Below are 72089 nucleotides of genomic sequence, written 5' to 3'. Positions count from 1 at the left end.
CTTTTACCAAGTCTAGGCACTGATTAACAATCATCAATCCGCCTTTCAATTCAGCACTCGTAGAAGTATGGATGTTGACTGCCTCTGCCACTGTAGTGGATAGCTGATTTAAAGCTGCAGCTGTTTGGACTTTGGTTGTCATAGCAATCCCAGCAGCCGTAGCTGCAATGGCACTAACTGATATCGCCGTCACTATGGCTGCAGTTATACCAAAGTCTCTTTTTTGTCTGAATAATGATGGGGTAGAAGGGGTTTCAATGGGAACAGGGACCCATCGTGGCACCCTGGCAACCATGGCACACTTAGCTTGTCCAACAGCCCAACACTGAGACATCATGCATGAATCATTAGTGCAGTTTTCAAATGAGGAATTTGAAAGAATAAACAGGAAGGGGGGAAAGACACACACTGGTGTAGGTGAAAATACCGTTTGATTTACAATAATCTTGTTAACTCCAGTAATTGACTGAATAGGATTTGTCAACCAAGGGGTCTGATCTGAACTCTGTTTCACCATAGTTCCATTAATAACTCCCGTAAAGGATGCCATTCCTGCCGCTCCGCCCTGGAGAAAGGCTAGGGAGTTGAGGTCTGTACAACTACCATTAATCCCACAAAGTAGCCATTTGTGGAAGGGATTCATACTAATGCCCTGTAGAAAAGGGCCTTCTCTCATCACTGCGTCAGCTCCAGGATCTCCCAACATATTGGGTGAAAAGGAAAAGGTTTCATTGGTATCTGCCCATCGTGTTACTCTGGATTGACAATCAGACCAGGGCAGAACAACTCCCTCATCTTCTTGACTACAAAAGGGGGAGACCTTAGGTTGATGGGGATGCTTCCCATCAGTAAGGTTGGGTGATAAAAATGTTCCATTTATCCAAATGGCTGGTTGCAAAAAGGACTGTGAGAACTCCTTGACATAGCTATTATCCTTTTCATTATTATTCTTTTTAGTTGTTAATTTAACCCAGCTTCTCTTGTCATAAAACCACCCCAAGGTTCTCTTCGAGAGAGTTATACAGTTTCCTGTCTCAGTAATCTGAAAGCAGAGAGAGCCCCGTTCAGGCAAGGAGCGATTTACCCCCAGGGGGGCATGGGTTTTATCATAGGGAAGATAAGGCAACCCCATGGTTTTATTAGTTGTAAGAAATCTTGGAAGCACCATGGCATCATGTCTAACAGGTATGGGTTTAGGAAAAGCAGATAATATAACCCATCGTTGTTCTCCCCATATACTAGGAACCCAAATCTGGAGGATCCAAACTAGGACTGGAAACGTCTGCAGATGAATCCTTCGGGGGGTCATCTTCAATTGCCATGAGCCTTCGTGTCAGTCGCTCTGGTAGCCAAAATGGATTGTCTTCTTCCTGTGGAAAAACACAAACCGCTCCCCTGGATCTTATTAAAATAGGATCCGGTCCTTTCCATTGTCCGGTCAAGACATCCTTCCACTTGACCATCTCTTTTGGCCTGTCAGACTCTAAACAATGGTGGTCAGCAGCCGAATGGCCCTGACTGTCCAGATTTTTAAAAAATTGAGAGTAAAGAGTGATTTAAAAAATTAAGAGTAAAGAATGCTATAGAAACGGTTACTCGTGGCACTGAGGGTAGAGCCTCCTCGACTCCCCCTTTTGTTTTATTAGATAAGATTTTAGAGTGCGATGAGCCCGTTCTATGATGCCTTGTCCTTGAGGATTGTACGGAAGACCCATCAGGTGGGTTACCTCCATTTGGCGACAAAATTGTCTAAACTTTTGAGACGTATAAGCTGAGAATTTTAGGCTTTCCCCAGGCACTCTAGGCCTCAAGGCAATGTTGGATAACATGTGCTGCCTTTTCTCCCGATAAAGGGGAGGCAAAAATGATTCCAGAACAAGTATCCATGGAATCATGTAAATATTGCAATTTGCCAAAGGATGGGATGTGAGTAACATCCATTTGCAATAATTGATCACGTATAAGTCCTCAAGGCTTAACACCATTATGAAAATTGAGGACACTGAGAACAAGTTTTTTAACTTATACACTTTCTAGAAATATCAAATTATTGTCTCAAGCTATTATTATTTTGATGATATAAAGAATAAGATTGTATGGCCAATTGTTTCTATATGGTCTATAATTTGACTGGTATACAAATCTGCTCTGGCATTGCCCTGGGTTTTAGGCAATCTAATGAGCCCTTAAATGTCTTATAAAGAAACAGTACATGTTTCTTAAATTAAGCTGTATTTCTATAAATAACTGTAAAATTTGAGAATTAGTAATATCTAAAAGGGCAGCAATTTTAACTAGTTACAAACCATGAGCCATATACTGGCTATGAGTGTACCAATTGAAAGCTTGATTTTTCAGCATTTCAAACAGTGTCTACAGCACATAATTTAATTATTTGTGCTGAAGCAGGGGAAAATTCAAGAAAATGAACATGTGATATAATTACATATACTGCCTAATAAATTGATGAGGCATCTGTAAATATAGTAAATATTTTTTCTATGGGCTGCATGTAAATTTATAGGAAATACAAAAGCATGCATAGAGAACAACTGTTAACAACTTGTCTTATGGATAATGATTATCAATTTTGCCTAAAAACATTGCCATGTAATAGGCCAAATATCATTATTCTCCAATAACCAACTTAATTTCTATTTGGAATAAAGAATTAACATTTCATCCAAAATATTTTTAGGATTCTATCTTACAATCTTGTATTAACACTGTAATAGTTTCATAATAAGATATTCAAACTTTACTTGTACATGAAGAAGGATGAAACCACATTAATGGTTTCTTTGGCCAAAGGGCTGTTGTGAGCACATTAGTAGTAATAATGTAAACAGCCAACAATGTATCATAGTCTATATAATTTATCTTTTGATAACTAACAGCTTGTTCTATACTTTTACAAAGCTATCTATCCCTCATCAGTTAACTGTCAAGGGGAATTAGGATTTGTATCTCCCTTGAAAACATCAAACAGAGGTTCAAGTCCTCCTATGGTAAGTTTAAGATGAGATTTTAGCCAATTAATATCTGTTAACAACTTTTAAGAATCATTAAAAGTAAACAAATTTTTGTATGTGCGCCTGCAAGCCAGAAGAGGGCACTAGATCCCACTACAAATGATTGTGAGCCACCATGGGGTTGCTGGGAATTGAACTCTTAATATTTTTAGTTGTGCGCCCAGCCTTTAACGGCTGAGCCATCTCTCTAGCCCCAATTATCCATTCTTATTGGAATTTTCTGTGTCACAATCTGCTTAAGATGTAACTGAATTCTCAAATATTAAAAGATATTGTCTTTGAATCTTTTCTGGAGCGATATGCACTCTAAAATTTTAAAACTCATTGTATTAGAGCAAAGGCGTACAGAAAAACTCCTTTTAGAGAGATCAACTAACAAAATGAATAAAATACACTGAGAGATTTAAATGCTTAACTTCGGTATTAAAGCAACAACAAATTCTTATATAAGACTATTAATCATTCCTTGAGGCAACCTTTTTAATGATATTGTTTCATGGGCTCTCAAGAATCACTAGTAAATTCATTGAATTTAAACCTCATCACCTTTACCAGGATGTGAAGGAACAATAAAAACAATCTTTTAAATCTATAATAATTCTATATATTTACTAGAATGGTAACCGACGTAGGCAAGACAGGTTGTAATGTCCCATTAGTTTCATAAATCTTAAATTTGAACTTTGCTTTTGGATTAATTGAATAACCAACTCCTTTTAGCTGAGTGAAAGTATCAGATGAAAGACAATCTTGTCTTCTCTTACTCTAGAGCAATTCTTTTGTTAACAGGCACAGGTATAATGCCATGGAGTGAAGCAGGCACAATTTTAATTCCTCCAGCATAATCATTATCTCTAACTCCTGGCCCATAAACTGTTATGAATTTCTTTTGAGTCTGAGGCTGACGCCTCCCTAAGGAACAAACAAGGCAATAAACAAATTCTAGAAAACACCCTTTTAGAGGCAGGTCAGGACAAAAGGAATGTCTGAAATACAAGCTTCTGTTGCACCTACTCTGTACAAAGTCTTGATTCAAATGTAAATGTTTTTAATCTTGGCCTATATCCTAAGGCCTGGCCCAAAGATTATTTTTCCTGTACCAAGGACAAGTTTCTGTCAAGTAACCTTGGTCACCTGACTGTTGTTCAAGCCTTTGTTCCTGGGACAGTCATTTTTAAAAACTATCTAAATTTCCACATTTAAAACATCTTTTATCTTTACAGTTCTGTGTAAGCTATGGCCAGACCCTGATTGTATGAGGGTGCAATTTCATTGCAAAGACGAATGTATCTAAGTCTGTCTTTGCTTGTATGGTCTGAGAGCTGTGTAGGCAGTTCAACCTGACTAGCATTACCTTCATATTGACCTTCTCCTAGAAGCATGTTAAGATACCAATCTACATGCCTGCCTGAGCATTCATCATGGCGCTATGATTTTTACTAGTATCACTCCAATCTGAGCTCCAAATCAAGTAATCTCCTCCTGACAAATTAGCCAACTCTGCTCTATCCTCTTCTCATCCATAAACATGGATGAGTCAAAGAATTCTAAAGTCACAATTGAACTGCCAACTGTAGCCAATGGAATACTGGCAGTTTAACTATAATTTTGAGTTTCTTTTGTAACATTAGAGTATAACCATTAATTTTGAGAAGCAAAACCAGGAGCAATGTAAACAATCTATTTTTTCTAAAATCAACACCAAGTAGATTACCTTTATGTTACAAAGTTTTGCTGCCAATTGTTATATATGAGTGTATGAAGCAGCTTTTAATATCTCATTGAAGAGATATTGTTTTAAAATCTTATTTTTTATACATCTGGTTTCTGAATGACTATAACTCTGAGTTAGTTTTATGCCAACTTTCTGTTACCAAAGTTGTAAATTTCTATTCACACCCAAATAATTTAAGCCAATAATCTATAGCCAAGACATGTAGAACATTTTTATACTTTTAAAACCAATCAGAAACAACAATGAAGTGGCTATGCATCTTATATATTTAGACCAAACAAAATTTGTTGCCTTTTCTAGCTGTAATTTCAAGAGAAAAGCACCTTGTCACAGAGATTTTTCTAGGACAAAACAACTCTTAGGTTCCTTATAAAACCCAAAAAGCTACTGGTCTCTTTTAAAAGCAGCTTATGCCAACCTCAATTCCTGGAAAGACTTTTTCAGCTCAGCTCAACTCTTAGCTACAGGTGTAGGGTAGCTTATCAGCCTCTACTGTGTATATTAAACTGCCTTTAAAACAAAGTTAAACTAGCCCAAGAGTTGGATATGTAACCGTTTTTGTCTTTTGAACATGCAACATAGAACATACACTTAGACAATGAAACAAAAAACAAACAATCGACACGCGTGGACATTGGCACGCCAAGGACAGACAACAAAGAAGGACATTTAAGAGCTAAATAAAGAGAAATTCAGGACGTCTCCCGAATTTCTTTCTTTTTCTAGATGAGCTCTGAAATAGCCTTTTCATTCCTTTTTGCTGACACAGCTCAGAGAGAGGACAACTGTTTTTCTAAAACCCTTTCTCTCTCTCTCATATTCTTTACCGGATAAAGAGATTTTCTTTCTGAGGCCTCTTCTCCTTTTCTATGTTTCTCTCCCAGGGAGGTCCCTCCTCCCTTGTCTTTGCGTCCCTCTCCCAGGGCAATTTATGTTCCCTTATCACTCACCCCCTCAGACTGAACGTCTTTGGGAGGGTCAGTGTTCTTAGGCATGCCTATCTTTTTTTTTCTTTCTGGGCTCCCTCTTCTTTCTGAGCCCCCAAGCACTTGCCAAGTTCTGTTTCTGACATTTTGTCCTGTAATTCCTGTAACACTCCCTGACCTGCCATGATAATCAGGCTGCACCTTTAATTTGGGAGTGAGATGGGAAAAATCCAGGCCAAAACTGCCTCTCAAAGCTTACCTTCCCTGCAGTTCTGAACCTGCCCTGCAAGCAGGGGGTCTTCCTCAGGCACCGTGATGGTGAATCTACCGGGTTTTCGGCACCAGAATGTTGCCCGCGCGCACTTATCTCGCCAGCAAGAATGCACACAGACACCAGGTCCTTCTGCAGTTCTTTTATTACGATGTAGAGGAAAGACCCCGGGCCCGAGAAGGCACTGTCTTTATACCCCCTGGAGCGGCGTGTACATTTCTGGTTGGCTGTTTGCCCATAAATGCATATCTGCCCCGGGAAGGGCTGTGACTTGGCGCGCTTTTCCCCTTGCACAAAGGCAGTAAATCTTAAAACTTAGGAGAGCATCGGATGCCAGCGCCATCTCTGCCCACCACGGCTCTCCACAGACATAATGCATCTTTCCACATCTATTAACTTAATCTAGAAACTCCTGGACAATATGAACAGGAGGTTGTCTCTCAGGTGGTTATAAACCCATTCAAGTTGAAGTACTAATCAGTTGACAATTCTAACCCTCATAAATGGACACTATTTACTCACATGAGAGAAATTTCCACATGGCGAGAGTCTTGTATCTTTTTATAGATCCTTGTGTTTTTCATGTCATTGTAAAAATGTCATCACTACATGTGGTGCTGTGAATTGTTGCCCTGGTATTTTCTTTATTTTTAAATCTTGACTCTGGTGATTGACCCACTTAAAATAATTGATATACAGTACCTGCAAAAGTCCAATATAATTTTATTGCATGTCTACATTCAATTTTTCCCAGTTAAGGATACTCTCCATCCTCTCCTGATAGATTGTCTTGAGACCTTCTTCCAATATTCCTAAAATTTTCACCTAAGATTTAGTTTATGGGCTTTCTGTTCCATCTCTTGTTACTGCTGCTCTTGAGGCAACGGGACATGGGAGAATACAACCTAAAACTAAAGTGAACAGAAGTCTCATGTAATAGCCAACATTTTGTGGAATGCCAGAAAATTTATACTCTTAGGTTTATGAATCAGTATAATGTATAATCACAAGGAAAAGCCACAAGTGGCAAAAATATTTTTCCTTATAGTCATATAAACAAATAACAATATAATTCACTCTTATCTTCTATACCTGGGAGGGACACAAAGGCAGATAGTAAGAATCTTTCTATGTTTTAGAAGAAACTGAGGTCACAAGATCTTTGTTGTGTCTTGACTTGTCTTTGAGTTTTCTCACAATAAAGCAGAATTCTCCTTGCACAAGTTCATTCTTGGACTTTGTTCTGAGATTATCTGATTACCTATCCTTATTTTCATGTGAACTGATTGGTTCACCATAGGTTTGTAATAATTTTTGAAATTTAGATTTGGGAATCATCTAGCTTTGTCCTTTCTTATGGTGGTCTTGCATATTCATAGTCCTTTGTGATTATTTATAAATAGTAAGGTTGAAAATGTTACTGGGATGTGATAGGAATATCACTAATTCTATAGCTGGTCATGTGTAGCCTTCCAGTGGCCATGGAGGTTTTACCCATGGAAAGGAGGGCTGGAAATGAAAAAGAGATAATGGTGTGAGAGAAACATGCAGCCAAGACAAGGTTCTGATCAAGGCTCCAAGTTTGATATTCAGCCCTGCATTTATATAGGGGAAGCCAACCAAACCCATCCTTTGTTTCAGCTGGATTAGGTTGCAAAGCAGGATCAGTGGGCAGTCTATTCTTCTAAGTTCCTAAATTGTAAGTGTAAACAAAGCAGATGACCTTACCTGGGTGTTAAGATCCACTGTGGCAAGTGCTCAAGATTTGTTCAGCCTGCTCAAGGCTGGGAAGGGCACAGTTTCAAAGTGCTGATACTATAACAGTTGTAAGTTTTCTGACCAATTAATAAAGACTATGTTTCTGTGGAGTCATCTCACTAATTTTTTTTAGCAATGTTTTGTGATATTTCTTTACAAATTCTTAGCTCTTTGTTTAATTGCTCATTATTTACGTAAGGGCACAGAATATGTGCTTAGGCACGCAGATAACAAGGGCATGTACATTCATGACTATGGAAGTAGCATATCAAAAACAGCATATGTAAGCTTCGAGCAAAGGATCTTTCTATGTATTTATGCCTCTACTGCCTTTAGCAATGTTAGACAGTTCTCAATGTAAATAACTTTGAAGTCTTTAATTAGAAAAACTACATTCATTTTTCAGTATTTTATCCTTTTGGGGCTTAATAAGGACTTATTAAGTTCCTTATTAGATTTTTATTGTTAGCAAATGAAATTTCATATTAATATGCTGAGGTCAGAGCTCACTGATAGAATATTAGTAAATCGTGTGAGACTCTATATTTGAGAAGTAGTCTTAGTCATTTTGCAGTCATCACTGCCTGACATCATAGGCACCTGGGCCATTAATGTTGAAGAGTTCTTTAATGGGCTAAGAATGGCAGACATGGCAAGAACAGAATTTTCCAATTTCACTATTTCCCCATTTCCTTCCTCCTTGCTAAAATCTCTTAGACTATATTCCTAAACTAGCCTCAAAGTTCATCCTCTTAATTGGCCACTGACTCATTCTTGAGACGAAATACCAACATCCAAAATTCAAAATTTATTATTTGGCTAGATTATCAAATCAAGATTTACCAAATAAAGACCCCCACCTCTTCATTTATTTAAAAACCCATTTTTTTATTTTTTACAACAACAACAACAACAAAAAACCCTGCTGCTGTATTTGTCTGATCCAAAGGCAGCCAGTTTGACTTGCCCTTCTAGGATAACGAATGTCATTTGTTCTGAGAACTTGGTATCTGAGTATGTTCTGTGCTAGCTCAGAGGGCCCACCCTTCCTTATGGTTAATTTCTGTTGATGATGTTACACAAACCTAAAAAAAAATGTGATAATTCTTCTCAGTAAGAGAGATTTGAAACAAAACAAAACCTAATGTGTGAAATTTTGCTCTCCTCTTATACACTGGAGGACAGCCTATATTTAGAATGAAAAGTCATGCAAAACCATTATAATTTTTTTCATGTTTCAGGTGACTATTTTAAAATGATTCTTTAATATAAATACTTAATCTCCTCACATGGATTCATAGTAGAAAAAAAGGTAGCTCTTTGAGAGTTCTTGTAAATAATGTCTTTGTACTTGATACACTTATTATGCCAACACAGACTGTTTTGTAAATACTCTGTACATTTTGCAGAGAAATTCCACATAAGAATCCCACGTGAAAGTCAATCACAATGGGAAATTTGCTTGTCCAAGTTCTTTCTTCGATCAAATTGTTCTTTATTGTCAATAAACTTGAGCTTTGTAATGTATCCATAGGGGTGTTTCAATCCTTACAATATTTTCAGGAATAGATGAAAGAAGCCATAAAAAGAGGCTTCCATTGCCTGTTCTTCACCAACTGAAAGCTTTCCTCATGACTAGAGTTTCAAGGAAAACTTGCTCTTTACTGCTTGCCATGGCTGTCCTCACTGTAATTGGACTCAACAAATGTAGCCTGTCTTACTTTCCCAATAAAACAATCTTCATCACTCAGAACAATACTCATGCTTTATCATATTGGGGCAAAGGGCAGTGTGAGATTAATAGAGTAAGGGAAATATTTGCCATGCTCTTTCGAAGAAAGTTAAGATTCAGATAGTAATGTGATTTTCAAAACCCCTTCTGTGTTCCTAGAAGAGAGGGCCTCTTACTCATTGTGTCATTGGCTTCCAGTTTAATCCCTGTCCTTGCACTTCCTCTCTGAGTTCTTCTTTACTTGAACTGCTAGACCCTTAAAACCTTCAAATTATTTTCCTTAATATTTTTTAGATGAACTCAATTCTCTATTGCAAAAAGCCTGGACAGTTTTAGCCAGAATAATAATCCAAAATAAAGTAACCACTGCAACAATCCTAGACACATGTGTCCAATACAAACAAACCATAATCCAGTATAAAGGACAAAATATATCTCTGTGTTCATATTCTCAAAATAACAATAACATATGCAAAAGTGTGTGTAAAATAATAAGGTAATTGTAAGCTGAAACAAGAAGAAAAATCTACAAGTTTTGTTAAATTATGGATTACCATTAAATCATATCTATCAAACTGGCTGTTGCAAAGGATATATTGTTTTCCAATGGAAGATGTACAGAAAGGAACAGAATCAGATGTTCAAATTATACATTCAAAGAAATAACAAACTGGCTATTGCAAAGGACATATTGTTTTCCAATGGAAGATGTACAGAAAGGAACAGAATCAGATGTTCAAATTATACATTCAAAGAAATAACTTCAAAATGAGAAACCTAATGCAGAGTAGAAAATGGGATTCTAGTGTTACTTCATTTATAAAATAGTTTTATATTATTAGAAGGAAAGAATTAAGTTTGTAATGAGAAGCATAAAATGGTAAATTGCCTTAAGAAATTGTTTTTAAATAAGGCATGGCATAGAAAATTGTAAAAATGACAAAAAAGAAAGCTTACTAACTCTCAAAATAGTAGAATCAAAACTAGAAAACTCAAACTTCCTTTGGTGCAAAAATAATATATTTCAGGATTATACTGTGATTTTCTGCACGTTCAAAACTGGAAAAATTTAAAATAAAAAGTATAATATTGTGTAAGAAAGACAGAGACATCTCCTTTATTGCCTATCAATACAAACTATCTCTATGTGAAAATAAGATCTATAAAGACAACACTGAACGGTCAAAAGTCCCTTCTGCTCAGAGTTTTTCTGAGGACAACATTGATATCTTTGTTCCTCAAGCTATAGATGAAGGGATTCATCATGGGAACAACATTGGTATAAAAGACAGAAGAAATTTTTTCTTCATTCACAGTCCCAGCTGAGGAGGATTTGAAATACACAACTGCACTGAACCAAAGAACAGAAAAACAGCAATGTGAGAGCTGCAGGTGCTGAAAGACTTGGGTCTACACTCAGAAGATGTGATGGAGAAGATACTGGAGAGGATGAGGCTATAGACAATAAATATAGTTGAGGAAGGAAAATGATAGTAATGCACTCAACAACAAAAATTGCAAGCTCATTGACATACATGCTTATACAGGAGAGCTGAAGCAAAGAGGGAATGTCACAGAAGTAGTGGTTGATAGTGTTGGCATCACAAAACATCAGATTCAGCATGCAGTCAGTGTGAGCTACAGCATCAGAAAATGCAATAAAGTATGAACCAAGAACAAGTTTCAAATATAACTTAAGAGACATGACAAGATTATACAACAGTGAGTTACAGATAGCCACATACCAGTCATAGGCCATCAAAGTCAGTACATAACATTCAGAAATAACAACAAAAAAAAGCAGCAGCAGCAGCAACAACAACAACAACAACAAAAGAAATAGAATTGGGTCACATATTCCATATAAGAAGTTGTTTTCTTCCTTGTTATAAAGTTCATCAGCATTTGGGGAGTGAAGACAGAAGACTAACAGAGATCTATGAAAGACAAGTTAAAGAAGAAAAAGTACATAGGGGTGTGAAGGTGAGAGTTCAGCACAGTTAGAATTATCAAAGATAGAATTACCAATGAAGGGACTAGGTACATTGCTAGAAACAGAAAGAACAGGAGTATTAGAAGATCAGGCTGCTCTGTTAATCCTACCAGAATGATTTGAGTCACCAAAGAAACATTTACTGTGTCCATTTTTCTCTATGGGAATCTGTGGACACAGGAAAAAGAGTTGTATTAGAAGGTGATCCACACTCAGTTATGGGTTACTTCCATCTGTGACGAAAGGTTTTTCTAGCTCCAACTATGTATACAGAATCAGCTGCTACAGTCACAAGCTAATTTTTTTAAGAAAGCCATTGACTGAATTTCAAGATGATTTATGAAAAATATCACAAGATAAAGAGAAGAAGAAAACACTAGGAAAGAATCAGCCTTCTCCAACCTCCTGTCTTCCTTCACTAGAGCCCTCCCTATAACAATAAAATTGGAAGTGAATACCTGGACAGTATTGTAGCAGAATTTTAGCACACTAGTTTTAATTGACATGAATATGGAATTATGGCACCTAAACTTTGAAGCAGCCATTTTGCCAGTGATTATTTGTGGTTCTATGGGGTTATTCTTATGAAGGAGTCTCAGGATCTTTGCATAACAAGTACAAGACAATGCTATGCAAACCAAGTATGGCTGATAACTGCATGGGTGATGAGTCTTTCCTAACAACTCCTAGATGTTTTGGTAGGCAGAAATTGACTTGCTAAAGAGGAGTTCTGTGTAGTACTAACAGGAGGTTGAGGCTGGATCTGGGAGAGAACAGAGCAGGGAGACAGACTGAGAACCATGCAAAAAAGGTGGCATGGGGGTCAGGTAGAGCTTGAATGGTTAGCTCAGGAGACTAGCCTCAGCAAAATGGTTCACAGAGTTAAACTATATAGATGCCTTCCAGTCTTTATTATTAAACCCAAAACGGGAGTCTCAAAAAGTCAGCAACACTATACAGTGCTGATTGCTGCTGGAGATTTGTCTTTACTGTTGTATCAATTGAAATCATGTGATATGCTAAAACTAAAAGAACAAGAATGATGGATGGAGAGACTAATCCCCTACCCCAGTGTCACAAAGTCATGAAGCTGGAATACTTGAGTTCTGACCATGAAGGAGAAGCCCACTGTAAATGCTATAACTCCAGTGTCTACCAACACCTCTTAACATTCCCTGACATGTGGGGTGGTGGGCTGTGAAAGGTAGCTGGGCTCTCAGTTGAGCACAGGCCTTGAACCCTGGATCCTAATGAGACGGTAGGTAGGTGTTTGGCTTTGCTCCTGGACCCCTGGTTCCTTTCACTTAGCTTCAGCCCTCCACAGCCCCTCCCACAGAGAGGTCTATGGTCATCAGTCATGTGGGAACAGTGCCTCAGGCTCTCCCACATGTAGATGAGGTACCTCCAAGCTCTCAGATCAAGCCAATAGGGGTTATCTGCTGCCAGACCCTAACCCACCCCAAAACTGTATATAAGAGCCCTGCTCGGGAGAAGTAAAGGTGTGCAAAAATCATCCCATTGTCTGAGAGTTTCTGTTGTAAGAGCTGTAACACTTGGGAAGAGATCTGGTCCAGACTTCTCCACAGAGGAGAGCATTTAGTTTGAGAGAGCTGAGGAGTTGCATTGTATCTTAGATGTTGATTCTTATTTCCTGGGGGACCCACGATTATATTTTCCAATTACTCTAGAGAACCTGTACCACCAGTGTAGACAGAACATTGCCTTCTCAATTATTTGAGCTCAGATGAGAAATTGGAGTTTAGGACTGTCTCTTGCTTCCTGAAGTTATTGGGCATAGGTCCTGCTCCTGACTTTTCAAATTCTGTGTCTGAAAGTTGTAAAGTATTGTACCAATTCACCTCCCATGCTATGCTACCAGGAATATCACAAATTCTAATTGAAAAAACTATATTTCTAAACAATTATTACTACATCAGAAATGTTAATATAGAAGACAGAAAGATCATTGGGCATCAGACTTATAGAACTGAATACAAATGAAGAAGGAAGTTTTGATTGGAACAAATATTCTTTTTTATAGGTGAAATCTACCCAAATTTGTTAACTAATATCAAGAGTTCAGTCGTAAACTCATATAAAAAGAATCAACATGATATGAATCAAGAGATTGTATTCATATATTTAGAATTATATATATATATATGTGTGTGTGTGTGTGTGTGTGTGTGTGTAGCAACAAATAAAGACATAAAGACCCTGAATTTTAGAGAGAGTAAATGGTGTATATCTGAATGATTATAGGCAGGAAAGGGAAAACAGAAATATATGTAATTATGTTTTCATTTTAAGAAATAAAATACTTGGTCAGGCAGTCTCTGGATGGCCTTTCCTTCAATCTCTGTTCCTTTCATTGTCCTTGTATTTCCTTTTGAAAGGAGCAATTCTGGAATAATATTTTTGAGATGGGTGGGAGGCCCAATCCCTCAACCTGGAGCCTTGTCTACTTACTGGATATGGTCTCTATAGGTTCTCTCTCCCCTTTGTTGGTTATGTCAGCTTCTGTGTTGGGTCCTGGGAACCTCTTGGGTTCCTGGCATCTAGGACTTTCTAGTAGCTACCACCAGTTCCCCATCTCCCAACTGCTACACACCTCCATTCAATTACTGACCCTCTGTCTTCTGACTTCCTCCCTGTCTCATCCCACACCTGATCCTGCCCCATTTCTTCCTCTCCCTCTTCTCTCCCTTCCAGATCCCTCCCTCCCTCTACATTCCATGATTATTTTCATCCTCTTTATGACTCAAGTATCCACATTATGGCCTTCCTTCTTCTTGGGTTACATATGGTCTGTGAGATATATTCTGAGCCAGCCATTTTTTGGCTAATATCCAGGGATCAGTGAGTATGTGTAGGAGAAAAGGTGGGAGGAGTAAGGAGAGGAAGAGGAGGAGCTAGGAGAGAAGAATGAAAGAAAGGGGAACATGGAGGCGGATATTCACGTGTCTGTAGCAGTCAAAGGTAGTTGGTATATCTAGGTTGGGTATTGGGTTACACTTCTGATTGTATGGGCATCTTGTTACTGATCATTACCAAATATATAAGCTTTCAGATAATTTAAGCATTAGAGTCTCATTTTCCTACTGGGCCTACATGGATGGCAGGATGGTCTGGGCAATGCCCAGCCTTGTGGAGATAGCATGGAAGCTTGGCAGAGCCATCTCCCATGCTGACATCTCTTGGGTGGCAGGGCTGGTGTTTCTGGCTGGCTGTTTCTAGCTGTGGCATGCACATGGCTTCTGGCCAAGAAACATGGCGTCTGAACTAGGCAGAGCCGCTGCAGCTTAGATAGTCAGTTTTACTGGTGGCCATTTTTAAATAATTACTTTAATAAGTATGTCCCACGTGTGTTCTTTTGTGACTGGGTTACCTCACTCAGGATAATATTTTCTAGGTTTATCCATTTGTCTGAGATTTTAATGAAGTCATTGTTTCTAATAGTTGAGTAGTACTCCATTGTGTAAATATACCACATTTTCTGTATCCATTCCTTTGTCAATGGATGTCTGGGTTGTTACCAACCCCATATGCTATTGTTGATGCCAAGATACACTTGCTGATAAGAGCCTGGTATAGCTGCCAATATCGTTCCTTCAATCTCTTTTCTGACAGGCTGTGCCAGAATCGGACCGATAATGATGTGAATGTTTGCAGCCACCCATCAGATTAAGCAATGAGACCCCAATTGAGGAGTTATAGAAAGGACTGGAGTTGCTGAAGGAGTTTGCAACCCAACAGGAAGAACAACAATATCAAACAACTGGACCCCTCAAAGCTCCAAGAGTCTAAACCACCAACCAAAGAGTACACATGGAGGGAACCATGGCTCCTGCTGCATATGTAGCAGAGGATTACCCGATCTGACATCAATGGGAAGGGAGCCCCTTGTTCCTGTGGAGGCTCAATGCCCCAGCATAGGGGAATGCTAGATTGCTGAGCCTGGAGGTGATGAATGGGAAGGGAATATCCTCCTAGAAGCAGGAGGGATGGGGTAGGGATTGGGGGTTTATCTGGGAAGAGGAATAATATTTGAAATGCAAATAATTAAAATAACCAATAAAATAAAATGTATAGCTCAAAAAGTACTAAAATATATAAATAACATGTCTAAAAGCTCTTAGGAAAATGAAATAAAACATAACTACATCCTTTACTCAGCTCCCTCTCCTTCCTCCAAGCATTCCCTTGCTCACACACGCATACATAAAAATCTTACGTCACATATTTTTATATATGTTGTTGGTTTTAGAGATTAGTAATATTGACCTGAAGTTACATATTTAACTGTTTTGCATGTAAGATGTAACACAAAATTGAAATGGAAAAGCCAAATGATGAAAAGACCCCTGTGCTCAGATATTATCAGTTTTAATATTGTCAAAATTGCCATTAAGCCAAAAGCAATATACAGATTCAATGAAATTCCCATCAAAATTCAACTGAAATTTTTCAAAAAATTGAAAACTCATGAGTATCCCTTCACATACATACTTATATACAATAACAGAAATGAATATTGGCTTGGATTTTGAATAGAATTTTCAATGATTTCTGAACCTTCCCTAAACAAACTTTGGCAAATTTGTATACTTTAAATTAAAAGATGATTATTACACATTAAAAATATTTATAAACCTTATAAGTTGACAATGCCTGTCCTGGAATAGTAACCATTTACTCAAGGTATAATTCATTATGTGACTATAAATAAGCATACCTTTGTCATAAATTTGTGAATTTGCCATTTTAAAACTGAAAAGAATAATGCATTTTTCTTTTGAAAACTGCTTCAGGGGCTGAGAAATTGGTTCAGTGAGTAAAGTCCTTGCTGCTCAAGTTTAAGTTCTGATCACCTGAATGTATATATGAATGTATATAAAGCTGGTCGTTCTAGCTCAAATCTGTCATTTCAGTGTTTCTAAGGGGAGGGGAGAGGAGGGGAGAGGAGAAGAGAGTTCTTAGAAGTGAGTGGGACACTAACCTTGGAAATCCATCAGTAAACAAGAAATTCTATACCCAAAACAAGATGGAAATGGAAGACTGACACCTAAAATATCCATACATTTCCATGTGTATTTTGTGGTGAGATTCCATTAGACATACACACCCAGACACCCCCCCACACACACGCACACACACACTCATACACACACATTGTCTTTCTGTTTCTCTTTCTCAACTCATACACTAGAAACATATACGTAAAGAAAAAAATCAAATTGTATTCAAATATATTTCTTTAAATAACTATCAGTAATTCCACTGCAATTTTTATTATTTGGTTATATGTCAAATATACAATTGTGTAAAAAAAATTCTTAGATAAAGTTTAAGAATCCCGTATTGAGTCCAGAGCTGCATGAGCAGCATATATAATGATGGAAATGATATATGCTTATTAGTTTTTGCCAATTTGACACCAAGTAAAGTCACTTGCGAAGAGATGCTATCAACTGAGGGATTACTTCTATCAGATTGGCTTGTAAGCTTGTCTTTGGAGTAAATTTATTAGTACATTATTCTGTGGGAGAATCCAGCACATTGTGGGAGATTGTACTGGGTAGGAAGAAACAGAGAAATCATTTGAAGCCAAGCCAGTGAGAAGCATTTCAACATATTCTCAGCTTCAGTGATTTTGTGCCTTTACTATCCTCACTGAAAGACTGCAACCTGTAAGCAAAGAAAACATTGCCTCTTCCAAGTTGTTCTTGGCCAGTGTTTTATTACAGAAATGAAGACACACCCTTGAGTGTTTAAGACCAGGAAACAGTTTCCTTTTGTGGTTCCTATTCATTAATTTCAGCCTCATAATTTGTAATGGCCCATTCTACTGTTCCGGTCCGTGGGTCAGGGCCTAGCAAGAGAGAGAGTGGGGACTGGGGACGGAGATGAGAAGAATGGAGACGAGACAGAGTCTGCTCTAGAGATGAGACAGAGTCTTCACTGGAGACGCAGTCTGCTCTGGTCTCTCCTCAAGTGTCTCCTTTTATATCTCAAGTCTCGCCTTGAGTCTCGCCTTTAATCTCTCTTTGAGCCTTGCCTTGAGTCTCTCAAGTTTTGGGATTTAAGGCCTGTGCCACCACTGCCTGGCCTTGATTGAAAGGAAATCATGGGTATATCAAGATATTTGTCAGAGTGTGCTCAGTTGTTGTAGGCTGTTGAAAACAAGTCTCTTGTCAGGGTATATGGCTCAAGATGGCTGTAAAAATGATAGCCCAACAATAATTGGATGAGAAAAAGGCAGGCTTGTTTAATTATTATATAACACATACTTATTTCAACACATAATGCTATATCTCAAAATTTTCTGAGTGGAATATCTTTTGCCATTTCAATAAATTATAAAAATTAAATTAAGAAATATAAGAAGAAAATGAAGAATAGAGTTAGCAATTAAATATGTTGACTAAATACAAGGTATATTTAAAACCAAAAGTGCAGGCATGAAGACACATGTATTCAATTAAACCTTCCACCTTGCCAAAGTTTTCCTTAGGGCAACTTTAACATCTTTATTTTTCAAGCTGTAGATTAAGGGATTCATCATAGGAACCACATTGGTATAAAACACAGTAGAAATTTTTGAGCCTTCCATAGACCCATGTGAGGAGGGTTGGAAATACACAAATGCACCTGAACCAAAGAACAGAGAGACAGCAATGATGTGGGAGCTGCAGGTGCTGAAGGCTTTGGACCTGCCCTTAGAGGAACTGATGCGGAAGATGCTGGACAGGATAAAACCATAAGAGACAAAGATGGTAGGAGTGGGACCAATGATATTGATGACCACTATGACATAAGCTACAACCTTGTTAACATAGGTGCTGGTGCAGGAGAGCTGGAGCAAAGGGAGGATGTCACAAAAATACTGGTTGATCTTTGCATCACAGAAAGTCAATCTCAGCATACACACAGTCTGAGCTACGGCCTCAGAAAATGCCATCAAATATGAACCAATCATTAGTTTTAAACATACTTGAGGGGACATCATAACATTGTACAAAAGTGGATTACAAATGGCCACATATCTATCATAGGCCATTGAAGTCAGCATATAGCATTCAGAAACAACAAAAAAACAGAAGAAATAGAGTTGAGTCATACACTGCATATAGGAAATGACATTCAGTCTTAGTATGAAGTTCATCAACATTTTGGGAGTGAACACAGAAGAATAACAAAAATCTATAAAGGACAAGTTAAAGAGGAAAAAGTACATGGGTGTGTGAAGATGCGAATTTAGCAAAACTAGAATCATCAACCCCAAATTTCCTAATGCAGTGACTAGATACATTGCTAGAAACAGAAGGAACAGGGGTATTTGGAGATCTGGCTGGTGTGTTAATCCTACTAGAATGAATTCAGTCACCAAGGAGACGTTTACTGAGTCCATTCTTTTCTAAGGGAATCTGTAGACATAGAAAAAAGAGAAACATTAGAAGATGATCCACACTCAGTCATGGGTCCATCCCACCTGCGATGTGCATGCTACTAATGTTTCTTCTAGCTCCAATTATGTCTACTGAATCCGCTGGTATAGTTGCAAGCAAATTGCTTTACCATCATAAGGCTAATAGTACCATATTTCAGTATTATTTCTGAAAAACAAGTTACATGCAAAGGATGAGGCAGAAAAACTATAAAAAGTAAGAGTCAAATATTTCCCACTTAATTTTTTATTCGATAGAACCCTCCCTATATTAATGAAGTCTGAAGCAGATGCTATGGCAATGCAGAGGTACCTTCTGCAGCTACAGATTTTCATCTGTTTTGGTATGAATGAAAAACATGTGTTTAATCCAAAACTATAAGAACAATAGTAATATAATTACTGGCTAATGTCACAGTGTCATTAATCTTGAAGACTTGAGTCCTAGGCATGCATAAGAACCATAATAGAGATGCTGGAAATCCAGTGGCCACTTATGCCTGTTACCAACCTCTGTTTCCTCTGATGCTTTTCCCCACTTTCTCTTAGTCTACAGTTTTACAGGATAGAAAATAAACAGCATTGCTGATGGTCTTCCTATATGAGGAAATCTGTTAGTTAGTATACCTGTTACTCAGAATCACAGTATTTTCTGTTCCCCTTCTCTCTCTCTCTCTCTCTCTCTCTCTCTCTCTCTCTCCCTCTCTGTATGTTTGTGTGTGTGTGTGTGTTCCTGTATGTGTGTGCTTTTATTTGAAAATAAATTCTCTCATACAATACATTTTCAGGATAGTTTCCCCTCTATACTGCTTCCTATTCTCCGGCACCTCCCTTTTCCTCTTGATTCACTCATCCACTGTTCCCTCTTCAGAAAAGAGTAGGCCTCCAAGAGACAACAACCACACATGAAAAAACATAAATAAGCCAAGGTAAAAGTCCTCATATGGAGGCTGAATGAGGTAATCCAAAATGAGAAAAGAAGTCTCAGAAGCAGACAAAAGAGAGAAACACCCACTCCCACTGCTAGATGTCCAAATCCAAACCTTAAAGATTTCTTGGGTTCCTATTCTTCCATGTTTACCTGGTAGAAATACTCCAGACTCCAAGGATTCATTTCATATCTTGTCTTTCTAAGAATACATAGTCAAAACTTAGTGCCTAAATGTTCCTGGAATGATGACTGAATTTTAGTACATAGTCTGTGATTAATACTTTGAGTCTTTACTTGAAGCAGAAAAAATATGAGTTGTAATGATATCATCCCACTCCCAATAATAAGACACAGAGGACTTTGTATGGGTTTACCTGCAGAATACACGTGCTTACAAACAGTGTGAAAGTGTGTCTGCTTCTTCCCCAGAGAATAGCATTAACTAGAAGAGTGAACTTGGGGAATTGTGTTACACCCTGGATGATGATCTGTCTTTAGCTCTTGAGGGACTCATGTATTTTCTCTTCTCTCTGTGGAAGTGCATCCCCCCAGTTGATGTAAAAAGACAGAATCTCATTTCTGCAATCATTTTGGGACCTATAGAGAAATGTGTGTTTTAGATTCTTAGTCTATTCCTTTCTGCAGTTAATTGAAAACTATCCACAGGCTGTAGTCTGGGATCACTAAGTTTTGTTTCTGGTAGATGTGGCATGTTTTAGCACTAGCTTCCAGAGCTAGGTCTTGTGAAACACCGTGACATATTTTTTGAGAAATTGTTACTTACAAACATTTATTAAAAAATTCTGATTACCCTGTTCAGCCAGTGAGATTTATTATTTTATTTTTTCACACTGTCATTCTAAAGTGACTAATTGGGTAATATTTAATTTATCTACTTCTCTTTCGCGCATATTTCTTTTAATGCCATTCCATGATCATTGCCTAATGATAGGTCCTAAACTTCTTCTAGGTGCCCCTTCTAGGTGTCTTATTGTTTATTGTTCACCTCATTCTCTCTCTCTCTCTCTCTCTCTCTCTCTCTCTCTCTCTCTCTCCCTCACTCCCTTCCTCCCTCCCTCCCTCCCCCCCCTCTCTCTCTCTCCCTCTCTCCCTCACTCCCTTCCTCCTTCCCTCCCTCCCCCCTCTCTCTCTGTCCTTCTCTCTCTGTCTCTCTCTCCTCTCTCTTTCTCTATCCTTCTCTCATAGCCTATGCAATTAAAATTATTGTAACCTTATTTCTTGAAATTCTTCTAAATTACTCAATAGGTTTCTTATATACTATTTACAAAATTAGTAGTCTTATGTATGCTAGATTTTTTTGAGACTTTGCATAGACTGTGAATCTCAATAACACAATTCAGTTAAAACCTCCCAGACTCTAAGCAATCACTTTACTCTGTTCATACAGTTGTCCATTTGGACCTTGAACATAAGCTGTAACTGAGGATGTGTGCTAGGTACCTGATAGAAGGTGGTAAACGTCCTGCTTCTTGACCCATTTCAAAGCACATGAGTAACATGAGGAAGATTATGAAGATAAATGCAGCCATAATACATAACTTCAACAAATATTATAGAAGTTCCTACTATGTGCCCTCTATGCTATTTAGAACAGGAATTGAATAGTAGGTAAGCAGCAAGAAATTTATCCTTATAGGAATTACAGTCTTTAAGGCAGCACAAGAGTTAATGAAGTAAACAAACAAACAAACAAAAACAAAAACAAAACAAAAAAAACTAATAATACACAGTGTATAAGCAAATTCATAACGACAACTGGTATTTACAGGGAATTTATCGTGCGCCACTTAACAATTCTTACCATATGCTTTATAGTATCTAATCTAATCATTACACACATACCCATTTTGCAATAAATTTCATTAAGCAGATTATATCAAATCCCCAAGGTATTATTCTTAGTAGACACTGGAAGGAAAATGGATTCAATGCCTGATACTTCACTTTATACAAAAAATAAATTTAAAAATCAACCTTAATGAAACTTGTACACACACACACCAAAAACAAAAAACAAACATAAAACATAAACAAAACTCTTTGAATATATATAAATAGATGAAGATTCTAAAAAGGAAATAAGCCTTTCAAATGGACCACCAAAACCAAACACAGTATTAGAAACATTTTACAGTCTTGAAACAGCCCACAGAATGGTAGAAACATTTGCCAACTCTACAATTGGCTATAAAAGTACATTTCCATAGATCCAAAATTGTTCAAATAATGTCAAGAAAAGAAAGCATAAAAAATAGTTTAGCAATCTCAGACTCCACTTGGCTTGGGCTATACATACATCTTTTTCCTCTTGAGAAAGAAACTAGAACCCTCTTGATAGCCTAATACCACGTGACACGTATCAAGTTGCAAATATGTCCTACTTTAAACAATAGGAATGAATTATTCCTATTAGTAGCCTCTTTATAGAACCTGTATTGGTTACCATTTTTAACTTGACACAAGTCTAGTCCCCTGGAAAGAAGGAATCTTAAGTGAGAACATGCCTCCATTGGAATGGCTTGGAGAAAAATAAACTTCAGAAGAAAACCTGTACTTTATCACATTATTCTGAGGCATAATGCTGTGTGCTTATTCATGCAACTAAAATAAAAAACATCACTGGAAAGAACACGTGCGATAAAACAAAAACAAAGACCAAAAATAAACATAGAGTACAAACTCAAACCTGTCAATTAAACTAGAGTATGGAAATAGTTCAAACCCTTATATCTCACATTATGCAAAGCATAAATGTAAAAATTGACCTTTGCTAAAACTTACACAAGAAAAATATAAATGAATTACCCTAGTAATCATTTCCTTCCTTCCTCTAAGCACAATAGTAAGAAGTCCCAAATAATATTCACTGCTCTTGATATCCACCTTTCACTAAGGTGGATCATTGCATCTCTTGGTAGTGTATCTAAAATTTCTATTCTTGACTTATTCTAATAAAAATTGATTTCAGATATATGTGTGTGCCCATATGTGCATTTCTGTGTGTGTGTGTTGTAATTTTTTGAACATGACACCATGACTTTAAAGATATCCTCAGAGACAACCAGTACCCCGGGAAGAAAGCAAAACATTTGAGTTGGCCTGTCCATGGATGAAGATGCTTTAATCACTGCAGATTTTGGAGACAAAATCTACTGAATTTTTTATAGCAGAGAGGTCACATTTCTCTTGACAAAATAAAGTATAATAATGTTGTCTGCCATCTTCTTCCTCATGACACTTATTTCATTTTAGATATTGTATTGATTTTCTTGTGGCTACGATAAAATGCTTGACAATAGCAAATTGGATTTACCCACACATTCATAAACACACAAACATACTCAAATTTTAAAAATAGTGAGTGGGATGCATAGTGAGGGAAGTAAGAGATGGAAGGTAAGAATAGGATAATGATAATCTCAAAAATTAGAGTAAAATTTAAAATATGGCTCAATAACCTTAAGGGTACAGTAGTGGCATTCATATCTTAGTGGTAACCGACAGGTCTCTTATCAGATGAGATAGAAATTATGCTTGGTACTGGAATCCTAAACAACAACCCAAGGATTGTGAGGTCAGAGGTCTAAGGAGAAGAACCCACAACTACCACTTCACTAAACTAGCATAATTCCTAAGTACATTAAAATAATATTTTCCTTATGCCTACAGATGAGTGTAGTTCTCACCTTCATCAAGGAATCTTTTCTTTGCAGCAGGCAAAGGTAGTTACAGGAAAACTACAAAAAATCAGTATCTAGAGTTGTGGAGCCCAGTCTCATTGTGTGTAGCTTTTGCTACTCCACCTAAGCTCCGGAATGGCCCTAGCTTGCAACCTCCACCCAGCTTTGCTTGAATCCATGGACACAACACACAGATACAGTTATTCCTTTTAAACTTGCCTTTGGGCACAACTGTGGGCCACTATCTCCTGCCTGAAAAAGCATGCCCTTAATAATATTCTTGTCTCTTGACCTCCCATCTGCCCTAAACTTTAGTTGCTAAGATACATCTAGTCCCTTCTAAACACCCCTGACCACCTGCCTATAAGAACAGCCAAAGGCCCCTGCTCCTCCAGAGACCTCACATAGCTGCTTGGTTCTTCTCTCTCCAAAGAATGATGAATCTCTCCTATGTTGTATCTGTTTCTTTTCCTCTCAGGACCCTGAAGTCCCACCTATTCCTTCCACCCAGCAATTAGCCCATGGCTTCTTTACTGACAAGTCAAGAACCAACTGAGGAACAGAACCTTAGAATGAGAACCATCGCAGCACAGCACCAACCAATACATCTAAAGTACATCAGAGTTAAGGATCAAGGATGATTGAGAGAGAGAGAAAAAAATACTGTGAGAACAAAAGAATCAGAGTTCTCTGTAAGATAGTATCTCTTAGGAATGCCAGAATTTCCATCAATAAAGTTTCACGAAGATGACCACCTTAACATGAGCTAAAGAAGGACAAAACCTTAGAACAAAACAAACAAACATAAAACAATAAGCAGCCTAACTTGTGTGGCATCAAACCTCACAAAGAGTTGCAGGCAACTGTGGATTGATGGGAATCGGAGAAATCATCTTATCCAGTGATTAGTAAACATAGATCATCTAATATCAAATGATTATCCCTAAAAATGTACATTCAAGTAGTTTTATAAATATAGAGCATGTTGTATGTATGCATTTAAGAATTAGTATATACATACATAGATACGTATGTATATAACAACAATTAGTGACAAAGGAGGTCATGAATTTGAGAGAGAACAAAGATGGGTATGTGGCAAGTTTTAGAAGGAGGAAAGAGTAAAGAAAATGATCGAATTATAAACTCAAAAATTAATTTTAAAAAGTTTGCCATACTTGTGATAATGAAAACCGAAGAAGATATATTGACTTCAGTTTAAGCTGTTCAGAGAAGAGGAGCTTCAGTCCTAAATAATACCTCAAAAATTTGTTACAAGCATTACAAGAGGGGGGCAAGGGAGGAATGTCCACGGGTCACAGTGGGAGGACTCTGGGTGAGTGTCCACGGGTCCCTTGCCCCCCACACACACACATAAACAAACAAACCCACAACAGCAACATTGGAAAAATAATTGTGTTACAATGTCTTGTTTTCTAAAACATTAGTGAACTATGCAAATGTTATAGCCAGACAGTGTTGACACGTACCTTTAATTCCAGAACTAGGGAGGTAGGAGCAGATGGATCTCTGAGTTTGAGGAAAGTCTCATCCAGAGAATGACTTCCAAGACAGCCAGGGCTACAGAGACAAACTCATTTTGGAAAACCAAATAAATATAATAAATATACTACAACTACCACTACTACTATGATGACGATGACAACCCACTGAGGGAGGTGAGACACGGGAGTTTGTCTGTGCTCACTCCATGCCAGGTGTCAGGCTATGAGAAGCCGTGCAGGACTCTGCTCTCGAGTGGGTGGGCACAGTCTGAGGTCCCCAGGGATTGCCAGAGTTGGCTTAGGGGTCCCCAGCCTACGATGAGGCCGGGATCGTCTGGTTCTCAGGCTCTTGGAAACCCAGGTGCCGCTGCTGGGAGCTGCAGAAGAGCCTAGAACAAAGTGGGTGCCATGGGCTGGATTGGCCTGCAGCCCAAGAGGAGAGAGGGTGAGAGGACCTCCAGCTGTGCCCCACAGGGAAAGCCCTTGGCTTGGGTTGGTAGTTGCTGTGGCTGGGAACAGAAGAGGTGTCTTCTGCAGGAGATTAGATAGCAGCTCTGTAGGCAAAGCCCTTCTCCACTGGTCCCCACAGCAGATCCTGATGAAAAGAAACAGTCTAAGGTCTTAAGATGTTTATTGTCATGATAGAAAGTAGAAGAAAAACTGTACCCCAGTTTTCTCAGGGCTGGCCAAAGGTTAAATACCTTTTGCAGGGAGGTGTGTCTGGGGAGGAAAACTTAATTGGCTAAGCCCTTCTGGCTTTTGGGTACCTCATTATTATGGAGATATGTCTTGAGGTTACATACCCTGTGGTCATGCCTTCTACCTGTGAAGGGACTAGTATGAGTGTTGCCCTTACGTGACTAAAAGACACAAATCTATGAAGAGCTACAGCCTCCTGTGGAGAGCGCCTGCCATCCCTTAGGATCACCTGGGGTCTCAGACAGTTTCTAGCCTGTGCTCAAACCAGAAACCAGGCTTCCTTTCAAGATCTGACATGTAAATAAGTAAATAAATAAATAATAAAATAAAAAATAAAACCATTTTGCTATGAAAGTTGTGGTATGCTGTATGCCCAGCTAATATTCTTGTAGTCCATGAATCACTCAAAATACTTCACTGATACAAATACTTAAAATACTACACTGTACACAGTTTAATTAATTTTATTTGCTTTCTATTTTTTCTCGGTGTCAAGTTTTCAAAAAGACAAATCTTAGTTTAACCAAATATATTTTCTAAAATATTTATAATTCAAATATTGTATATGATTTTGGTCTATGTTTAGAGAGTCAACTTTTATGGGTGGTTATCTTTGTGAATATTTATGAATGCAAAATAAATTGTTTAAAAATCTTTTCTCAGTGAAATTAATATGTTGATTTGTTATAAAGCAATAAGATACTTGCATGAAAATCTGTTTTTGACTCTTATATTCCAGTCTATGAATTTATTATTTGTGTATTTTTTATGACAAAAGAAATTTGTTACGATTATACAGATTTTAAAAGGATTTTTCTAAAAATGCCGCCACTCAGTTCTGCTTAGAAATACATCCAGGAAATGATAACAGTTACAGGACATTTATTGCAATAACTGTCTGTGGAGGATGAAATTCAGGAAGGCAGGATTGGCAGGGAAAACCTGAGATCAGAGAGAAGCTCATATCTAAAAGAGACATGGGGAAAGCATGTGGTAAAAGTTTAGCCTTGGGCAGTTCTAAAAGGCACTGGAAGGATAACATGAAGCTTCCTATCAAAACTGGCTTACTTTCTAAAGAAGTAGCCCAACCTTAGTCGATATCAGACAATGAATGCATACGCTGAATAAGACTATGCATAGAGTGATACATTTGAGGCATGGAGAAGTGAGCCAAAGACTGCATGTGAAAGAGACTTGGTTACAAATTTACAGCCAACTGTACTCCTCACAGTTGCCTCCATGATGGAGAGCTGAATAGATACTATAAGCCACTGTGGTCTATATTCAAAATTAAACACTTTGCTATATTTTATTATTACTTATACTAGTGAATGTTGCTGTGTTATCCAAAAAAAAGATATATTCTTTCTATGAGTATTTCTAAAATCTTAGAAATAGAGATGGGAAAATTATTGAAAGTCTAGAATAATGATATGGCACAGCCTCTTTGTTAAATGTGATTTATCACTATGTCACCAATCTGTAATAATATCAGGAACAATTTTAAACACAAGGAAAATGCACATTATGTCACATTGTTATGAACAAAATACCTTTATGTAAACAGCAGTAAAATTAAAGATTTTTGAATTTAAATTTTAGCCTTTTATACTATTTTATTTCTAGTTGGGATATGAATCTTCTACAGGCATTAATCATATCATTTTCAGTACTAGTTTCCCATCTTTGTTCCTCAAACTGTAGATCAGAGGGTTGAGCATGGGAACCACATTAGTGCAGAAAACAGAAGAGATGTTTCCCTGGTCCATAGATCTGGAACGATTACTATACATGAGTATCCCTGACATGAAAAACAGAGAAATTACTATGATGTGTGAGCTACAGGTCCTGGAGGCTTTTGATTTTACTTCCATGAATTTTTTGTTTAAAATTTTGGCAAGGACGAAAACAAAGGAAATGAGCATAGTCTACCTATGAGAACTACAATCTCATTAACATAGGTGCTGACTCAAGACAGTTGGAGGAGGGGCAGAATGTCACACTAGAAATAGTAACAACTGAATCTTACACTCACATAACATTCTTCTCAGAGAGGAAGTTTATCAGCATTCTGGGATGGGATACAGAAGAGTAGCAGAGATCATTGAAGGGGAGTTTGAAGAGGAAATAGTACATGGAAATGCCCATGTGGAGAATGAATCCTCCAGGATTATCAAGCCAGAGTTTCCCACAACTGTAACAATATAGATCTTAGAAAGTGGTAAAACACAGATCAGGGGAGCCCTGGATGATGTGTCAGTTCAGCAAGAACAAACACAGTTATGAAGGAGTCGTTTCTGGCTGGCATGCTTATTATTGAAAATCCAAAGAGACAGAAAATGTTTAATCAGCTTACATCCTTGTGATCTGTGTCCAAGCTTTCCTTACTGATAAAGGGACTGGGATAATTTATGTTCTCTTTTATTTAGTGGCAGCCATATGTCTGGCCACATCCCATCAACTTTTGAGTCAGTATGACTTATCTACTTGTGCAATATCTCCCCTTACTGGAAGATAAAGAGACAAAATGGTAAAGTAAAGCCTGTTGATAAACTTGGTATGGCTACATTTCAAAGTTTCCAGGTCATCTAACCTTATACTTCCTGGGTCCTATTCCTTCTTAAATTATTTACTAAACAGCTCAGTTCTCCAGTGACTACCAGGAAGAAAGTATTGATGTAGAAGAGCTGTGCTCTTACTCTAATTTCTAGAAGGGAATCTGTACAGGTCTACTGGGCTTCCAGATGCTCTGCTCCAAATATCTTAGGAGTCAATCATTGGTAATACATATAGGGAGTATCTTTGTTACCTCAGATTGACATGTAACCACATATCTTTCTGTTTAGTTTGGAACAAAGTGGGTCCTAAAAAATGTAATTGTTCAAGACACTATTGAATTAAATTAACCACAGGAATGTACATAATGATTAGTAGTGATTATCACCTGAGTAGGAGTTAGAAAAATCTAGTGTAACATGTTTCAACATCCTGTGAAGGAGATTATAGATTCATGTGCCATAGGTAAACTTATCCTGAAGGTAGGCAGTAACTTTCAATGTGGCAGACCTAAGACAAAATAAAAATGATAGTGACCTGAGCACCAGCATTCATCTCTCCTTGTTTCCAACCTCTCATAGCAGCCATCTGTCTCCCGGTCCTGCACTGTCCTTTTTCTATCCTTATGGTGTGTGCTATCAATCAGTGAGTCAAAATAAACCCTTCCTTAATATGCCTCTGTAAGGCATTTTGTCATAGCAGTGAACCAAACCTAAGTCCTCTGCAACATTATGAGGCACTCTTAATTGCTGAACCATTGCACTGCTTCTGATTTTTTTATAAGATTTCTCTCTCCCCTTTCCTCACTCCAAACACATCCATATAATCATCCTCTGTGTCCTTCAGATGCTTTTTTCCTACTAATTATTATTGCTAGAAGATATATATGTATACATATATACTCTTAAATATAACTTTCTTTGTCTGTATAATGATACTTTTATTTATATTTTCATGGCTGACCATTTGTTGCTGGAAAAGCAACTCAGATCTCTTCCCTGGAGAAGATCACCTTTTTTCCACATTCCTCAGGTGCATATGGTTCTTTGTGTAAAATTAAAGCCTGTGGGCTTTTCCTCATCCCCATCCCCATCCACTTTGGCCTGTCCGTTGGTGGTGTTTTCATTCTGCTAGTGTGTGTGTGTGTGTGTGTGTGTGTGTGTGTGTGTGTGTGTGTGTGTATTGTATCACATATATACATGTTTTTATGATATATAGTCCTGGCTATACTGGACTCACTCAGTAGATAGGCTAGCCTCAACCTCGAAGAGATCAGTCTACCTCTGGCTCCTGAGTGCTGGGACCAAAGACATGTGTCACCACACCTGGCTTTATGTTATATGTTTTAATTAAAATTATTTAATCTGTACACCTAGTCCATATCTATTAAATAATATACTACATAAAAATTTTCAGTGTCAACAAACTTATTAATTCCATGTGTTACCACCAAATTTTCTGACACAATTTCAATGGTAGCTTCAATAGCTTTGATAATGTTTATATAATAACAGCTATTTCAGAACTCCCAGTAAGCCAACAGCAGTGGAGATAAATGATGGAATGAGAGGATCTTGTTCATTTCAAGAATGTTACGTGGCAAAAATCTTCTTCTGAGAAATAGTACAATAGAACTTGTACAAGATGAAACAAGAGAGTGCTATTTAAGCGTATGATATATTAGTTAATCTGTACAGCATTTTTAGTTTAGAAGCTAAGTCCATGAAGATACAGAACAAAAAACTTAGAAAATTTATAGCCAAAACTAGTCACATGTTTATAATTTCAGTCATCTTTCCACTTTGGGACACTTGTACCACATGGATAAAATGATGAAATCAAAGAAGCCTTCATTTTGATTGCTACCTGATGTAGTTCAAAGCCTAAAGCCTGTCTGCTCTAGAGTCCAACAGGCAAATATTTGGGAAGTAATTGGCCTGACATGCAAAGAGTGGCAAACAAGTACTGTTAAAGCTAGACTGTGAAATAACATTTCCCTTCAAATTAGAAATGGAATACTTAACATATCTGGATTGTGTGTACAAATTAGACAGGGCTTCAAAACAGTGAAATAAATGTAGTCCTTTTTGTGATTAAAATCATATGAAATTTTCTTTTCTTTTAGCAGTACTTCCCCTTTCCCTTACAAACCCTTAATATGTAGGCATCATTTCAAAATTATTTTTAAGGGATGATAGAAATCTTCAAATCTATGTCTAAGACATGCACACAGATATACATTGCATTTATTTTTGCCAATAAAATTGCTATTTTATTTCCTGGATAAGAAAATTTGACTTCACTTTTCCAAACTTCCTTGAATTTAAAGGGACACTAACAGACACTCAAATTCCTCCTTTTGTATTAGAGAAAGAAAGGAATATCTCCTAACAGAAACTTGTTCAACACTGAACAGAGGTTCCCTAAGTCCGGAAATTAATTGCTCTAAGATTTCCAAATCCCAGCTCTACAGGATTCTAGATGTACTCTAGTAAAAAAACAAAATTTACAGTCTTGTCATTACTGGATTTATTAATTCAGAACTTCTTTCTCGCAAAACCACATAAGTCATATACAGTGGCAAATTTCTACTTATAATCAATCTCAACACTTAGGAGGGTAATACAAAAAACAAAACAGAAAGTAGAAATTAGAAAATCTAAAAGTAAGCTAGAAAATTAACAACTGAATATTTATAATTTTAATTTATTATATTATTTTAATTTATTGACATTTTAATATTTATTTAACTATTTATTTGTTCAAGAATGAAGTACTCTTCCTCTCGCTCACAGTGCCTTAGTCTGTGAACTGTTTTGCGCAATTAATTTTCTGTATTAGCAGATAGTTGGAATTTCAACTTCTTAGGATTCTACCTATAGCTTGATACATCACATGAAACAAGTAAGATCTGCATCTAGAAGCAAAACAGCTTCTATCTAGGTAAGCATGCTTTTCTTCAAAGTCTTCTGCAGTGCAATGTGGACATCCTTGTTCCTCAAACTGTAGATGAAAGGGTTCAACATTGGTCCCACTATAGTATAGAAAACAGTGGATACTTTATCTTCACCCATAGATCCAACAGGAGAAGGCTTAAGATACATGAATGCTGAGGCACCAAAGAAAAGAGAAACGGCTATAATGTGGGAGCCACAGGTACTGATAGCCTTGGATCTGCCCTCAGTGGAACGGATATGGGAAATGTTGAAAATGATCAAAGTATAAGACGTGAAGATGATCAATGTAGGTCCTATCACATTGACACCCACAACAATGAAAACCACCAGCTCATTGACAGAGGTGTTTGTGCAGGAGAGTTTCAGGAGAGGGGGTATATCACACATGTAGTGATCAATAATATTGCCTTCACAGAAGGTGAGCCTCAGCATGAAAATTGTGTGGGCTATGGCACCCACAAATCCCATCGTGTATACACCCATTGTCATCATGAAGCAGACCTGATAGGACATGCTAACCTTATAAAGCAATGGCTTACATATGGCCACATATCTGTCATAGGCCATCGCTGTCAAAATACAACATTCATCAATAACAAAGAAGGCAAAGAAAAAGAGTTGAGTCATGCACTCAGCATGAGAGATGATGTTCTGTTTCACAAAACTCACCAGCATTTTGGGGGTTATGACAGAGGAGTAGCAGAAGTCAATGAAGGAAAGGTTGAAGAGAAAATAGTACATGGGGGTGTGCAGGTGAGGATTCAACACAATCAGAACAATCAAGCCCAGGTTCCCCACCATGGAGACCACATAGATTCCCAAGAAGAGGAAGAAGAGGGGCAGCTGGAGCTCTGGCTGTTGTGTCAAGCCCAGCAGGATGAACTCCTGCACTGTGGTGGAGTCATTGTCTGAGGCCATTCTCCTCAGGTAATATCTGTGAGAAAGGAAGAAATAGGAATATTAAGATGACATCCCAGTTTTTTTCCAGTAAACCCTCTATAATAATATTAAGAGTCAAAATGGAAAATTAGTCTCAAATTTATCCATCTCTGCACTTCTTTTCTATTTACAGTTCTATAGGTATACCCTTATAATACTAAGGAAATGTATAAAAGTGAATAGTAGCCCAGAGAAACAATGAACAGCACTTGTCTTCAAGCATGATAATCTTAGTTTAATCCCTAGGATCCATAGCAGGAAAAGTGGGAACCAATCACTGCAATTTTTCCTCTGATCTTCACATGCAAGCTGTGAAATGCATACATCCACACACATAAACACATAAACAAGTAATAAGGTAGCTTAATGTTTTACAGTACTAATATTTAATAAATTAATATGTACATATTAAATATACATTTCTGAGAGGATAAGGAGCAAACTACTTCAGGATCTCTGCTTAATTTCTACCTTGATAGCCTAGCTCCTACCTCAGACTCCATGGTGGCCTCGGATGAGGAGATGAGGCATATCAAGGACACCTTGACTCCCTTAGCAGAGGTTTCAAAATTCAAAAAAGTTCACCTTTTTGAATGGAGACTTCAGGAAAGGATCCTCGTTACTTTCTTCCCTTACATTGCAGTAATAGAGATAGCTACTATGAGATGGATCTAGTGGGTATTTGACGCAAAAAAAGATAATGCTAATCTTTTAGTTTGGAACAAATTTTGTAAGGAGAGATCCAGAACATGCACTTTGCTTTCCAAGGCTCTAATATATCATTAGTTACTTATTATAACTGATGGAGAGATGTTGCCCAAAGCATCTTCACTAGGCCTGGGGAGATTAGTAGCATCTACTGATGCCAAAAGAGCCACTTGCCAATATAGCCCAAGAGGATTTTGACATTGCAAATCCTAGGGACCTGATTAAAAATTGAAAGACTTACGCTTCTCCAGGGGAAACACTGTGGAGAATTAACTGTCCTGTGTTTACAGACATGTTCGCTACAGTTAAATTGGCTTCGTGAAATCATACCATTTTATATTCATGTCAAATGGAATAGGAAATTAAGTAAGACATTACATATCTCCACAGAGGAGTCTTTCTAGCTGCTGACGCTACCTGAAAAAAATATGTGTATAATATGCATATATAGTAATATAGTATACACATATACTATAATTTGAATAAAACTATCTCAAATATACTTACATATGACAACACTTGGTTCTAGGGAAGTTGTGAAACTTTTAATGGTAGAGACTTACAGTAGTAAATGTGTAATTTAAGGCTGGTTTGAGAGCTTTTAGCTCTGTCACGCTTACTCTACTTTCTGTCTCTCTCCCTCTCTTTCCAATTTGTGGATGAAAGTGTGATCATGCTGCTTATTGCTCCTGCCAAAATTCTATGTCATGCTTGCAATGATATACTTTCTCTTTTTGGAATTGTAAGCTAAATTAAACCCTCTCTTAAGTTTCTTTTGATAACATTCTTTTAATCCAGTATTATGCTCACTCAAAACACATATTGCTACCCATATGTGCATGTGAGTGAGTTTATGCACTGAGGCATAGGCAACTTATCAGTGGGTGCCATCCTAAATCCACCCTTTTATGTACTGGCACATTACTACTTTCCTGACTTTCCCTGTTCTGCAGACTAAATACATAAAACAGGATATTTGAGCTACCACCTACATTATGATTGTTTTTGCTCAACACACAGTTTTCCAGTTTCATCCATTTAAAATCAGATTCCACAATTTCATTTTTCTTAATGTCTGAGTAATAGTCCACTGTGTATAGCTATCACGTTTTCATTACCTTTTCATTGGTTGATGGGTGTCTACATTCCATTTTGAAGCTCTTGTTAATAGAATGAAATGAACATGCTTTCTAAAGTACCTCTCTTTAAGAAATAAAGGCTTTTCATGTGTGCCTGGATTTTTGTTCATAGCTGCTTCACATAGTGGAGCTATTTCTAGGTTTGTGAGTACTGCAGATTTATTTCCATATTTGCTATATTAGCATACCCTCTATGACAACATTGGATAAAGGTTCCCCTTTTCCTATACCCATTTCAACACTGCTCATTTGTGTTCCTGATGACTAGCAATGTGAATGGAATGAAACAGATTATTAAAGTAATTTTAATCTACATTCATGTGATAGCTACTAAGGATCCTGAACACTTTTTAAAGTGTTTGGGAAAGAATTGTTTATATGTTGATTTTTTAAAGCACTTCCTGTTCAATTCCATAGCCAATATATTACTTGGGTTGTTGGTTTACTTGATTTTTAGGATTTCTTACTTTTGTTTTTTAAGTATTTTTGGTTGCCTTTAGTTTTTTTGTATATTTTAAGTATTTTTATTCTCTTTCATCTAATCAGTTTTAGAAAATTGTGTATAATTCTCCCAGATTTTCCTTAGTGCCTCTCTCTCTCTCTCTCTCTCTCTCTCTCTCTCTCTCTCTCTGTCAAAATCCCCCTTCTCTCTCCCCCTCCACTCCTCCTCCCTCTCTCCCTCTCTCTCTCTCTCTCCCTCTCTCTCTCTCTCTCTCTCTCTCTCTCTCTCTCTCTCTCTCTGTCACATGCACACACATACATACACACACACACATACACACATACAAATATACCCACATATTAACACATAGGAATACGAAAACCTCAAAAATAAAAATCAAACCAAAACAATAAAACAAAAAATACTAAACCAAAGCAAAACACACAGGAAAATATGAAGTTTCTGTTGTGTTTGCTAACTACTCCTGGGAATGGGGGCCTGACCTTAAATGTTACTTCATCGGAGAAAGTGATTTTCCATTTTCTAGAGTGTACCACTTGTAGATAGCTTCTTAGTCCAGGGTTGGACTTTGTGTAAACTTTCCCTTCTTGGTGCAAGGATCTTTCTCTGGTTTTAACTTGCACAAGTCCTATTACTGTGCATATCATGACAGTCTTCATAAGTTCATATGTATATCCATCCTCTTGTATCTGGAGTCATCTGACTCTTGCTCTTACAATTTTTCTTCCTCCATTTCTACATAGATCCCTGAACCTTAAGAGAATAAGATCCCCAAGTCAAGAACAATTGGGACTGCCTCAAGGAGATACAAGAAGAAAGTTACTCATTATCCTCCAGAACCTGCAAGTAAGGACCTATGTATTGCTGAAGATACCATTTATTTATGCCATTGAACAGGAGGAAATTGAACTGGTGTCCAAATAGATGTTTCACCCCCTACTAACTAGTGTTCTAGTGTTTAAAGGTACTTTGACCATTACTAGAGAGAAAAAAGTAATCAACCTCCCTTAGCTACTTACCCTATGATCTACAACCTTTGAGACGACTGGTATCTGCGCAAGGCAGCACAATTCAAAGTTTTCAGCACAAAGTAGATTTATTTGCTTCAGGGGGGAATGATCAGGAAACAAAAGACAAAGACAGGAAATATAGGACAAGGGAGAAGGAAAAAGGAGGAAAAAGCAAGAGGAAGAAGGAATATTTGTCCCAGAGGGACAAAAGACTGACTCAATACAGAGAAGAGACAGATGTGGCCTATAGGCAAATGTCAGTTTTTAAAGATAAATGGTGAAATGCTATGTTATGAAGAGTTGATTAGTTTTGATTGGCATGTTAATTAAAGTGGCCAAAAGTGGGAGGGGCATTATTATTGCATGACTTCAGTGATTCAACAATAAAGTAGAATGAAGCTGTGATATTGACAGGAAGTGAATGTACTGAAGATCATCACAGCAGATAAAATATGGAAACCTAGAAAGAAAAATAAAATATTTTCTCTCACTTTTAGATTCTAGATGTTATAGTACACATATCTGTACAACCTGAAAGAACTAAGCCTATCTGAGAAAAGATGAAGGAATAAAAGGAAGGATAGAGGAAAATTACACAGTGGAATTATGGCATATATGAGTGGAAATGTACATGAATCTCATAATTATGTACAGTTAATATATAGCAAGTAAAGAATGAAAGAAAAAGATGTGAGCCTGAGAAATGAAATCAATATGGTGGTCAAGATTTAATATAAACAAAGCAAAGTAGAAGGAGGTCTCAGTGTGGAAAGTAAAGCAGTCAATTTGGGAAGTCTGCGAATACAGGGGAAGGAACAGTGATTAAAACCAAAGTCCAACTATACTCATTAATTAAAACAACATAAAGAAACACATTATCTTGTACCATAAATTAAAAAATATAAAATATTAAAAATGAAATAAAACTTGTTCAGATATATATTATAAAAAATTAAAATGTGACAAGTATACACTATAGTGTTTCATTCAGTGATAAAATATTATGTCATCTGAAGAAAATGAATGAAACTGCAAATAGCTGTATTAAAGAATTCAAACAAGAATCAGAAACATATTATATTTTTCAATTATATGCAGAATCTAGATTTTAAATATTTAAATAAAATATCCATTATATTACATATAATAAAATATGAAATTAAATAAGGAAATATGACAGGAGAGATAGGCATTAACAGAGAGAGAGTAGGCAACATCACAGAGTGATGGGAGGAATAATGACAAAATACCACGTTATCTTCCATATGAACAATCAATAATTAATTAGAACTATGTGCATACCATATATTCACATACATGAACACACACAGGTGACATTAACGTTTGTGGGGCTCCTTAGTTGATAGGGAAAAAGGGACCTGAGAGAGAGTAATGGATGAGGAGAGTAGATGATCATGAATATAAACAAGACCCTATGATTTACACATAATAATGTTATAGTGAAACTCATTTTTGAATGCTAACTAAAATAGTTTGTTTGCCTCCACAATTATTACATTCCGTAAGATACAGTGTTAGAGATACTCCTCAAAGCTTTCAAATTCATCTTTAATATGAAAAGTTCAGAAACTGACAAAGACGAATGTGTTGAGAGCCAGGTACAAATCTGTAATGGTAGCACTCAGAAAGCTGAGTTCAACACTGCCTGACTATATAGTAAAGATGCCCTAATCAGCCAACTACACATACAGAAGCCAGTAAGTCTAATGAAAACTCATCAAGTGGACTAAATGTGATGTTCTAGTTGTGAGCCTGAAACAGATAAGGAATGTGAAATAAAAACCAAACAAATTCCCAGCCTAATGGTATAGTATACCTGTATGTATGCCTATAATCTAGCAGTATGGAGAAAGGAAGATCATGAGTTCAGACCAGAATGGGCAACAGAGAAAGTTCTTGTCAATATTAAATAGATAGATAGATAGATAGATAGATAGATAGATAGATAGATAGATAGATATAAATATATAGATAATAAATAAGAATCTCAAATAAGAATAATACATATACTTTAATCATATATTAATATTACTTCATTAAATATCAAAAAATATTTTCTGATATAGAATAGCAGTAGAAAAAATGTATGAGGAATTTATCTGCCTCGCTTCTCTATCTTGAACATTTTTCTATAAATCTGAATCAATTCTAATACTCAAGCACCATGTGAAAGATGCATAGGAAATTGTAGCAGGATACTTTTTCTGCTACATTCCATTCGCAGTGGAGCTTGGTAATTAGGCAGTAGAAGAGGAAGAGAGAAAAAGAGGAAGGGGAGCGGAGGAGAGAGAGGTGGAGGGACAATGGAGGAGAAGGATGTGTCCTGGACAAACTGCAAGTTATATGAGATCTCATAGATGGGGAATAAAATAAAGTAGTGGTAAATCTGCCAAATGTAGGTGTGCAGTTTGTATTCATAATTATTGAGTTGTGTTTTCTTTGATTGGTCCTATTTGGTTTGGAGATTTACCCCAACAGGAAGATAAATGGGATTAGTAATTTAAATACTACAAAATTTTGAATAACCTTGAAAAATCAATAAAATATTCAAGGTAAATGCAGAAAAATGGTCAGAAAATATCAGAACTTTGGTGATACATTGGTCGTCTAAAGTCAACCTACTGAACGTTAATTTAGTACCCAAAGAGAACAAAGTATGAAGATACCTAAACATAAAATATTCCTAATTATGAGACCTTTGGCACTTCATAGTATTTTACAGCAAAGTGACTAAATGGGCTTCTGATCCACTATTGTATCTGAAATACTAGTCCTAGATTACTGAGACCTAATCTCCTATAAACATAGCTAATTTTACTGAATAATATTCTTTAATATGTTTTTTAAAGGTGACTACATGAGGCCAGCCTGGTCTACAGAGTGAGTTCCAGGACCAGCCAGGACTACACAGAGAAACCCTGTCTCAAAAAAACAAAAAACAAAAACAAAAACAAACCAAAAAAAAAAAACCTCTAAAGATGACTACAGTTCTCTTTCCATATTTTATAAATGATTAACTGACCAGCTAACTTATGTCTTATAAACATTTAAAAATTGTATTTTGTGACAAAAATATAGAATAAGATATCAATTATACAACTTATCAATAATAAAAATATTTGTGTTTGGGGTAGAGAGATGGCTATTTGTCAAAGTGTTTTTCACCTGTGCCTGATGGCCTTGTTGCATTTTCTAAACTTATATAAGATGGTACTGCTGAGTTCAAGTATCTGGAATGCTGGTGAACCTGTGGGAGGTGGAGACAGGAGAATCCCTAGAAGCTCACATCCCAGCTAGCCTGGTATACCTTACACTAAAGGTAACCTGTTTTGAGCAACTTGGGAAGATTAAAGTAAGAGCTGAAAGTGAACCTACAGTCTTCAAACAAACTTCAAAACTATAAATACTTATAAACTTTATCTAAAATTTAAAATATCCCAGAAGATACAATTTATTTTTATTAAATATTATTTCCAGTAAAATATATTTAAAATAACTAATGAAAATATGTAATCGTTACGAAGCATGAATCAGCAGGCTCTGAACTTAATTGTTAATGACTGTGTCAACATTAATTAGGCTCTGAACTTAATTGTTAATGACTGTGTTGACATTAATTAGAAATCATGTATGTGCATGATGAGTTTCTCTGATTTTATTTGTAATTGAAAATAAAACCCTACATATTTTGTTTATGAGTAACATGCTAAACAGTAGCTATCCATTATGTGGTGAGCAAATTGAATAAAATGAAAAATTCATCACTTAGCATCATGATTATGTCAGAGGGCACAATATAATTATTCTTTGCAGCACAAATATGTAAAATTTATTATTTTATAAATTTTAAATATAGAGATAATTAACCAGAGTCACTGTGCAGTGTATTGGACTCAAATGTACTTTTCCTGATTTAAACCATTTACATGATCTGCCTTCTTCTTGATGTCTTCTTCTACACAGCCTCCATACTTTTAGTAAGTATGATTCTACTACAAAATGAGACAACACTTAATATTTGTCATCTTGAGTTTTACATGTGAAAGGTTTCAAGGTTTTGTAACATAAAATTCACTTTTCTTTTTGAAGTAAGAAATAGCCTAGGAAAAAGTACAGAGCAATCATGAAAATTATCTGTGTATTTATTGTATCATTAATATAATATTAATGAATTATATGGATAAGCTGTTAGGTACACAGGATTGTAGAAACAAAATGAAATTATCCATATTTTGTAAAGCGATTTTACCAACCTACATATTGACATAAAAAATATCTTCACTGAAAATACCAACAAAAATTAAGATCCACCAATTTCAGGAGTATTGATTCTAATTAAAATCTGTCTCTTCTCTGAAACTTAATCAATGATTTCCTTAGTGCCACCTTGACATCCTTGTTTCTCAAACTGTAGATCAGAGGGTTGAGCATGGGCCCAACATTAGTGTAGAAAACTGAAGATATTTTTCCTTGTTCCATAGATCCAGAAGAATATTTAAGATACATGAATGCAGCTGATCCAAAGAAAAGAGAAATTGCCATGATGTGAGAGCTACAGGTGCTGAAGGCTTTTGATCTTCCTTGTGTGGATTTGATGTTTAGAATGTTGGCAAGGATGAAAACATAGGAAATGAGAATGGTAAAGCTAGGGACTGTGATGTTAATACCCACAACTATGAGAACCACAACCTCATTGACATAGGTGCTGGTGCAGGAAAGTTGGAGGAGAGGGAGAATGTCACACAAGTAGTGGTTGATGACATTGGCATTGCAGAAAATCAATCTGAGCATGCAGCCTGTGTGGGCAGAGGCTCCAGCAAACCCCATCCCATAAGCAGCAAAAGATATCACAGAGCAGACCTGTGGGGACATGGTGACCTTATACAGCAGTGGATTACAGATGGCCACATAGCGATCATAGGCCATTGAGGTCAACATGTAGCATTCAGAGATGACAAAAAAGAGAAAGAGAAACAGCTGAGTCATGCACCCCTCATAGGAGATGGAATTCTTCTTAGAGACAAAGTTCATCAGCATTTTGGGGCTGAAGACAGAAGAGTAACAGAGATCAATGAAGGAGAGGTTGAAGAGGAAATAGTACATGGGGGTGTGCAGGTGAGGATTGAGGCCAATAAGTGATATCAAGCCAAAGTTCCCCACCACTGTGATTATGTAGATTATTAGAAACAGGTAAAAGAGAGGCAACTGGAGCTCTGGAAGATCTGTCAAACCAGCAAGGACAAATTCTGTCACAATGGAGCCATTTCCAGTCAACATGCTTACCAATGAAAACCTGGAAGAGGAAAATTTTATTAATGGATGGACCAGTTCTGTTCCATGATTTTGCCATCAGCAGAATTTAGCACAATTGACAAAAGTTATGCTTTGTCATCTGAATATTTTATCACACTCTCCTCATATGGCAAATGTGAGTTAGCCCATGCTTATCCTTATAACCTGAGTACTACAATAATATTCTTGTATCCTTGCCTCAATCTATTGAGGTAGTGTGACAGACTTGAATGCCTATCCATTAATTAACTTAGTTATTGGGATGTAGTTTTCAAAATACTGTATCTCCACTCTGGTTCTTCAACTCCCATTCCTTAGTTCCATTAGACATCTTAGTTCTTCTATGATGTACATAAACAGTGAATTCTGGTAGGGCATCAGCTGGACAGATTCATACCTCACAGGTTTCCATAGCACTTACTATGAAGCTAACAATTGATAGCACGTATGAAGAATGTCCACAGTAGCTCAAGATTTACTTTTTTAATAATATAATATCTAATTATATTCTTCAGTGTTTCTTCACATTTTCTTTTACTCTATCCTAGCTTCACAACAGAATGGAGAAAGGTTTTGCTTTCAAAGGTTTACAAAGGTATGAAAGAGAAAATAGTAATTAATGTGGGTGTGGATTTCATTAATGATACGTATTTTAATGCACAAACTAAATGCTTATTATATATAAAATCTTTCTGTAGATGGTACTTTAATATTTTCTTTAAAATAAGTACCCACTCCCTTCTATAGTAGCTTTGTATTTTATGTGTTACCTGGAACTATTATGCTTGTCTTTCTCATTGACTGAAGAGGAAACCAACACAACAAAGAGGAAAAACATAGACAACAACAGAATCTGAGCTCTGTACTACTGATCCATTGTTTATTTGTGTTTGTTTTTCAGTTTAATAAGTACCCCCTTTTTTTTTATACACAAAAGAAATTGCAAACAGGAATAGCAATGAATGAACTCACCTTTTCTTGTTTTTAAACAGTCCTTTCTATATACCTCACCTCCACTATCCAAAATGCAGAATTGGCATCAAATTCCAATTAAAGGTGGCCAGATGTCATCACAAAATGCTATACAGTAAAAGTGTCCCAGCACAGGTCTTAAGATTTGAGACTCACTCTGAGATATGAATAACACTTCTAACTAGTCATTCTCCCAAAACTGGTGAAGGAAAAAAACATATATCACTCCAGAGCCACCACTTAAATACAGCATGCAGATTGTTTATAATCTTTTAGACCTGATTAGAAGTCCAGGAATGCCCTCTCCCCATGGTGATCAAATAGAAAGGGAAAAAAAAAAACAACATCTATGTTTAAATCCCACTTTGTCATAGTACACATAATATTTTCACCAGGGATTTTCTAGTCCACTGGGTATAGACTTACAAAGATGTAAATACAATTAAAACCATTAAAATTTTGACTTATTCAGTCTATGAAGTAAATTAGTTTTAGAGAAAATCTGTATCTGATGGATATACATTTTATTTCTTTTTTAAATAGAGTATTTTATTTATTTACAATACAGATGTCATCCCCTTTCCCAGTTTCCCCTCCCTAGAACCCCCTATTCCATCCCCCCTCCTCCTTTATGCTTTTATACCATTTTGATTGCATGCATGTGTTAAGGTCAGTTCTAGGTTAAGAGTCTAAGAATACAATCGATGCAAGTAGTCAAGGAACAAGCAAGACAATAAACACAAATAGTCAAAGGAATAGCAAGGCATTAAGCCCAATTATGTGAATACTCCCATGATCACTCTTTCTAAAGGTTTATCAGGATGACCAAAGTATCTGAACCTACTTCCTTGTCCTAGCCCAAGGTCATTTTCATGTCTGAAACCTACTTCCTTGTTCTAGCCTAAAATTTGGATTCCTGTCTGAAATTATTTCTTTGTTCTAGCCTAATATTTAGGTTACTGCCTGAGATTACTTCTTTGTTCTAGCCTAAAATTTAGATTTTTACCTGAAATTACTTCTTTATTCTAGTTTGATGTCATATTCCTTCCTGAAGCCTACTTCCTTTTCCTTGGCCAATGTCATATTCCTGTCAAGCAGCCCATTTCCTTGTCCTTGACACATGTCAGATTCTTTCCAAGCAGTCCCAAAGGCTCTCCACCTCTCCCCATTTTTTATTTCATTAACAAGACTGAGCCTGTCTTAAGTCATTCTGACAAGAATGCCTTCCTTACTTGTCATGGGATATGCATTATCAAAAGCAATGCACTTATGTCTTAGGTTGGTAAGGCTCTGTGCAGAATCTTACCCTACCTTGGCTTGCCGGCCTGTCAATTTAACAATTCTGTCTGGGAGTCCATTTTAAGGTTCAAGCCATGTACTTGGCTGCCAACATGTTGATATTGTTGAAGAAAAGTTTTACCACAATGAACAGGAATAAAAGTATTCCTAGGACAAAAAGGGCTATCATGATCAAGCTATATATGACAATTTTGAAGCTTGACCAAAATAGAAATACTGACCTCAGGTAATGGATAATTGTATCTGTAGTATCTACCCCATCAACGCTCAACAGAACAGGATTCTTGAAATTCATAAGCTCCCTATGTATTGTTAAAACATCCCGAGAGGTGTTAGAATTATGCCAAATACACTACATGTGTCATTAAACTTCTTCCTAATTATAATGACTATCACTGTAAATTACAGAACTAACATGAATCCAATGGAATTTGGCATGACACTCAGGATGGCTCCTTACCCTTAAATTCTGAACCTCCTTCCAGTAATTTCAATAGGATAAAGAGTATCAATCCATTCTTCCAAATGCCTATCTAAATCCTCTGGTATATTCAACACATTAGTAACATTTTTTTTTTTTTTTTTTGCTAAATGATTAACAAAATCAGCTGTCTTTCCTTCTTGTGTCACAGCAATTGCAGAAACAGTGGTGCTAGCCATTAATGTAATGAAAGCTGTTATACCAGCAATAATCAAGCCCACTACCCTCTTGCTTTTGCTTAAAGCCTGACTCATTTCTTCCAGTACTTGCAAGCTATTTTTAGAAGACCAACATTCTGTGATACTAAAACAGGGCGCTAAAACAAAAGCTGGTTGATAGACCTCTATAACTGACATGCTGGATTTCAAAACACAAAGATAATTACAATGTGTACAATCAATGCAACTTACAATAAATACTGTTGAAGAAACAAAAGTAATTTTAACTTGACAATTAAAAGATCCTTAACACATGTGCTAACACCTGTTTAGAATCCAGATCCTGCCCCAACTTTATCTCTTGCTAACATAATATCATAGAGAACTGCAGCTAATTTCCATGTATGTCTATGAAATTGTCCAGAACCAGCCTTCCAAATGAAGACTGTTATTTCCAATATTGGATTGACTTCTAGACCAGTTCATGATTGAGTCTGAATAACTGGTCACGTTTAATAACAATACAAGAGGCATTATAACTTCTCTTTTTGATTCTCTGTTCTAGAAGGTCTAAGAACTTGAGGCAAGGCAGCTTGTGTATCAGGGGTATAGGTAAGCAATGGTGGGTTGGGAACTTATGGGTCCAATACAGCTTCCCAGTCACCATTGTCAGGGCACTCAGGAAGCTCACAGGTCAGCATCATTCTTTGTCCTGGTATCAGCATGTCTCACCCATCTCTCTGGAGGCCACCATGCTCCTTCAGCATCCTGCAGGAAAAAAAAACACAAGCATGTCCTCTTCCCCATATTTAATACCTGATTGAGATCATACCTTATGCTATTTTGGTAAATTTATTTTATATTTATTATACAAAGAAAGGATTGCATTTAATAAACATTGAACATATTCACCTAATATTGGTCTTTCTATTTCACATTTCTTCAATTTTTTCTCTTCTACAACACTAATAATATCCAGTTTACATCTATACCCTTTTATATTTCTCTATAGATCACACATACAGCATGTTGATCTTCATTTCCCACCATTTTTCACACAAATAGAATAATTGTGATACTATTTATTAAAGAAGCAATAAATCTACATAATGTATGATATCATGTGATCTTTATACATGAATCAATTGATAAGCATATATATCAGGCATGGAAAGAGGTAACTTGTTCTTAAGCATTGCATCTTTACAAATATGTAAAATTAGAATGGTACTTTACTTCATGAAACTTTAGTTATCTTGCATTGTTCAAATAAATCTTTGTCCATAATAATATTAAATCAGTAAGATACATTGATATTTCTGAACAACCATTTCAAGAAAAGGACTTCACAATTTCTATATATACATAGAGATTTACTTATGAAAAGCTATTTATTTTGATATATTTTTAAGTAAAACTTGATACACTGAATGTATTTTAATGTAAAAGCTTGTACCATAAAACTACATGAAAACACTTCTAGATTTAATGTTTGAAGGTCATCACCAACACCTTCCAGTGGATTCTTTGTTAATTTCAATACACACATAAGCAGAAATTTAAATTTACTGAAAACTATATTTTAAGGTAGACCATTAAATTTTTATTTACTACAGTTTCTTTTTGCATTCAATAAGCTATTCATTAATTTTAATATTATTAATATTATAATCATATTAATATATATTAATACTTAATATATGCAGGTCAATTTGGAAATATAAAGAAAATTAAATAAGTATTTAATGCATAAGACTCAGCCTTTCTGTGCTATTTGTAATAGGTGAGTTAATTGTAGTTAGTGGAAGCATCAGTCTTTATGTACAGAATATAGTAAGGATTCAAAATCTATCGATGATCATTTGACAAAGTATGTCTCATAATGGTCAACATAGACAACTGAAGGCTGTCAACTTTCAGCAAAAGGGGACTATTTGAGTAGTTGAAAAATTGTTACTCCCCTAAACACACAGAGAGACAGAGAGAGAGAGAGAGAGAGAGAGAGAGAGAGGCAGAGACAGAGAGAGAGAGAGAGAGAGAGAGAGAGAGAGAGAGAGAGAGAGGGAGAGAGAGAGAGAGAGAGAGAGAGAGAGAGAGAGAGAGAGAGAGAGAGAGGCTTACACACTAATGAATGAGAGAGAAGCAGAATATTTTTGATGACTGGATAAGCTATGCCAACATGTATATGAAATGCCATGCAACCATGTTTGAAGGATTCAATGGGAAAAGAGAAAAGAACCACTTGGTAAAGGCATACAGGGTGGTTAAGCACTGAAGACCTGACTTCTTAGACTGATATGAGATAAGAAAATCAAAACAAGATCCTAAAATTATTAAATAGGAATTCACATAAAGTTTGTTAAAGGGACATAAAAATTCTTTTCATACAACTTTTGCTTACGGTGAAATTAGAAGTGTAAAAAATAGAAAAATTAGGAAACTGACATTGTTACCATGATATTAACTAAACCACAAATATTGTTCAGCATTCAGGAACACTGTGTATGTGTTGGGAGAGGAGTTGTGTTTGCAGATCTCTGCATAGATTTGTGTAACTCATTCCTAAAAATATTGCTACCAACCTGGTCACAATCAGGATACAATATTATTCTACCAATATAGAACAATGACTGCATATAAATTATATATCCATACCTGACCCTGTGTCCTTAAGAAATGCTACATGTCAACTAAAAAAAGTGTATGTAAATAGCTTTCAAATCACTTTTCACAAATATAATTTGCCATGTTAAATAAGAAGAAAGCAAATTTTTGAAAAATTATAGAATATTCTTGAGAAGGCAACCATAAGCAGATTTGACTAAATAGTCATATGAATATTATAATAAATAAAAATGGTTCACTTTAGTACAAATCATTTTAGTCAGATTGATTCAAAGATTTAACTAGTATAATGATCTCTCAGCCTACACTTTCAAAAAAACCATCTTTTCAAATATGATCTACACACATAAAACTCGCAATTTCAATATTCATCTTATTTCAAGTGCACATACCACTACTTTTTATACTAATGCCTCAGAACTAAAGCAGACTCTCCTGGTAGAAAATATAAGGCTTCTGATATTCAGGAAGCTCACAAAATTTGCTGCCATAAGAATATAGTACTAGTAAATGGTCCCTGAAGGAAGAAGGCTTTATGTAGAGCTAACTGCTTGTCAGTGATGAGAATTCATGAACCATTGTCCATCATGGGCTAAGCTTATCAGTGATGCAGGAACACTTGGGTCTCCCATATTTCTGTCAGTATCACATATCTAGACTTCTGTGAACAACCCTCCCCCCCCCAATTCATTGTTTTAAGAAATTGACTTGTGTTCAATTGTTTCTTTGGTCTATTGTTGCTATCCTACATAGAATAACTGAAAGTTTATCCTTGTGTCCCCAGAAAAAGTCTTATGATGTATATGGGAGACTATTTGTTCTGACATTCTGGTCCTGTGAAGACACACAGAAAAAAATGCTATACAGTACAATTAAGTAACTTGATGTGTGTCTGGCTAAGTCATTTTTCTCTACAAATAAATATGTCACATAAAATAGGCTCTTAAATATACATTTAACTAAGAGAACATGAATCCTTTGAAGGACGTATTCAACCTCTCTGGACTCACCATAACTAGAAAAATGATCCATAATCATAAAAAATATGAAAATATTATTATGTCTCCCATGTCTGAGCCACTTAAATACGCACACTGTAAGAACATGTGCATTTTAAATCTTGGATTCTAAATCTTTTCATTATCTCTATAATAGACACCATTGATTTCTAAGTCAATTTTTTGATAGAATCACAACTTTTGAAATCATTATGAAACAGCTCTATAAAAGGTCTGTATGGTTTTTCACAATCATCTGCCTTTGCATTTCTTTGTGAAATGTGCAATGGTTGTGACACTAGTCCTTGATTTATAAGATGTGTGGCCTTAAAAAGTCACATAGCTATTTCCTTATTCAGATTCTAGATACATATTGAAATAACAATATAGATAGACATATTACTCTTGTCCCTGAGAATAAAACTCAAGCAAAAGCATGTATGTACTTTATCTCTAACCTTAAGTGTACTTGTGGTTTGGTTTTCAGAGGAAGCAAATACATTGTATTTCCAAACTGCATCCTTCATATACAAACAGTACAGGAAATAAACAGCCATGTGTTCTGTATCCAGGAATGTAATAATTTTAATAACAATCATAGACAAATACACATATCAGAGAAAGACAGTGACAAATTCAGCTCAATTCAACAAGGCAATCAGACTGTCTGTGTACTATCAAAATTGTGGTGGTGGACAAAACTGATTGCATCCCCAGAGTCTAGTAGGAATCAAATATTATTTGAATAAAGTACACAGTTTTGTTATAAAAGTGAAATTAAAAGTCTAGACCAAGAAAAAATCTCCAAAGGACACAAAATAATCTTGAAAATAGACAGCTATGCTATATACCTAATCGCCCTTTTAATGTAATCTGAGTAACTTAGTTAATGAAAATTCCTTGTTGTCTAAGGAAACAAAGAAAATCAAAATTGTCTCAGAAATGAAAGCAAAAAAGAAAAAAAGTCATGAAGAACACAGCTTATGAATTTCCTTGCACAGAGAAGGCACACAGCAAATATGCCATAGGTAACTTTAGGAGAATAAAGAAAAACCTGAAACTGGGTCTTGATCTGGTATTGGCAGTGATCAACATCTTGGAGCCATATGAAGATAAAAACAACTGATGGAAAATAGTAGACACAAGAGTTACATTTCATAGAAGCAGGAATAAAGAGAATGCAGTGGAAAACTTTTTCAAACCCTAGAGAGAATACAAGAAACCTAACAGAAGAATATACTGAAAAAGAAAAGAGAGAGGGTATGCCAATGCAGTGAGTGCAGGAATATAAAAGCAAAACTGTTCATTTAGTTTGTGACTCTTTTCATTGTTCTTTTGACAGCAAGTTTGACATCCTTGTTCCTGAGGCTGTAAATGAGAGGATTCAGCATGGGAACTACAAGCGTGTAAAACACTGAGAAAATTTTCTCCTGGCCCACAGTCTCAGCAGATGTTGGCTTGACATAAGCAAGCAGTCCAGATCCATAGAAGAGACTAACAGTTATGATGTGAGACCCACAAGTGCCCAGGGCTTTGGACCAACCCTTACCTGATGACATATGAATGATATTGGAAAGAATCATAGCATATGAAACTAAGATAATGATGCTAGATAAAATGATAATTGCTCCAACCACAGCAGAGCTCACAAGCTCATTGACATAGGTGCTAGTACAAGAGAGCTGAAGGAGAGGAAGGATGTCACACATGTAGTGGTTGATGATGTTTGAATTACAAAAACTGAGTCTGATCATAAACCCTGTGTGAGTCATGGCCCCAGCAAAACCCATCAAGTAAGAACCAAACACCAGCAGACAGCAGATCTTAGGGGACATGACAGTTGTGTACTGGAGTGGCTGACAGATGGCCACATAGCGATCATAGGCCATGGCTGTTAGCACATAACACTCAGAGTTTACAAAAAAGCAGAAGAAAAACAGTTGACTCATGCATCCTTCATAGGAGATGGTGTTGTGCTCTGACACAAAACTCATCAGCATTGTGGGGTTACAAACAAACGAATAACAAAAATCGATGCAGGACAGATTGAAGATGAAGAAGTACATGGGAGTGTGAAGATGTGGGTTCAGGCAAATGAGATTCATTAAGCTCAGGTTTCCCACCACAGTGGCTGTGTAGTTGAGCAAGAAGAGGACAAACAGGGGCAACTGGAGCTCTCGTTGAACTGTTAACCCCATAAGAATGAACTCAGTCACCGAAGAGTTACTTTCTGTAACCATTTGCTTCATGACTTGCATCTGTAATAATAAGAGAATAAAATGTCACTAATAGGTATCTCATCATTGATCCCAGACTGAGAACTGGAGTTCCTACTTACTAAGTTAGGTGCTTAGTGAACACCCAGCAAGGCATACAATATCACTACTGCTCCTGTTTGTTTCCTCGGAAAGCCCCATTTCCTCTTTCCTCACACACATTTTGTTTTCATGCATCCAGAAAAAAGGCAGACAGAACTCTCCAATATCTCTAAACATTACTTTCCTTGATTTTTCTAGACTTTCTTAGGAATTAGGGTAGGAAAGAGTAAGATGTAACTAACCCACAGAGGGTTGAAGAGAAATTGTTAAGGCAAGGATTATTTACTGCTCACCTTGGGTTTCTGGAGCCTTCTCTGCTATCAAAACACAAGATGCATTTCCCTTCACAGTCCTGAGAGGACTGAAGTTAAAAATAATAAAGCAGACTATAATCATTAGTTTAGATATGCCTATGACATGCCAGGAGTAGTATAACAAGGAGTAGTCTGAATCTGTTATTTGAGAACTTCGCCAGAAATTTATTTTCACATAAAGGAAAGAAAATCATGTTTTTGTATGAATCTCTAAAACATCACTTGAGTTAAATGAGAATATGTATTGTAAGTTCGGGATTACTGGAGAAAAATCATTAGGAATCCTTGAAGTTATTTTCTTTCTTATAGGACTTCTTCCCATGTCGGGTGAGCCCTTGAGAGTAGATGTCAATGAGCTTGTGTTTGCATCCAGTGTGATAACTACTGTTGATTAGAAAGGATATAGTTTCCCAGTCGGAGTACCTGAGCCTCAGGGAAAAGTTGAGATTGGTCTCCTATCTTATTCTACTCATTATACTTCTAATAACTCTGAAATAAATGTCCAGGGACACGCCCTCTTGCCATTTACAATTTTCCTATGATAACAGTAATAAACATACACCATTGAGTAACATCATAAACATATTGATGCAAGGAGAATTGCAAGTCTATTTAAATTTAAATCCAGATTTCCAACTTTGTAACTACAAAAGTGTAGACTTCTTTGATCCATTTTTTTTATGTATAGCTGTAAATCGCATTTATAAAGATAATTTGGTTTTATATCAATGTAGAATCTTTCCCTAGAGTATATAAATCTGTGGTTCAATTTTAGCCTTTCAAAAATTGATTATATGGTTAAATAAAACAGCTATCTTGCTATATAATTTAATGAAATTGATAACAAAACTCTCCTACATATATGAAAGGAGGCTGATAAGTGTTAGCTAACCTATATTCACATTCCTATTCAGATAAATTGTTTCTGAGCTTTGGCACTATTGGAATTTGTAGGAGGTATCTTGTGGCTCCTTAGTATGAAGTGGAGCAGAAACAGTATCCATGGACTCCACCTCCTCCATGCTAATATCACCTCCCTTCATCACATATACCAGTTGACACCCAAAAGGATTTCTGTAACTATTTTAAGCAATTCTATGTGTACTACCGTGGCTGAGAAAATTAGGTGCCAAACCAAGATGCACCATTAGGGTGAGAACTTCTAAGAGATGATACATTTAAGTCAAATTCTAAGAAAAATTACCAAGCTGCTCTGTCCTGGATATACTTTAACTGTAATTTTAAAATTATATATATATATATATATATATATATATATATATATATATATACAAAAACAAAAGGTTAACCCTTTGTATATAGATACTTTGCTTGGTTTCTATCTCCAGCAATGATCGAGTTATCATGGACCACTTTTGTCGTTGAGATGATAAAGTTTCTACTCATTCTTAATTCATACCTAAGAGATGACATTTTATATCTGATGTAAATAATATTATGAAATAAATTATTTCTGTCATATAAAAGTTTTATACTCATGTAAAATAATCTAACTAGTTTTATATAAATGTTACATGTACTTTTTACGTGGGTTCTGGGGAAGAAACCTCTCAAACTGAGCTATGTTCCTAACTCCGATTTACTTATTAACTTAATTTTTTTTTTGTAGATTATGTAGTGTATTGAATTAATTTATTTTTTTAATATATCCAGATTACAGCTTTACTTCCCTCTATACCAGTCAGTTCCTCCTTACCACCCCTCACATCTAGATTCACTCCCTTTCTGTCTCTGATTAGAGATAAATAGGTTTCTAAGATAACCAAGAACATGAAAAGATAATATAAGATCAAACAAAAACATCCCATCAAAGTTGGACAAGGCAAACTAATAGAAGGGAAAGATTCCCAAGAGAAGTCAGACATCCACTTAGTTACACATTCAGGAAATCCATCAAAAATACTGAACTGAAAGCGAGAATATATATGCACAGAATTTGAGGCAGACCAGTGTTGAACCTGTGCTTGCTGATTCGTTCTGTGATTTCTATGAGCTATCATCAATAGACTTAGAGGACCTTGATCTCCTGTTGTCTTCCATCCTCTCTGGCTCTTATACTTTTTCTGGTTCTGCTTCTGAGAGGTTTCCTGATACCTATTGGGGACATTTGACGGAGATGTCCCATTTATAACTACATGCTCCAAGGTCTTACTCTATGAGTAATGAATTACTGTGTGTCTCTAAATTTGTCCCCATCTGCTGTAGCAAGGAGCCTCTTTGATGATGACTATTATCATTAACTGCATTATGAGTCATTTTATTGTTACTATTGTTTTAAACCAGTAGTATTTGTTTTTAGCCTGGTTTTATGAAATATCGTATTTACAGAAGCAGTATTAAGTTATGATTTCTATCCCCTGGGGAGGACCTTAATCAAACCAGACATTGATTGGTTACTCTTACACGCTTTGTGTCACCATTACATAGCATGTTTTTTAGGTATGACAGATTATAGAGTGACAGGTTTATGCCTGGTTTTGTGATTATAGTTTCTTTTGGTAGCCTTCAAAAGAAAGGCATGTTCATACCTAAGACATTAGAGCCTAGGAATGAATTTTCCATGTGGGGACAAGCTCTCCCTCTCTATGTTCAATGAGTTGTATGAGTATTTTCTTTAACAATTAGACCTTGCTTTCAGTTTGAGAGTAATCTATTGTCTTGGCAATAGCTGGTTTATTTATGGATTCCCATGGGAATGCTTGGTCAATGTCTCTGTTGTATGTCCAGTCTCAGCACTTGACACTTGTTTGGTGACTAAGGATGGCCAATTGAAATTCCATCCACCTCATTATTTGGAGACTTCATTATGATCACCTTCATATACTTTAGGAAGTTTCTACTGTACCATACCACCCATCAACTGCCCCTCAATTCGCTTCCTACATTCCCTACCTCAAACTAACTTTTCCCCTCCAGATAACCCTCATCCTCCCATTCCCAATTACCCACCCTCAGTCCACTGATAAATTCTCTTTCATTACTCCATCCCAGTCTCTTCCTCTCTACCTAGCCTCTCTGGGTTTACGAATCGTAGCTTAGTTATCATTTGTTTAACAGTTAATATCTACATGTAAGTGAATGAATACCATAATTATCTTTTTGTGTCTGGTTTACCTCAGTCAGTATGGTTTTTTTTTTTTTCTAATTCTAACCATTTGCCTGCGAATTTTATGGTGTCTTTTTTAAACAACTGAATGATACTTCATTGTGTAAAGCACATGGGATTTTCTTCATCGATTCTTCTGTTGAGGGACATCTGGGTTTTTTTTTCAGTTGTTGTCTATTGTGAATAGTGCAGCACTGAACATGGTCAAGCAAGCAAGTGTTCCTATGGCAGGATGGCACATCCTTTGGGTATATGAGGAAGACTGGTGTAGATGTGTGCTAATGTAACTAGATGTCTAATTTTGTGAGGAACCACCATACAGATTTCTATAGTGGCTTTACAAGGTTGTACTCCTACCAGCAATAGCTCACTCCACATCCTCAGGAACATACGAAGTCAGTTGTGTTACTGATCTTAACCATTCTGAAGGGTATAAGATGGAATCACAGAGTAGTTTTGATTTGCAAGTGTCTGATGTCTAAGAATGCTGAATATTTCATAGTGTTTCTTGGCCATTTGAATTTCCCCTATTAAGAATTCTGTTCAGTCCTGAAGAAATTGTTGTTTTGGTATCTAGTCTTTTAAGTTCTTTGATACTTAGGAAACTAATATTTCTCTATTAAAATTCTCAGTTTAGTTCTAAAGAAACTGTTGTTTTGGTATCTAGTCTTTTGAGTTCTTTAATACTTTGGAAACTAACATTCTATCTAATGGGGAGTTAGTAAATATTTTTTTCTATTCTATAGGCTGCCACTTTGTCTGATAACTGTGTCCTTTGCTTTACAGAAGCTTTTTAGTTTCATGAGGTTTTATTTATTATTGTTGATCATAGGGTCTATACTATTAGTGTTCTGTTCAGAAAGTCAGATATGTGTGTGTGTGTGTGTGTGTGTGTGTGTGTGTGTGTGTGTGTATGTGTATGTATATGTATATATAAATGATTGATCAACATGTTAGTTTTTATGACATTAACATGTGGTTTTTCTGTAGTTCCTCTTGAAATCTGGAATGGTAGAACATTCAAGAGTTCTTTTAGTGTTCAGAATTGTTTTAGCTATTAAGGGTTCTATGTTTTTCCATATGAAACAGAGAGTTATCCTTTCAAAATCTGTGAAGAATTATGTTGAACTTTTGATGACAATTGCATTAAATCTGTAGATTGCTTTTGCAAGATGGTCATTTTTTTTCCTAATTTTTTTTGCTAATCCTGAGTCTGTAGCTTCTAGCCTCAGAGTAACTAACACAGGCAGATCAGCTGTGGATAGCAAATGGTTTATGGATTAGTTTCTGAGTGGAGACTCAGAAACTGGGAGGAACATGGGGGGGGAAACTGCAATCTGGATGTAAAATAAAATAACTTAATAAAATAAAAGGACACTTCAGTTCTAAATCTATGAACACATTGAAAGTCCTAGATAAATTCAGTTAGCCACAAAATTAAAATAAAAGTCATGAACAAGGGAAAGGAGATTGTAAGGAGAAGAGAGATTACTAGAAAAGGCATGAGACAATTTTTTTAAAGGTAGGGGATTAAAGTAGACAGACTATATCATATACATGAATACAATTGTAGAAAAAACTTCTTAATAAAAAAATTAAATTAAACAGTGAAATTGTAAAAGTATAGAACATAAAGTTGGCCTATCGGGGGCTTGTCACTAGAGTCCACCAATTCTTCTCAGCCTATATCCCTTCCTATATCTCTTTGACTAGTGTTAATGCCTTGTTGGATGTCTTCTATTCAAAATGACACGCCAATTGAAAGTGTCATTTTATAGCTCTCATTCAGGCAACCGTATTATTGATATTTCATGGTGCTATTCTCTGTAATATATAGAAGAGTTGGATGAAAGACAACATGTACATGAGAAAAATGAAATAAATACTGTACTCATGTATAAATTTTCCAAAATAATGAAGCAATAAGAGTGAGCATGAGACAATATCAACTGTAAAGTGTATGAAAAATGTAGAATATAGTTTTATATTACTTTATCTGAATAAATCAGTTTTGTATCTAAATAAAAGCGTAATGCCTAATGGGTTTCTTAAAGCACCTGTTTATTAAAGAAAAAGCAGGAGCCTAGATTACTGACATCAGAGAGGATTCATCCACCAACTGATTGAAACTGATGCACAGACAATCATTAAGTGGAGTCTGGGGAATATTGTGGAGAGAAAACTGAGAGGAATGGAGGGAGGGGAAACTGCAATCTGGAGGTAAAATAAATAAATAACTTAACTACTAAGAGGAAAGAAAGAAAGAACAGTGTGCCTCAACAATATGTCTTTAGCAATATTCCTCAGATTCGTCATGTCAGAAAGAGCATCACTAATCCATAACAAACCAGGAAAACAAAACAAAACAAAAACCAAAAACAACAATGAAATGTAATGGGCAGCTTATCCTGCTCGCTTCTGGAAAAACTTCTCCTTAAAGGGGCGTGTGCATTTTTCTCAATCAGACATCATAACCTTGTAAATAATCTCTGTTCTGGAAACATCTTTCTGGGTGCTTCCATGCTCATCTAATGCCTACTTTAAGATTAATGATGGAAGAACTCTGAAGCAGTTCTGCCAGTTCTGTCACAAATCTCTGTCTATATCTCCATTTCTTTATGGTATTCACTGTGTTTAAAATCTGGGATTCTAAAGGCTTGCCAACATTCTCTCATACTATCAACTGGGTACCTTTAAGGAACTCTTTTTTTTTTTTTAAAACAACAGGTAGATTTATTTTTTAATTTATTTTATTATATATTTTATGCATTTGCATTTCAAATATCAGCCCATTTCTCGATTTTCCCTCTACAACTCCCATCCCATCCCCCTCCTCCTGCTTCCATGAGGGTGCTCCTCCTCCTCCCACCCACCCACTCCCACCTCAATGCCCTGGCATTCCCCTACAGAGGAGTCAAGCCTTCACAGGACCAAGGGCCTCTCCTCCCATTGAGGCCCAACAAGACTGCTACATACGCGGATGGAGCCATGAGTCCCTCCATGTGTACTCTTTGGTTGGTGGTTTAGTTCCTGGGAGCTCAGGAGAGTCTGGTTTGGTTGATATGATTGTTCTTCCTGTGGGTTGTAAACTGCTTCAGCTCCTTCAGTCCTTTCTTCAACTCCTCCATTGGGATCCCTGTGCTCAGTCCATTTTCACATCCCAAGAACAGAAAAAGAAGGTTTATATTTAACGGTATATTTAAAATGTAACATGTGGAATGATATTCCAGATATTAATTTGAAAAGAAAAAAATGTAGCATAATAGTAAAAGAAAAGATCCGAATTTCACCTTATTTGAGATATAAATACATGTACATGAGCATAACCTTAATATATTTACTGATATGTTAACATAAATATTGATAATGAACAAACCTAAAACTATGGACGTGTTTATATTTGATTAATGATATATAATGTCAGCTGTGGTATAATTTTGGCATTAGAGAATCCTAGTCATGTATAAGGAAAAATAACAATTTTGGCATTATGTGTGATATTCTGTTCAATAGGTCTTTTAAAAGTTACCTTTTAAAAGTAACCACATACATAATCCACAGGTGAATCTAATGATAATTACATTTATATTCTGACTAATTGTAAGCACAGCAATATCAGGTGCATTTGAAGAAATTAGTGGGCAGAAATGTAGCCTAAATCCATTTTCAAATATCTGGAAAAACTGAACATTATTCAAAAAACATCGAATATCATTAAAGGCATATAGCTTAAAACCCCAAATAAGAAATATCTTTCCAAGACTGAAAAATTCTCAAAGGATTGACGACTTTATGCTCCAAAACTCTGATTATCTGTTTTTATTTTTAATGTTAGTATAAGTAATTAATACCCCAAAACAAGAAATGGATTTGCAGAAATCTTTAAGAAAATCAAAAAAGAGATGAATTTATTTAGAAAACAATCAACTCCCTGGCGTTTCTTGGATAGATATTATATACTAGAAAAAAGAAAAAATTGTAGTATTAGTTTAAGATAATGAAATATCATTTCTGGCTCATTTCATCCAATTATAAGAGCAGAGTATCTGAAGCAGTAGAATCTTACTATCAAATTCTAAGAGACAACTAAGGGCCACAGGAATACACCAAATTACTGGATTCTTTTCAACTGCCTTGAACAACAGCTCAAAAAAGGTTTCCCAAGCCTAAAACTGAAGTTTTTGTGGGGACTAGCTCTCAGAGTATCAAAAGGTTTAATGTAAACTGACAAGGGAGAAAACAATTAATAGTCCTACCTAACTGCAAATCCTCTGATTAACAATGACCATCATCGCAAGATATCCCAAAGGGTGCAATGATGACACCAACCATAACTGTCTAACTGTCTTAAGTCCTATATAACATAAGGGAATTGATGCCTTATACTTTAAACCTAGCCAAACAACTAGTTGCTAACGCCAAAGACTCTAGAGGATACCCTACTACTGTGACTTTCCCAAACCAGTACGTTTTCTCATTATATTCAATATACATTCTTATACCCACACATAATAACCATCATTAAAGACACATTTTTGCAGCAGATACAGACCATTACAGAAATCCAAAGCTGAGCAAAATGCAAAGAAAGACTGGATATGGGTTTTCCATCCTCAATGAATACATAATCACAATAACTACTATACGAAAGGCTCACAGGACATCAGAGATGAGGAATAAAAAGATTTCAAAAGACAGAAACAAAATGTTTGCTTTAAGATAGAATCTTCTTTATATGACAGAGAGTTCAACCCAAGAAATTTAAAAAATATAGATGCTTAAAAAAGACTTGCAAACTAAAACAGTTCCAACATTTGACATGCCAAAGTGGATAGGTGAAATCTCACAAGTCTCCACCCCTAGATGAAAAGACAAAGAATATTTTCTGAGTACAGGAGAACTCTGTCTTCTCCTTAGATGGGTTCTCTCATAGGTTATTTGATCCCAAACAGTCAGTTCTAAAAGTATATAAGTATAGGTAATTCTAAACAACCTAAGCTGGCTCTATTTGCACATATACATATGCAAATATATTTTGTTCTATGTACATATATGTTAAATAAATTATTAGTCATGAATTTGAGAGAGAGCTGGGGAACATGAGAAGAGTTGAAGGGGAATAATTAGATACAAATTACACACACACACAATCATGACAGTTTCTAAATAAGCAATTGAAAAATATGAAGAAAACTATCCCCACAAGGTATCTATATGATCCTGGGTACAGGTGTAAATTGGAGCCATATTCACACAAAAGCTATACAGAGCGAGGGAAAAAAATGTAACTGTATTTCATGGAGAAAGAGAAAAAGGTATTAGAGTGGACATATTACTTTCCTACTCTGGACATATTCGAGAATGAAAATGAAAAGAAGGAAAGTGCACCATAGAAGAAGTCTATGAAGTCATAGAAGAGAAGAGGCCAAAATAGAGACATGGATTATGGCTCTGACACAAACGCTTCACTTAGATTGTGACTCTCTTTAGTGTTCTCTTCACAGCAAGTTTGACATCCTTGTTCCGGAGGCTGTAGATGAGCGGGTTCAACAAAGGCAGCACAAAGGTGTAAACTACTGAAAAGAATTTCCTCTGAACTACAGATTCTTCAGACGACGGCTTGATATGGGCGAGCAGACCAAATCCGTAGAACAGGGCAACAGTTATTATATGAGAACTACATGTGCTCACAGCTTTGGACCAACCCTTAGATGACGACAAATGGATGACATTGACAAGAATCAAAGCATATGACGAGACAATAATGAGGCTAGATATAAAGACAACCACAGCCACAGAAACAGAACTCACGAGCTCATTGGCGTGACTGCTACCACAGGAGAGCTCAAGGAGGGGGAATGTATCACACATGTAGTGATTGATGACTTTGGAACCACAAAACCTGAGGTGAATTATGCATCCTGTGTGGACAATAGCAGAAGAGACACCCATCAAGTGTGCAGCAAGCATTAGCAGGGAACAAGCCCTGGGAGACATAACTACTGTGTACAGCAGAGGCCTACAGATGGCCACATATCTATCATAGGCCATGGCTGTTAGTACATAGCACTCAGAGTTAACAAAAAGACAGAAAAAAAACAGCTGGATCATGCATCCAGTGAAGGAGATGGTGTTGTGCTCTGAGACAAATCCCATCAGCATTTTGGGAGTGAAAACAAATGAATAACAGAAGTCAATGAAGGATAAGTTGAAGATAAAAAAGTACATGGGTGTGTGCAGATGCAAATTCAGACCGATGAGCATCATTAAACTCAGGTTTCCCATCACAGTGGCTGTATAGTTCACCAAGAACAGGGCAAATAAGGGCCACCGGAGGTCAGATTGGTATGTCAGTCCCATGAGAATGAACTCAGGCACTGAAGAGTCATTTTCCATAGTCATTTGCTTCATGTGTGGCATCTGTAAAAACATCAATCAGAACCAGGTGACCTTAGCCAGGAAACCTGCATCTTAACCCCAGAGAAAGAACTGGACTTCAATGTTTCCAGTCTCCTGGTAGTCTAAAGAAACACAGCAAGGCATTCAAAGAGCACAATTACCACTCTTTCTCGAGCCCCCACCCACCATGAGCAACTCTGTCCTGAGATAATACAGAGAGGAATGTTGCTGAACATTTCCCCATTATTTAAACTCCACTAATGAATGGGACTAAAAGAAGTCATCCACGGACTTGCTCCAGATCCCACGATTTATACTGGCTTTGTATTTGAAGAGAAAAGTATCAAGCCATAGGTGATTCAGGGCTTACCTTTTACCTGTTTTACTACTGTTGAAGCCATTCCTCTCAGTGTCCTAAAGATTCTGGTGTCCGATGATAAATGTATTAACATCCGTCAGAACAGACCCATCACTGGCCTTCAGAAACCCATAGACTTGGGAAAAATGACATTATTTCTATTTGAGAATTTATCTAGATTTTTCTCCTTACCTAAATGATGGAATAAAAAATGAACATGCATGATACTGCAAACATCTCCTCATTCAGATTATAGTCTGTCTGATGAACCAGCCTAGAAAGAGTTTCTTATTTTCATGATTTCCTGATAGTTGCATGCACTCCTTGATGGTAGAAAATTCTGAGCCTATTTACCAGAGATGCTATAAACGTAACATTGAATCTTTGGGGATTTGAAGTTCTACTCAATCTATAATTTTCCTCCAGGAGTACCTAGTTTCCAGGGCAGAGTTGCATGCTCTCCTTTGGGAATTTTTCCTTTATGTAAAAACAAATCTAATAGAGGAAAAGCCAAGGATACAATCACTTGCCATTTCTGAGACTTTCCTACAATCTTTTGGGATTTTATTAATAAATATGCAATTCTTTAACTTTCACCAGACATTTTGTAAAGAATATATTAAAGAATAAAGAAGGAACCTTAAATGAGTTTAATCCCATGCTGTGAGATTTCTTACTATGAACCTGTCAAAAAGTAACATAAAGTACCTGAACTTGATTTATACTCATAGTTTTATATTCTTACATGTAGATGTGGTATAAACTTCATAAAAGTTAGAGTGGCATGCACATCAGTGGTCCTCTATGTTTCAACACAATGGATATAATTTTATGCTAATTAAAAGACATTCTTTTCAAGAAAGGCTATTGGAAAAACTTATGTACATGTAGAAGATGGAATGTAGATTTCCATCTTTTACTCTGTACAAAAGTCAACTTAAATCTTACCAAAGTCCTTTAAATAAGAAATAATTGCTTGAAAGTTCTAGAGGAACATAGCAGAAAGATGCTTTAGTATCAAGCAATCTCGTTTTGAATAAGAATGCAATAGCAGAAAAAACTGAATTAATAAATGGAAACAAAGAAAACTCAAATGTTTCTTCACAAGAAAAATATTTATTGAAGAGACAGCAATCAAGTCCTCCAAAAATTATAATAGCTAATAAATATATGGAATAATATTCACTATCCTTTGTCATCAGGAAAATTACAAATCAAAACTACAAGATATAGTACATGGAATCTCAAGCCTGTAATCCCTGCATGTGGGAGGGAGACTTGGATTTTAAGAAATTTCAGGACACACTTGATTACAGAGTAAGTCCCTGTGGGGGCAGCAGGAAGATAAAAGAAAAACAATACCAATCACAACCCACCATCACAACTGAAAACACACACACACACACACACACACACTTTGGGATTATATCCTCCTCCATTTTGTATATCTGTCAGGAAGAAAAAATAATAATAACTGACTAGGATGTTAAGAAAAAGCAACCCTTACAAAATTGGTGGAAATGTAAAGTAGTTCAGACACTATGGAAATGATTGTGGAGTTTTCTCCAGAAGAGCTTAAATGAGATCCATCATGTGATGCTGTATTGTCATTCCTGTCATCTAATAGGAATACCTATACACCGACCTTTACCAGTAAATTCTTCATTGTATCTAAGTTACAGAACCATTATAGAAGCATAGAATTGAATTACTGGATAAAGAAAATATACTGTGGATTCATGATAGAGTGTATTCAGAAATAAGTTCTCTAAATTGAAGGAAAAAGCATGAAAGTTCAGATCAAGTCAAGAGAGATCTTGGATTCCGAAAGATACCATGTTTTCTGCCCTGTGCAGATACAAGATTGAAGAGAGGGTGGTGTGGGCACAAAGACAATAAAAGTATGTTATTTACACAATTAAAATTCCATACTGCAAACCATTAGTTTACACAGTCAATATATTGTAAATATAATTTTTTAATATACATATATTTAGTAAATTATTTTATCAGATGTATTTCTTTACCCTAACTAGTTGCCAATAACAATACAGAAAAAAAAACACTATTTATTTTCAAAGCTTCACCTCATATTTGGGTAGTCAACTGATTTACATTAAATTTCCTAAGCTAATCAGGCTACCTTCTGGCCAAGGAATTAGGAATTCTATTGAACAGCAGAATTCTATGAACTTTCTTCCTTCCTCTTCTGGCAGATCTTCCCTCTGGACTCCTTCCTCATTGTTCTGACTGAAATCCCCCTCCCTCCTCTTCTGTATGGGATTTTTTAAAAATCCCAGTGCAGGGTCTCTAGCTACCTTAGATCACTTATATACCCAGATGAAAGACACACACAGAGCCTGACAATCTTTATTTTTTAATATACCTTAAGCAGCACGATTGTTGGGCAACTGCCTACCCTCCATGCTGTTAGAATCTGCTTGCTTATTGTTAACTAAAGTTGTTATTTGCTATGTTTCATCTGGGCTGCTCTTAGCCTCAACTGTCTAGCCCAATTGGCCATGTTTTCTTTATTCCTATTCCATGGTGGTCCTCTCCTCTCCTCTCCTCTCCTCTCCTCTCCTCTCCTCTCCTCTCCTCTCCTCTCCTCCTCTCCCTCCCCTCCCCTCCCCTCCCTTCCCCTCCCCTCCCCTCTCCTCTGTTCTCCTCCCTTCCCCTCCCTTCATCTCCCTTCCCTTCCCCTCCCCTCTTTTCCTCTTCTCTTCTCTCCTCCTTTCTCCTCTACTCTCCTGCACATTCTTCTTCTATCTCAAGGAGGCTTCTTCTTCCTTACCCCCTTGAAGTCTCAAGCCCAGGAAACCTAAACCCAGCTATTGGTTCCTGGCATCTTTATTTACCGATTAGAATTAACTTAGGGGCAGGGTCCCAAAGGCTATGTGCAGATTGCAGATCTTGATGGCCAGCACTTAGCATTACAATAAACGTTAAAAGACAAAAGCTCTATCTATACCATATTAAAAATACAAAGGCTGTGTTTGTGTTTCATCTGGGAACATAAATGTTCCAAGGTGATAAATAACCCCAGGTTGGGATCATTTTTAATATTTTTTATAACAATTTTATTTCCAGCCAAGATGAGCAAGCATGAATCTTCATTTGTGTTCTTGACAACTCAATATTATAATGAGTGATTTCAATTTATAAACAGGGCACATTTTATCTCACATTATCTGAAATTTAATTATTGACTTACTTAAACAATTGTGCAATAAAGTCAGAATATTTAATTCATAACAAGGAAAAATTTATGAAGCGGAAATACATCCATATTTTTAATACAAAGACAAAAGCACAAAAACAACTATGCTGAGTACAGAAGTCATAACACTTAAATAAAAACAGAAGTTACATATAGGACATACTTATAGATGAGCTACTGGTTTGAGAGGGTCCAGAGCCCTCTCAGATACCATATACCATATTACCGTTTGTCTTGATTGCCTATGAGAAATAGAGTAGACTCCCATTGTTAAGTATATGGTACACTTTGGAAACATGGCACAGAAATCAAGTTGGAGACTCCCTCTTGTTGATTATCATTCATAATGCCAAAAAATGAAACACGGGTTTTTGGAAGGAAAGATTTATCAAGCATCACTTGTCTATAGATTAAATGTGCTACAATACTAGCCTTCCAGTAAAGAGATAATTATTCCACAACCACCTAAGGGATGATTTTCTTCAGATTACATAATATATCAATGTAAACCAGATAGGTAAATACTAATGGATATGTACACCTATTTTTGAACTATAATCCTGTATCATGCTTTATGTTCTGACATTTGATTGAAACTAATATTTTTAATTTCTTTATTTACTATTCCAGATACTGTGAAGCCCAGATAGCCTGCAGATTCAAGATCCTTGTAATCCTTTCTGCTCTGTGCTGTGATTACAAACCTACTTTACTATTTAAGGATTATTAGCAATGTTTTTGTTCACATTTTCTTTCAATTGTTGCTTTTTTGATTTTGTTTGTTTATTTGTTCATTCTTGTCCATATTGCTTTTCTTCTAAGATAAGGTATCTCTACATCATCCACTATGGCCTGGAATTCACTATGTATGCTAGACTGGCCTTCAAATAGTGATCCTCCTGTCTCAATTTCTTTAATTCTTATATTCATGTGCCAACATAGTTCTTTGTCTCTGTTTCTCTGTGGTGTGTGTGTGTGTGTGTGTGTGTGTGTGTGTGTGTGTGTGTGTGTACCATTATAGCTGGTGACATGAACCTGGGAGAGCATATCCTAACATGAGTTGGATAAAATTACCTTGCAATAGCCAACTTTATTCAAAGCACTAGGCAATTTATACTCTGACAGTTAAGAAGAATCAAGCTAATAAGATTTACAGTCACAAGGACAATCCATTGCAAAAACATACTTTTTTGAGATAGGCTTATGAATATAACAGCTGGGGTAAACTCATACTTACCTACACCTGGGAGGAAATTGTAAGAAGATTCCAAAAACAATTTCATGATTTTGAAGAAACTGAGATCAAAAGACAATTGTCTTCTTTCTTGGAGTTTTCTTAAACCATTTAGAATTCCCTTTGCACAACTTCATTTGTAGACTGTGTTTGGTCACGTGTGTGTGTGTGTGTGTCTATATGTATGTGTGTCTATTGTTATGATTGTTTATCTATAGATGAGTGGACATAAGCATAGAAAGTGACAAAATATTAGAAAGAGATAAAATTAAACAAGAGTCATTGTGACAAAATATATTTATATAAAGCAGAATTTAAAGCCATCATTTAAAAGACATGGACATTGAAGAATGTAAATGATACTCATTAATTCATTACCTTTCCGAGCGTTGTGAATTGTATTTACCAAATTATCCCATTTTAGGTAACCTTAGAAGAAAGCAAAATGCAGTCTAAATAGTGTCTATTGAATGAAATCATTATGTATTCATAAGTGTGTACTATTTTTATCTGGTCTGGTTATCACTGGGATGCTATCACAAGCAAGAGTGTAGTGGGCTTGATTATTGCTGGTATAACATCTTTAATTGCATTAATTGTTAACACCGCTGCTTCTGCATTTGCTTTGACACAAGAAGTTAAGACAGCTACTTTTGTTAATCATTTAGAAAAAAAAGTTACTAATATGTTGTCTATACAAGAGGATTTAGATAGGCATTTGGAACATCAAGTTGAAGCTCTTTACCCTATTCAACTTATTGGAAGGAGGTTCAGAGTTTAAGAGTAAGAAGCCATCTCGAGTGTCGTGCCAAATACCAATGGAGTTGTGTTACTTGTAAAATTTACAATGATAGTCATTATGATCAGGAAAACATTTAAAGACACTTGCAGGGTATTTGGCATATTTCTAACACCTCTCTGGATGTTTTGACTTTGGATAGTGAGCTTATGAATTTATGAATGCTGCTCTGCTGAGCTTTAATGCTGAAGATAATGCTGACAAAATAATCAGTGCTTTGAGGTCAGTATTTCCATTTGGTCAAGCATCAAGAATGTAATATATAGCTTGATCATGCTAAACCTGCACACAGCATACACCAAATGATTTGAGGCCCCTGACATATATACACCAGAGGACTCAGTGAGAGAAGATGCACCTAACTTTTGAAAGATTTGAGGCACCAGGGTGTATGGAGGTCTGTTGGGGTGGGTTTAAGAGCTGGGGACATCCTCTTGGACACTGGGGTGCTAGAAGGAGGTAAAGACTAGACTGTTAAAAAGGATTAAAGAATAAAATAAATAAATTTTTTAAATGACATTAATAATTCTAACTAGAGTAAGAGAACATCTCATAGGGTTTTGAGTTTGAATTTTCCTGAAGATGTATGATGTACATTTCTGTACCTGATAGCTTCTTATATGAGTGCCTTTGAAAAATACCTATTTAAATTGATGATTATTTTGTAAGGTTGTTTAAACTTAAATAATCTAGATATTAACTCCTTGTCTAAAGAGTAATTTGCACGCATTTTCTCCCATTGTATAATCAGAGTAAAGGTTTTCTCTTTATTGTGTTTGTTATATAAGAAACAAACAAGCAAACAATATACTTTTGCCAATTCTGGTATTCTCATGTGGGTTGTGTTTCCTTCTGAAATTTTCAAAGTTTCACATCTTACATTTAGGGTTTGGTACATTTTAGGTTGACTAATATTAGCAAGACACAGAAAACAATTCCCTTTTTTCTGTCTGTGGAATACCCATTTTCCTAGTACTGCTTACTGTAGAGACAGTTTTTGGCCAATGCTTGTTCTTAGGATTTTTTGTTCACAATCACTTAATGGAGATCTGTGGGTTTACTTCTAAGGATTCAGTACTGTTTCAATGTTCTCTTTGGTTTTTGCCAAGAAACTTTGCTATATATTAAAAAAAATTCAAATGCTTAACTCTAATCCTTATCAGTTAAATTAGGTTGATTTAAAGTTTTTGACAGACATTTTCTCTAAGCCTGTATTACCAAATAAAATCTCTTGGAATTCAAGTAGCTACAAACAAAATTACAGTTTAAAATTTTACTGTATCTTAAACAGTAAATAACATTTTGGAGATAGAGTCTTAAAAGTGAAGTATTCCTTCTTTTAAAAGGCTCGTAATTATCTGGAAGCTTGCAAAACTCACCATATTGACAAGAGAGTACCCCAGAAACACATTAGCACTAAACAGTTTCTGGAAGAAAGCAGAATGCAGGAAGCTGACTGCAATTTAGACAGAGCACCTCAGTGAGGCACCTTTAATGATCTGCCCATGCTTGTGTGGCTTCTTCAGTTAGTCATCTGCCTATGAATCCCTTATTCCTACCAGTAACTTCTTGTCTAGACCTATGTAAATAACCCCAAAATGCCCATTGTTCCACAGAGCCAGACTTTTGCCACATTATTTCTTTGGTTCTATGCTAAATAGACTTTCTTATTGTCTTCCTAGGAGAAGTCACAGCCTTCACTGTGAAGCATCTGCATTATCTCATTCATGGTTGTGAAGAACATTAATGAGGTATCCCCTGCCCAGCAGACACAATGAAAAGAAGTGTGATAGAATATAAGTTTCTATTTATGCTGTAAGACAATCAATAATAATTATAAACACAGCAGTACATACTCTGACTGTTACAAAGTCTATAGTGAGGTTGCCTGAATGTTGTCAGGGCCTTCCTGCAGCAGCATTTCATGTCAGAACAAGACAGAGAGGCTGGAGCAAGAGTCAGTATGCAAGGAGGAGAGTGATCAGTAGAGAGACAAATATATTATTTTATGAAGAATTCAATTCCGTAGAAATGATCCAGGTCTTCAAAAGCCACATTAGTGCAATTACTACAACTGCTCTCTGTATTGATCATCTCTTAAAAGCACTATAAAGTACTTTATACTGACAATTACATTTGATAGTGGTTTTGGGGAGATCTAAACAATGGTAAAGCAGATATTATTTGCTATTCCCTTCAAAGAGCATTTCAAAATTAAAACATTTTAAAGCTGTTATCATACAGCAGCACCCAAAAACAAAACCTTAGGGATACCTCAAAAAAAAATCTGCACCAGAGTTTTTGTTGTCTGTTCAAAATTATTTCATTACATCACCTTTACAGTTTATTTGCTTATATGTTTATTTTTATTTGTGTGTGTACAAGTGTAAGAGTGTGTGTGTGTGTGTGTGTGTGTGTGTGTGTGTGTATTGCCTATACATACTAGAGTTCAATAACCAGTTTATTTCCTTAAACATTTTACATCGGTCATTTCAGATATCATCTATCTTTGACCTAGAACTTGGTGATTAAACTAAAATTGCAGACCAGTGAGCTTACAGACCCACCTATCTGTAACTGTCCATTGTGGTTGTTAGAAAAGCCTTCCTTACATCACACTTTGGTTTTTGGGTGAAGAGGGGTGAGAGTCAAGAGGGTTAATCAGGTTCTCAGTCTTACATGTAACCCCTTTATTACTTTGTTATCTTCCCAACCTTGTCTTTAATTTAAAGTCATTGATTATTAAGAGAACTATACCATGATTTTTCCAGTGAATGAAGAATATGATTTTTGAAATTTTGAATATGCATCTTTATGAAGGACATTGTTCGTGTCTTAAAATTCACTGGGAAAGTTCTATTGACCACCCTTGTGGCTTTCTGTATGTAGAATTGATTTGAAGATTCATGGTTTAAAAGTCCATTGTTATTAGAAAATTGTGAGTCCTTCCGCCATGCAGTGGTGATTCATTAAATAGGCTCTTTCCTGTGTCATTAAAAGTTTCATTTGAAGAGAATAATATTCTTGGCTCATACTGATTACAACTAGATAAGTCATTGATTTTCATAGAACATATGTGCTATGGGTTCTACTTCCAATGACCTTGTGGAGGCATCAGACAATGTTTAATAACACATAGATAGAAAGTCTCTGTTTCTAGTGTTACCAAGTTATAGTGGTGCTTCTGAGCTGAGGACGTTAGTTTGGAAAACCCGTTCTTTATATCTTTCAAAGGCACACTACATAGTGGGAATAGATTAGTGTGGTCACTATGCTCCCAGTTCTATCACCTCTCATGGATAGGGCTAAGTGGTTCATTATAAAATAAGTTTCACGGAATATTTCTCCTGTCGTTGTAAATTTTGCATCGCATTCAAGATATCATCATTTGGTTTCATTGTAAAAACTGTGTGATAACCCACTGGGTTGCGCATATTACAAAGCTGGACAATAAAAATGGATGCTGAAGTTCTGGAACAATGGGACACATTGCTTATGGATATCTAAAATTATGCAGCCATGTTATAAAACAGTTTGGTAGTACAAAAAGTGAGTTACTGTAGTGACTGGGAACACTATCAAACCAAATGACATATGATCACCAAAGAAAATAAATCAAGAATAGAGGCAATTTGACTCACAACTTTAAAAGAAGACAAATAATAACTGTACCATCCAATGAAATGGTTTTATTTATTATTTATATAATCTTTATTTGAACTTATTCCAACAATTAATACTTTTATGACTATGATACAATGATGATGACAGGGAGAAGTTATTGACTTACTGATATTCTCAAAATGCGGAAATAGTGAACAATGAAAGCTTTACAATGGTATGGATCAAAGAAAACCTACTAAAAATGAAACAAGTTACAAATTCTCTTCTCCAAGTTAAACATCCTCTTCCCTGACACACACACAATACAGTGAAGAATTCAGGAAAATATATTTATCAGTACACATTAACTCTTGGTGTTATAAGGATACCAGATTCTGTTTAAAACTTTCTTTTGGTTAAGGTTTTTTTCAGAGCAATTTTAACATCTTTGTTCCTAAGGCTATAGATTAATGGATTCATCATGGGGATCACAATGTTATAAAAGACAGAAGATATTTTCCCCTGGTCCAAAGATCCAGATGAGGAAGGTTTCAGATACATATATGCACATGATCCAAAGAACAGGGAAACAGCTATTATGTGGGAGCTACATGTGCTGAAGGCTTTGGACCTGCCTGCTGTGGAACTTATTTTGAGGATGCTGGAGAGGATGAAGCCATAAGAGGTAAAGATGATGAGAGTGGGTAGAATGATGTTTTTTCCTGCTACAACTAACACCTCTATCTCATTGACATAGGTGCTGGTGCAGGAGAGCTCTAGCAAAGGGAGAAGGTCACAGAAATAATGGTTGATTGTGTTTCCATCACAGAATGTTAATCTCAGAATGCATCCAGTGTGGATTATGCCATCAGAAAACCCCATCAAATATGAAGCAAGCACAAGATAGGAACACACCTTAGGAGACATAACAATGTTGTACAAGAGTGGATTGCAAATGGCCACATAGCGATCATAGGCCATCACTGTCAGCATATAACACTCAGAAATGCCAAATAAACAAAAGAAGTAGAACTGGGTCAAGCATCCCTCATAAGAAATAACATTCTTCTTTAGTACAAAGTTCATCAGCATTTTGGGTGTAACGACTGAACAATAAAAAAGGTCTATGCAGGACAAGTTAAGAAGGAAAAAGTACATGGGAGTGTGAAGGTGAGAATTCAGAACAATTAGCATGATCAAAGCCAAATTCCCCATTGTAGTTATCATGTACATCACCAGAAAGAGTAGGAACAGGGGTATTTGTAGGTCAGGCTGGTTTGTTAACCCCATCAGGATGAACTCAGTGACCAAAGAAACGTTTTCCAGAGCCATTCTTCTCTAAAAGAATCTATAGAAAGAAAAAAGATGAAATTAGGTAACATAAAAGAACACACCCCCAAAACTTCTCCTAAATACGTGAGGTACATATTAGAAATGTCTGAAATGTATTAATTTGAAAAAACAGTCACTTTTCATGATACCTCATTCCTCAATGGCATAATCTATCCCTTTAAAAATGAAGTATATTTTAGAGCATCAACAGCAATGTATACAAGCTGACTGGAGTACTGTCATACACAGTACAACTATTAGAAAAACTAAGGGAGAAGAGTGAAGTAGGTTGTGCCAAGTCAAGTTGCCCTTGGTCTCTTTACTGTTGTTTCTTTGACTCAGCCTCTTCTTTGCCTGGAAAAGGCTAGTGTAAAAGTTTTAAACTTCATCTAAATTTAACATCTTGCATAACAAACAAAATAACTTAATTGTACAGATAGTTAATGTAGTGTACTAGGTGTCTACACTGGTAGTTTAAAAGAGACCAGCAGATGTTGATTGATAAACTTCTTATATAATAAAACCAGTGGCTTATTGTGTATACTTCAAAATGTAGTAAGCTTGGGCAATAACTAGAGAGCTATCTGTTGCATCGATAGAGAATTTAACGGATCAGTTTTAATAGTGCTTATGTGGTTTATCTGAGTCTATATCTCTCTCTGTCTGTCTCTCTATCTCTGTTTCTGACTATGCCTCTCTCCGTCTATCTTTGTCTCTGCTTCAGTTTGTTTCTATCCTCTCTCTCTCTCTCTCTCTCTCTCTCTCTCTCTCTCTCTCTCTCTCCTCCTCCTCCTCCTCCTCCCCCCTCCCTCCCTCCCTCCCTCCCACCCTCTCTCTCGCTCTCACACTTGCTCTCTCTTGCTTTCTAACTCTGTGTGTGTTGTATGTATTTGTGTATGTATGCATGCATGTATGTATGTATGTATGTATGTACAAACTCATACATGTATTTTTCAAGCATGCAATGCAGAAGGAAATAGACAAATTGAAAAGAATACACTTTGGTACACAGTTATTGTGAACCACCTTGAAAGTAATAATCTCCAGGTGGATGATCTTTGTGAGGCAAATATGGGCCGTGCTAATAAGGGCCGTCCAAAGAAGAACCCACAGGAGCTTCAGGTCAGGTTCTGTTGCTAGGATGCAGATTCTTGAAGTCAGCGCCAGCATTCTTGATGTGTCTGAGATTCTTAAACTTAGAAATTTTCTGTTGAGTGGACTACTTTTGTTTTCTGGTTTTTTATTGATGGATAACTTTCCAGTTTAGTTGCTAGCCCTCTCACAACAAAAAATCATAAAATCAAAAGTGAGCTCTATCTACTGAAAAGACCTTGTTGATTGAGACACCAAAGCAATTCCTGTTTTACTGACTCTGCGGAAATCTGCCCAGTTCTCAGGATATTTCCTATTGAATTTGGGTTCAATTTTATTACTATACAGGTTGGAAAAGAAAGGAAGATCCTGGATGCTGGGATTCAGCTCAATACAAAGACTTTCTGCAAACATAATGATCTCAATGCATAAAATGGAAAACACTGTATGACCTCTATGCTTACTGGAGACAACAGGAGGGGAAAAAATCAGAATTAAGGAGTAAATGGATGTCAAATGTCACTGTATAAATTGATGAATAAGAAAAAAGTTAAGTACATATACTAAATGTTGGTTTTAAACCTTCAAGGACTTTATGCTAAAAAGAAATTTGTTCAATTCAGAAAGATGCCTAGACCTAGAGATCTGCTGTTCAACATATTGACAGGAATAATGTCCTATTGTTAACTTCAATTTGTTAAGAGGGTTTATCTTAAGGTTACCTTCTCACTACATTAAAACCAAATAAAAGCAGTCCTATGTTCATAAATACAAGGGTTTAAACAAATTTGTCTCACATGAACATTTTAGAGTTTAGAGATAGCTAATTGAAAATGCCAATTAAAAAGTAAAATATAGGCATAGAATTAAAAACTTGACCTTCTTTGGTGAAACACTCTTGCTTACTTATTTACCCCTGGTATCCTGAGGAAGACTTAAATGTCC

General features: G+C 36.3%; 6 protein-coding genes and 1 pseudogene across 7 annotated transcripts; all 7 read right to left on the bottom strand.

Annotated features, from left to right (window-relative positions):
- Positions 1-10636: 10636 nt before the first annotated feature.
- LOC114611260 lies at positions 10637-11599 on the bottom strand (annotated as a pseudogene).
- A 6329-nt stretch (positions 11600-17928) lies between these two features.
- LOC114611175 (olfactory receptor 8B3-like) lies at positions 17929-18858 on the bottom strand. Its single transcript, XM_028755826.1, has one exon. The coding sequence runs from the start codon at positions 18856-18858 to the stop codon at positions 17929-17931; it is 930 nt and encodes a 309-aa protein (XP_028611659.1).
- Positions 18859-31225: 12367 nt separating this feature from the next.
- LOC114611227 (olfactory receptor 145-like) lies at positions 31226-32164 on the bottom strand. Its single transcript, XM_028755875.1, has one exon. The coding sequence runs from the start codon at positions 32159-32161 to the stop codon at positions 31226-31228; it is 936 nt and encodes a 311-aa protein (XP_028611708.1). The 5' UTR covers positions 32162-32164.
- A 7694-nt stretch (positions 32165-39858) lies between these two features.
- On the bottom strand, positions 39859-42000 carry LOC114611119 (olfactory receptor 147). The gene is made up of 2 exons (XM_028755767.1): positions 41788-42000; positions 39859-40816 (listed from the first exon to the last, which is right to left on the bottom strand). The coding sequence occupies exon 2, from the start codon at positions 40798-40800 to the stop codon at positions 39859-39861; it is 942 nt and encodes a 313-aa protein (XP_028611600.1). The 5' UTR covers positions 40801-40816; positions 41788-42000.
- Positions 42001-48655: 6655 nt separating this feature from the next.
- On the bottom strand, positions 48656-49612 carry LOC114611201 (olfactory receptor 143-like). Its single transcript, XM_028755852.1, has one exon. The coding sequence runs from the start codon at positions 49604-49606 to the stop codon at positions 48656-48658; it is 951 nt and encodes a 316-aa protein (XP_028611685.1). The 5' UTR covers positions 49607-49612.
- An 8964-nt stretch (positions 49613-58576) lies between these two features.
- LOC114611237 (olfactory receptor 143-like) lies at positions 58577-60593 on the bottom strand. 2 transcript variants are annotated; one of them, XM_028755884.1, is made up of 2 exons: positions 60579-60593; positions 58577-59512 (listed from the first exon to the last, which is right to left on the bottom strand). In XM_028755884.1, the coding sequence occupies exons 1-2, from the start codon at positions 60591-60593 to the stop codon at positions 58577-58579; spliced, it is 951 nt and encodes a 316-aa protein (XP_028611717.1). The 2 variants fall into 2 exon arrangements, with proteins under 2 accessions (XP_028611717.1, XP_028611716.1); XM_028755883.1 differs by lacking the exon at positions 60579-60593 and having other exon boundaries at positions 58577-59539.
- Positions 60594-69119: 8526 nt separating this feature from the next.
- On the bottom strand, positions 69120-70052 carry LOC114611167 (olfactory receptor 8B3-like). The gene has a single exon (XM_028755816.1). The coding sequence runs from the start codon at positions 70050-70052 to the stop codon at positions 69120-69122; it is 933 nt and encodes a 310-aa protein (XP_028611649.1).
- Between the last annotated feature and the right edge of the window lie 2037 nt (positions 70053-72089).

This window comes from Grammomys surdaster, unplaced genomic scaffold, assembly GCF_004785775.1.
Source record: "Grammomys surdaster isolate TR1022 unplaced genomic scaffold, NIH_TR_1.0 126086, whole genome shotgun sequence".
NCBI lineage: Eukaryota > Metazoa > Chordata > Mammalia > Rodentia > Muridae > Grammomys > Grammomys surdaster.
This window is presented reverse-complemented; position numbering and strand designations above follow the sequence as displayed.

What these genes read in the sequence shown, in the direction of transcription:
- LOC114611175 (XM_028755826.1), bottom strand. Translation starts at nt 18,858, where the DNA reads ATGGACTCAGTAAACGTCTCCTTGGTGACTGAATTCATTCTAGTAGGA.
- LOC114611227 (XM_028755875.1), bottom strand. Translation starts at nt 32,161, where the DNA reads ATGGCCTCAGACAATGACTCCACCACAGTGCAGGAGTTCATCCTGCTG.
- LOC114611119 (XM_028755767.1), bottom strand. Translation starts at nt 40,800, where the DNA reads ATGTTGACTGGAAATGGCTCCATTGTGACAGAATTTGTCCTTGCTGGT.
- LOC114611201 (XM_028755852.1), bottom strand. Translation starts at nt 49,606, where the DNA reads ATGCAAGTCATGAAGCAAATGGTTACAGAAAGTAACTCTTCGGTGACT.
- LOC114611237 (XM_028755883.1), bottom strand. Translation starts at nt 59,539, where the DNA reads ATGTTTTTACAGATGCCACACATGAAGCAAATGACTATGGAAAATGAC.
- LOC114611167 (XM_028755816.1), bottom strand. Translation starts at nt 70,052, where the DNA reads ATGGCTCTGGAAAACGTTTCTTTGGTCACTGAGTTCATCCTGATGGGG.